General features: G+C 43.0%; 1 long non-coding RNA gene across 2 annotated transcripts; it reads left to right on the top strand.

Moving 5' to 3' along the window:
• Window positions 1-15,900: 15,900 nt before the first annotated feature.
• On the top strand, window positions 15,901-51,676 carry LOC137614752 (uncharacterized). Of its 2 annotated transcripts, none has more exons than XR_011039148.1 (3): window positions 15,901-16,015; window positions 21,325-21,461; window positions 50,744-51,676. It is a non-coding gene; the product is annotated as an uncharacterized lncRNA (long non-coding RNA). The 2 variants fall into 2 exon arrangements; XR_011039149.1 differs by lacking the exon at window positions 50,744-51,676 and adding an exon at window positions 42,692-43,079.
• The last annotated feature ends 20,413 nt before the right edge of the window (window positions 51,677-72,089 follow it).

Here is a 72,089-nt window from a genome sequence, read left to right as displayed (position 1 = left end):
AGGATAGGTGGGGGAGGGGAGGGGCAATTAGGATTTTGCAAGGATTGTTGGGGAAAGTGTTAAAATGAAGTATTTTTTAATTTTTTATTCATTTATTACTCTCTCTCTCTCTCTCTCTCTCTCTCTCTCTCTCTCTCTCTCTCTCTCTCTCTCTCTCTCTCTCTCTCTCTCTGTAGATTATGCAATGTAATTATTGAAAATAAAGGAGTTATTTATTTGTTTATTATTTGTTTATTATGTATTTATTATTTCTCTCTCTCTCTCTCTCTCTCTCTCTCTCTCTCTCTCTCTCTCTCTCTCTCTCTCTCTCTCTCTCATACACGTCACTTAAAGAAGACGCATTGCCCTCGCGATCCAAGCTTTATTCACCCCAAAATTAATTTCGCCTTTATCTATGCACGCCGGTTTTTTGTGCAAACATCATGCCTTGTGGATTACCAGGAGGTGATTCTCTTACCAGCATCGGAGGGACTTATGTTTCCTTGATTAATCCTTTTCTGGGGCTTTTTTTATTTATTTGTGTTTATATACTTTTTGTTTTGTTTTATTTTAATCCTCTGGATTTGGTTCGTCCTGAGCAATGAAAGCTATCCTTTTTCCACCAGGAATTCTCGTTTTGTGTGACTGGACAAAAGCCTCAGACATGTCTTTTCCGTCCCTTCTTTCTATGCCAATCTATACCAGCAAATTTTCTTACCTCGTCAATCCATCTTCTTCTTTTCCTTCCTCTGCTTCTTTTGCAATCTCTAGGTACCCATTCTGTTATTTTTTATATCCATCTATTGTCAACCATTCTCATTATATGTCCTGCCCATGTCCATTTCTTCTTCATGCATGTTGTTAGAATATCCTCTTTTTCTGTCTCTTAGTGTTAATCTCATCATTATTCTTTCCATGGGTCTTTGGGCTGTAAGTAGCTAATGTTCTAATGCTTTAGTAAGGCTCCAAGTTGCTGATACATGAGTTAATACTGGTAGGAACATCTTATGAAATACTTTTCTTTTCAGAGAAAGTGGCATCTTTTCAGAGAAAGTGGCATTTTACATTTTATAATCTCATTTTGTTGACCAAAAGTTCCCTACCCTACGCTTATCCTTCTTTTAATTTCGGTCTCATTAACAATCTCTAGAGGTTCGTCCATAGCCCTTATTTTTTGTCTGCATTTTTATTGAACATTATCCTAGTTTTCTCATATTCATTTTCAGTCCTACATATCTGTTTTCTCCATTCAAATCTTCTGTCATTATTTGCAATTCCTCTCATGATTCACTAAACCGAACTTTCATGTGCTAATCTTAAGCTGTTGAGGTATTTCTCATTAATATTAACTCCATTTTTCCGTTTTGATTTTTTTAAACTTACAGGTATGCTTGGAATAATTTAGGAGAGGTGGGTTCTTCCTGTCTAACTCCTTTCCTAATCAGAATTTTCTCACTATCTTTGTGTAGTTTTAGGACTGCTGTACTTCCTGTATAGATATCTTCAAGTGTTCTAACACAAGATTAATCTATTCCTTGTCTATGAAGGGCTTTCATTCCTGCTGAAAACTTGACAATTAAAATCTTTCCCTTAGTTTATAAATACCCTACATAGTGGTTTGTCATATTCTGCTGATTTTTCAATTAACTGGCGAATTACATGGGTGTGGTTAGTTGTTGAATACCTACTTTCATAGCCTGGCTGCTCTCTTAGTTGATTAAAGTCTAGCTGTCTTTCTAATCGGCCCAATAAGAGCTTCATGAATATTTTTATTGAGCGTAAAATTATCGGGCGATAATTTTTCAGGTCTTTTTTCGTCTCCCTCTAATTCTAAAGTTTTCCTGAGCTATAGGTATAGAACATTCTTGCAGACATTTTGGTGTAAAGTTCAGCGAGTTTTACTACTATGAAATCTTCTCTAACTGCTGTATTATTAAATCAATTGTTAGGCCATTTTTTCTTTATGCATTGCTTTTTTCATGCCTTAATACTTTCTTTACTATTCCTACTGTCATGTTTGGTATTTCATTATTTCTATTGGCTAAATTATTTTTTATATCGCTAATGTATAGCATTGTATAAAAATCTATTGTAAATTTTATCACTCCATCTCTTTTGTTGATAATATTACTATTTACATCCATTAAAGCAAACATCTGTTGCCGCTTCTGTTCCAAGTCTTCTTTTCATCAATTTGATGCTTCATCTTTTCTTTAATAATTACCTAGTTTTGGTATGATTGTGTTTACGAATGTCTTGGGTTTTTAGTGTATTTGTTGTTTTGGATAGTTCTGCTAATTCTGTTTCATCTCTTTGATTTTACCCCCATTTCCAATCTTCTGTATATGCATATTTCATATATATGTTCATATATAAATCTATATATTTAAGTATATACTATATATATATATATATATATATATATATATATATATATATATATATATATATATATATATATATATATATATGTGTGTGAATGTGTGTATGTGTATGAATGTAGGTGTGTGGTTGTTTATGTGTGTAAATGTAAAAATGCCAAGAAAAAGTTTTATTATGTAAACTAAAATATTTTAAACCTTGCAATCCGATTATAACCGACTCGGCAAAAGTAAATTTAATCACATGAATGCTTTATAGTTTATATGATGAATATATATATATATATATATATATATATATATATATATATATATATATATATATATATATATATATACAGTGATTAATGAAATTCAGTAAATTAATAATAATAATAATAATAATAATAATAATAATGATGATGATGATGATGATGATGATAATAATAATAATAAGGGCCAGGGATGAGTTGATGAGGGGATGAGTTGGCCCGGGGATGAGTCGGGCCAGGGATGAGTTGGGCCAGGTGGGAGATAAAAATGATACTCATATTGAGTAGATTATGACAGTATTTGCTCTAATAATAATAATAATAATAATAATAATAATAATAATAATAATAATAATAATAACAATCTCATCCCCACAATCCCATCACCACAATCTCATCCCCAAAATCTCATCCCCACAATCTCATCCCCACAATCCCATCCTCACAATCCCATCCCCACAAACTCATCCCCACAATCCCATCCCCACAATCTCATCCCCGAAATATCCCCACAATCTCATCCCCAACATATCATCCCCACAATCCCATCCCCACAATCTCATCCCCACAATCCCATCCACACAATCTCATCCCCACAATCTTATCCCCAAAACCCCATCCCCACAATTTCATCCCCAAAATCTCATCCCCACAATCTCATCCCCACAATCTCATCCCAAAATCTCATCCCCAGAATCTCATCCCTACAATCTCATCCCCAAAATCCCATCCCCACAATCTCATCCCCAAAATCTCATCCCCACAATCTCATCCCCAAAATCTCATCCCCAAAATCCCATCCCCTTAATCTCATCCCCAAAATCTCATCCCCAAAATACCATTCCCAAAATACCATCCCCACAATCTCATCCCCAAAATCCCATCCCCACAATCTTATCCCCAAAATCCCATCCCCTTAATCTCATCCCCAAAATCTCATCCCCAAAACACCATCCCCACAATCTCATCCCCAAAATCCCATCCCCACAATCTCATCCCCACAATCCCATCCCCACAATTTCATCCCCAAAATCTCATCCCCAAAATCTCATCCCCCACAATCTCATCCCCAAAATCTCATCCCCACAATCTCATCCCCCACAATCTCATCCCCAAAATCTCATCCCCATAATCTCATCCCCCACAATCTCATCCCCAAAATCTCATCCCCCACAATCCCATCCCCACAAGCTCATCCCCAAAATCTCATCCCCACAATCTCATCCCCGAAATCCCATCCCCACAATCTCATCCCCAAAATCACATCCCCACAATCTCATCCCCAAAATCTCATCCCAACAATCTCATCCTTAAAATCTCATCCCCACAATCTTATCCCCAAAATCCCATCCCATAATCTCATCCTCACAATCTCATCCCCAAAAACTCATCCCCACAATCTGATCCCCAAAATCCCATCCCCACAATCTCATCCCCACAATCTCATCCCCAAAATCCCATCCCCACAATCTCATCCCCAAAATCTCATCCCCACAATTTCATCCCCGCAATCCCATCCCCACAATCTCATCCCCACAATCCCATTCCCACAATCTCATCCCCAAAATCCCATTCCCACAATCTCATCCCCACAATCCCATTCCCACAATCTCATTCCCAAAATCCCATCCCCACAATCTCATCCCCAAAACCCCATCCCCAAAACCCCATCCCCACAATCTCATCCCCACAATCTCATCCCCAAAATCTCATCCCCAAAATCTCATCCCCACCATCTCATCCCCACAATCCCATTCCCACAATCTCATCCCCAAAATCCCATCCCCACAATCTCATCCCCAAAATCTCATAACCACAATCTCATTCCCAGAATTTCATCCCCAAAATCCCATCCCCACAATCTCATCCCCAAAATCCCATCCCCACAATCTCATCCCCGAAATCCCATCCCCACAATCTCATCCCCACAATCTCATCCCCAGAATCTCATCCCCAAAATCCCATCCCCACAATCTCATCCCCACAATCTCATCCCCCACAATCCCATCCCCAAAATCTCATTCCTAGAATCCCATCCCCATAACTCATCCCCACAATCTCATCCCCAAAATCTTATCCCCAAAATCTCATCCCCACAATCTTATCCCCAAAATCCCATCCCCAAAATACCATCCCCACAATCTCATCCCCAAAATCCCATTCCCAAAATACCATTCCCACAATCTCATCCCCACAATCACATCCCCACAATCTCATCCCCACAATCACATCCCCAAAATCTCATCCCCACAATCTCATCCCCAAAATCCCATCCCCAAAATCTCATCCCCAAAATCTTATCTCCAAAATCCCATCCCCTTAATCTCATCCCCAAAATCTCATCCCCAAAATACCATCCTTATAATCTCATCCCCAAAATCCCATCCCCACAATCTCATCCCCAAAATCCCATCCCCTTAATCTCATCCCCAAAATCTCATCCCCAAATTACCATCCCCACAATCTCATCCCCCACAATCTCATCCTCAAAATCTCATCCCCAACAATCCTATCCCCACAATCTCATCCCCACAATCTCATCCCCAAAATCTCATCCCCAAAATCCCATCCCCACAATCTCATCCCCAAAATCTCATCCCCCACAATCTCATCCCCAAAATCTCATCCCCCACAATCCCATCCCCACAATCTCATCCCCAAAATCCCATCCCCACAATCTCATCCCCAAAATCTCATCCCCAAAATCTCATCCCAACAATCTCATCCCCAAAATCCCAACCCCACAATCTCATCCCCACAATATCATCCCCACAATCTCATCCCCAAAATCTCATCCTCACAATCTCATCCTTAAAATCTCATCCCCACAATATCATCCCATAATCTCATCCCCACAATCTCATCCCCAAAATACCATCCCCACAATCTCATCCCCAAAATCCCATCCCCACAATCTCATCCCAACAATCTCATCCCCAAAATCTCATCCCCACAATCCCATCCCCAAAATCCCATCCCCACAATCTTATCCCACAATCTCATCCCCAAAATCCCATCCCCACAATCTCATCCCCAAAATCTCATCCCCACAATCCCATTCCCACAATCTCATCCCCAAAATCCCATCCTCACAATCTCATCCCCACAATCTCATCCCCACAATCTCATCCACACAATCTCATCTCCAGAATCTCATCCCCAAAATATCATCCCCACAATCTCATCCCCACAATCCCATTCCCACATTCTCATCCCCACAATCCCATTCCCACAATCTCATCCCCACAATCTCATCCTTAAAATCCCATCCCCACAATCTCATCCCCAAAATCTCATAACCACAATCTCATCCCCAGAATCTCATCCCCAAAATCCCATCCCCACAATCACATCCCCAGAATCCCATCCCCACAATCTCATCCCCGAAATCCCATCCCCACAATCTCATCCCCACAATTTCATCCCCACAATCTCATCCCCACAATCTCATTCCCACATTCTCATCCCCACAATCCCATCCCCACAATCTCATTCCTAGAATCCCATCCCCATAACTCATCCCCACAATCTTATCCCCACAATCTCATCCCCACAATGTTATCCCCTAAATCCCATCCCCAAAATACCATCCCCACAATCTTATCCCCAAAATCCCATTCCCACAATCTCATCCCCAAAATTCCATCCCCACAATCTCATCCCCAAAATCTCATCCCCACAATCTCATCCCCAAAATCCCATCCCCACAATCACATCCCCACAATCCCATCCCCACAATCTCATCCCCAAAATCCCATCCCCACAATCTCATCCCCACAATCTTATCCCCACAATCTCATTCCCAAAATCCCATCCCCACAATCTCATCCCCAAAATCCCATCCCCTTAATCTCATCCCCAAAATCTCATCCCCAAATTACCATCCCCACAATCTCATCCCCCACAATCTCATCCTCAAAATCTCATCCCCAACAATCCTATCCCCACAATCTCATCCCCACAATCTCATCCCCAAAATCTCATCCCCAAAATCCCATCCCCACAATCTCATCCCCAAAATCTCATCCCCCACAATCTCATCCCCAAAATCTCATCCCCCACAATCCCATCCCCACAATCTCATCCCCAAAATCCCATCCCCACAATCTCATCCCCAAAATCTCATCCCCAAAATCTCATCCCAACAATCTCATCCCCAAAATCCCAACCCCACAATCTCATCCCCACAATATCATCCCCACAATCTCATCCCCAAAATCTCATCCTCACAATCTCATCCTTAAAATCTCATCCCCACAATATCATCCCATAATCTCATCCGCACAATCTCATCCCCAAAATACCATCCCCACAATCTCATCCCCAAAATCCCATCCCCACAATCTCATCCCAACAATCTCATCCCCAAAATCTCATCCCCACAATCCCATCCCCAAAATCCCATCCCCACAATCTTATCCCACAATCTCATCCCCAAAATCCCATCCCCACAATCTCATCCCCAAAATCTCATCCCCACAATCCCATTCCCACAATCTCATCCCCAAAATCCCATCCTCACAATCTCATCCCCACAATCTCATCCCCACAATCTCATCCCCACAATCTCATCCACACAATCTCATCTCCAGAATCTCATCCCCAAAATATCATCCCCACAATCTCATCCCCACAATCCCATTCCCACATTCTCATCCCCACAATCCCATTCCCACAATCTCATCCCCACAATCTCATCCTTAAAATCCCATCCCCACAATCTCATCCCCAAAATCTCATAACCACAATCTCATCCCCAGAATCTCATCCCCAAAATCCCATCCCCACAATCACATCCCCAGAATCCCATCCCCACAATCTCATCCCCGAAATCCCATCCCAACAATCTCATCCCCACAATTTCATCCCCACAATCTCATCCCCACAATCTCATTCCCACATTCTCATCCCCACAATCCCATCCCCACAATCTCATTCCTAGAATCCCATCCCCATAACTCATCCCCACAATCTTATCCCCACAATATCATCCCCACAATGTTATCCCCTAAATCCCATCCCCAAAATACCATCCCCACAATCTTATCCCCAAAATCCCATTCCCACAATCTCATCCCCAAAATTCCATCCCCACAATCTCATCCCCAAAATCTCATCCCCACAATCTCATCCCCAAAATCCCATCCCCACAATCACATCCCCACAATCCCATCCCCACAATCTCATCCCCAAAATCCCATCCCCACAATCTCATCCCCACAATCTTATCCCCACAATCTCATTCCCAAAATCCCATCCCCACAATCTCATTCCCAAAATCTCATCCCCAAAATCTCATCCACACAATCTCATCCCCACAATCCCATTCCCACAATCTCATCCCCAAAATCCCATCCCCACATTCTCATCCCCAAAACCCCATCCCCAAAACCCCATCCCCACAATCTCATCCCCCAAATCTCATCCCCACAATCTCATCCCCACAATCTCATCCCCAAAATCCCATCCACACAATCTCATCCCCAGAATCTCATCCCCAAAATCTCATCCCCACAATCTCATCCCCACAATCCCATTCCCACATTCTCATCCCCACAATCCCATTCCCACAATCTCATCCCCAAAATCCCATCCCCACAATCTCATCCCCAAAATCTCATAACCACAATCTCATCCCCAGAATCTCATCCCCAAAATCCCATCCCCACAATCTCATCCCCAAAATCCCATCCCCACAATCTCATCCCCGAAATCCCATCCCCACAATCTCTTCCCCACAATTTCATCCCCACAATCTCATCCCCAAAATCCCATCCCCACAATCTCATCCCCAAAATCTCATCCCCACAATCTCATCTCCACAATCCCATCCCCACAATCTCATTCCTAGAATCCCATCCCCTTAACTCATCCCCACAATCTCATCCCCAAAATCTCATCCCCATAATCTTATCCCCAAAATCCCATCCCCAAAATACCATCCCCACAATCTTATCCCCAAAATCCCATTCCCAAAATCCCTTTCCCACAATCTCATCCCCAAAATTCCATCCCCACAATCTCATCCCCAAAATCTCATCCCCACAATATCATCCCCAAAATCCCATCCCCTCAATCTCATCCCCACAATCCCATCCCCACAATCTCATCCCCAAATCTCATCCCCAAAATCTCATCCCCACATTCTCATCCCCACCATCCCATCACCACAATCTCATCCCCAAAATCTCATCCCCACAATCCCATCCCCACAATCTCATCCCCAAAATCCCATCCCCACAATCTCATTCACAAAATCTCATCCCCACAATCTCATCCCCAAAATCCCATCCCCACAATCTCATCCTTACAATCTCATCCTCGAATTCTCATCCCCACAATCTCATACCCAAAATATCATCCCCCACAATCTCATACCCAAAATCCTATCCCCACAATCTCATCCCCAAAATCTCATCCCCACAATCTCATACCCAAAATCTCATCCTCAAAGTCTCATCCCCAAAATCTCATCCCTAAAATCCCATCCCCACAATCTCATCCCCACAATCTCATCCTCAAAATCCCATCCCCAAAATCTCATCCCCATAATCTCATCCCCACAATCTCATCCCCACAATCCCATCCCCAAAATCTCATCCCCACAATCCCATCCCCAAAATCCCATCCCCACAATCTTATCCCACAATCTCATCCCCAAAATCCCATCCCCACAATCTCATCCCCAAAATCTCATCCCCACAATCCCATTCCCACAATCTCATCCCCAAAATCCCATCCTCACAATCTCATCCCCACAATCTCATCCCCACAATCTCATCCACACAATCTCATCTCCAGAATCTCATCCCCAAAATATCATCCCCACAATCTCATCCCCACAATCCCATTCCCACATTCTCATCCCCACAATCCCATTCCCACAATCTCATCCCCACAATCTCATCCTTAAAATCCCATCCCCACAATCTCATCCCCAAAATCTCATAACCACAATCTCATCCCCAGAATCTCATCCCCAAAATCCCATCCCCACAATCACATCCCCAGAATCCCATCCCCACAATCTCATCCCCGAAATCCCATCCCCACAATCTCATCCCCACAATTTCATCCCCACAATCTCATCCCCACAATCTCATTCCCACATTCTCATCCCCACAATCCCATCCCCACAATCTCATTCCTAGAATCCCATCCCCATAACTCATCCCCACAATCTTATCCCCACAATCTCATCCCCACAATGTTATCCCCTAAATCCCATCCCCAAAATACCATCCCCACAATCTTATCCCCAAAATCCCATTCCCACAATCTCATCCCCAAAATTCCATCCCCACAATCTCATCCCCAAAATCTCATCCCCACAATCTCATCCCCAAAATCCCATCCCCACAATCACATCCCCACAATCCCATCCCCACAATCTCATCCCCAAAATCCCATCCCCACAATCTCATCCCCACAATCTTATCCCCACAATCTCATTCCCAAAATCCCATCCCCACAATCTCATCCCCAAAATCCCATCCCCTTAATCTCATCCCCAAAATCTCATCCCCAAATTACCATCCCCACAATCTCATCCCCCACAATCTCATCCTCAAAATCTCATCCCCAACAATCCTATCCCCACAATCTCATCCCCACAATCTCATCCCCAAAATCTCATCCCCAAAATCCCATCCCCACAATCTCATCCCCAAAATCTCATCCCCCACAATCTCATCCCCAAAATCTCATCCCCCACAATCCCATCCCCACAATCTCATCCCCAAAATCCCATCCCCACAATCTCATCCCCAAAATCTCATCCCCAAAATCTCATCCCAACAATCTCATCCCCAAAATCCCAACCCCACAATCTCATCCCCACAATATCATCCCCACAATCTCATCCCCAAAATCTCATCCTCACAATCTCATCCTTAAAATCTCATCCCCACAATATCATCCCATAATCTCATCCCCACAATCTCATCCCCAAAATACCATCCCCACAATCTCATCCCCAAAATCCCATCCCCACAATCTCATCCCAACAATCTCATCCCCAAAATCTCATCCCCACAATCCCATCCCCAAAATCCCATCCCCACAATCTTATCCCACAATCTCATCCCCAAAATCCCATCCCCACAATCTCATCCCCAAAATCTCATCCCCACAATCCCATTCCCACAATCTCATCCCCAAAATCCCATCCTCACAATCTCATCCCCACAATCTCATCCCCACAATCTCATCCACACAATCTCATCTCCAGAATCTCATCCCCAAAATATCATCCCCACAATCTCATCCCCACAATCCCATTCCCACATTCTCATCCCCACAATCCCATTCCCACAATCTCATCCCCACAATCTCATCCTTAAAATCCCATCCCCACAATCTCATCCCCAAAATCTCATAACCACAATCTCATCCCCAGAATCTCATCCCCAAAATCCCATCCCCACAATCACATCCCCAGAATCCCATCCCCACAATCTCATCCCCGAAATCCCATCCCCACAATCTCATCCCCACAATTTCATCCCCACAATCTCATCCCCACAATCTCATTCCCACATTCTCATCCCCACAATCCCATCCCCACAATCTCATTCCTAGAATCCCATCCCCATAACTCATCCCCACAATCTTATCCCCACAATATCATCCCCACAATGTTATCCCCTAAATCCCATCCCCAAAATACCATCCCCACAATCTTATCCCCAAAATCCCATTCCCACAATCTCATCCCCAAAATTCCATCCCCACAATCTCATCCCCAAAATCTCATCCCCACAATCTCATCCCCAAAATCCCATCCCCACAATCACATCCCCACAATCCCATCCCCACAATCTCATCCCCAAAATCCCATCCCCACAATCTCATCCCCACAATCTTATCCCCACAATCTCATTCCCAAAATCCCATCCCCACAATCTCATTCCCAAAATCTCATCCCCAAAATCTCATCCACACAATCTCATCCCCACAATCCCATTCCCACAATCTCATCCCCAAAATCCCATCCCCACATTCTCATCCCCAAAACCCCATCCCCAAAACCCCATCCCCACAATCTCATCCCCCAAATCTCATCCCCACAATCTCATCCCCACAATCTCATTCCCAAAATCCCATCCACACAATCTCATCCCCAGAATCTCATCCCCAAAATCTCATCCCCACAATCTCATCCCCACAATCCCATTCCCACATTCTCATCCCCACAATCCCATTCCCACAATCTCATCCCCAAAATCCCATCCCCACAATCTCATCCCCAAAATCTCATAACCACAATCTCATCCCCAGAATCTCATCCCCAAAATCCCATCCCCACAATCTCATCCCCAAAATCCCATCCCCACAATCTCATCCCCGAAATCCCATCCCCACAATCTCTTCCCCACAATTTCATCCCCACAATCTCATCCCCAAAATCCCATCCCCACAATCTCATCCCCAAAATCTCATCCCCACAATCTCATCCCCAAAATCTCATCCCCACAATCTCATCTCCACAATCCCATCCCCACAATCTCATTCCTAGAATCCCATCCCCTTAACTCATCCCCACAATCTCATCCCCAAAATCTCATCCCCATAATCTTATCCCCAAAATCCCATCCCCAAAATACCATCCCCACAATCTTATCCCCAAAATCCCATTCCCAAAATCCCTTTCCCACAATCTCATCCCCAAAATTCCATCCCCACAATCTCATCCCCAAAATCTCATCCCCACAATATCATCCCCAAAATCCCATCCCCTCAATCACATCCCCACAATCCCATCCCCACAATCTCATCCCCAAATCTCATCCCCACAATCTCATCCCCACATTCTCATCCCCACCATCCCATCACCACAATCTCATCCCCAAAATCTCATCCCCACAATCCCATCCCCACAATCTCATCCCCAAAATCCCATCCCCACAATCTCATTCACAAAATCTCATCCCCACAATCTCATCCCCACAATCTCATCCTTACAATCTCATCCTCGAATTCTCATCCCCACAATCTCATACCCAAAATATCATCCCCCACAATCTCATACCCAAAATCCTATCCCCACAATCTCATCCCCAAAATCTCATCCCCACAATCTCATACCCAAAATCTCATCCTCAAAGTCTCATCCCCAAAATCTCATCCCTAAAATCCCATCCCCACAATCTCATCCCCACAATCTCATCCCCAAAATCCCATCCCCAAAATCTCATCCCCATAATCTCATCCCCACAATCTCATCCCCACAATCCCATCCCCAAAATCTCATCCCCACAATCTCGTCCCCAAAATCCCATCCCCACAATCTCATCCCCACAATCTCTTCCCCATAATCCCATCCCCACAATCTCATCTCCGCAATCTCATCCCCAGAATCTTATCCCCACAATCTCATCCCCAATTGATTTTGGGACTCCCCCAAATGGTTTTGGGGCTCCCCAAATGGTTTTGGAGCGCCTCCAAATGGTTTTGGGGCTACCCCAAATGGTTTTGGGGCTCCCCAATTGATTTTGGGTCGCCCCCAAATGGTTTTGGGGCGCCCTAATTGATTTTGGGTCGCCCCCAAATGGTTTTGGGGCGCCCCAATTGATTTTGGCGTGCCTTCAAATGGTTTTGGGGCGCCCCAAATGATTTTGGGGCTCCCCCAAAATGGTTTTGGGGCGCCCCAATTGATTTTGGGGCCTCCCCAAATGGTTTTGGAGCGCTTCAATTGATTTTGGGGCTCCCCAAATGGTTTTGGGGCACCCCAATTGATTTTGGGGCGCCCCCAAATGGTTTTGGGGCACCCCCAAATGGTTTTGGGGTTCCTCCAAATGGTTTTGGAGCGCGTCCAAATGATTTTGGGGCGCCCCCAAATGGTTTTGGGGCGCCCCCAAATGATTTTGGGGCGCCCCAAATGTATTTTGGGGCCCCCCCAAATGGTTTTGGGGTGCCCCGATGTATTTTGGGGCGCCCCTAAATGGTTTCCGTTCAGCCGGCCAATCACAGGTTTCTGTTCAGTTGGCCAATCACAGTCCTCCGTTCAGCCGGCCAATCACAGGCCTCAGTTTAGCCGGCCAATCACAGGCCTCCGTTCAGCCAGCCAATCACAGGCCTCGGTTCAGCCGACCAATCACAGGCCTCGGTTTATCCGGCCAATTACAGGCCTCGGAGCGTTTTTGTCGGGACCACGGTCTAGGTCGGACTTGGAAGGTGGGAACGTTGACTGCATTGGGCCGTGTCTACCATGAGTCTACGGTTGGAAATGGTATCGAGGATATAGAAACCATTCTTGTTTTGGTTACCTGCGGCTGCGATGGTGGCAGGTGGATGCTTCTGGCGTCGTCTTCTAGGGAAACTGCATGGTGCTCTACATTTCTTGGCGTTGCTGCCGAACTGTTGGTGGTAGAAGCACCATTCTGGGTTAGTCCTAGTGTTCGGTCGTGTTTGTTGCGGCGGTTTCTTTCTTGATAGAATGTTGATCTCGTCGTCCTCAGGGGCCGTTGCCGAGGAGTCTATGGAAGAGCAGCTGCTGAAGGAGGAGAACGAAGGCGGTGTTGACGATGATGCTCCGAGGCGAGATGCTTTGGAGGCCTCATGGAGCTTCTGAGCCTTCGATAGGAGTTCGTTCATCGGGAGTGTGTTGGCGTCTGTCAATCGGGCCCTTACGTCCTGTAGTAGGCGTCGAAGAAAGATCTCGCGAGATAAGCTAATCTCACGTCGTCGGCCGTTGCTGTCTGTTTCGGGGAGCAATAGCAGGCCGGTTAACTCGTCCCACGCCTCGACAGGAGAGGTATCACCCATGGGCTTGCCGGCGAGGTCCAGGACTTTCTGTGCCCTTTCTGAGACGGAGAGGGAGTCGATACCGATGAGTTTCGTTCTCAGGTCGTCGTATGAAACTTGGCCGGCCTGGGCGTCGAGCCATGGGGAAATCTTGTCGAATACCTCTTCAGGTATGGAGGTGAAAACGATGTCAGCCTTGGCGCAGGAGTCGCTGAGTCTAGCGACGCGGAAGAGTACGTCTGCTCTCAGGAACCAGGAAGCGGTGTTGTGTTGAGAAAAGGGCGGCAGTTTGACTTTCGGCGTGGAGGCGAGGCTGTTGGGTGCGATGGGCGTGTTGCTTCCTGCATCGTGGCCAGACGAGGAGTCGGTGAAGAGGTGGGAAGTTGATATGTCGGTTAAGCTCATCCTACTGCCTTACATGCACCGAAGTGTGGGAGAACCAAAGGCAGGCTCATGCCTAAGGTAACAGAGTATCGAGAAGGTAGTACGGCCGTAATAAGTCCGTTAATGGCAAAGCCAAAACCGCTGATGCTACTTTCAACTCCGGGGTCACCAGTTGTAAGGACAGTGAGACAAGATCAACTGATACTTTATTCAAATGTGCATGGGAGTATATTACAAGGTGCGGACGGAAAGGTAGGATGGCGCTGGCGCCAAATCAGATTGAATTGCCCGCCAAAATATATGTTTTCTTACACTTACAAATATACGAATTATGAGTTAACAGAAACATGTAATGAAATGATACATATGTCAAAATGTAGCTCTGATAGAGCGCAATACATATACATGGGAAACCACGGTGTGGCGAAAGGAGAATTCAAATAAATAAACAGTTTGTTGATTTTCTGGACGACGAAGGGAGCGGTGTCCTTACAATATTAATAATAATAATAATAATAATAATAATAATAATAATAATAATAATAATAAATTACGGGAATTAGAACTACCAGTAGTAAGTTTCATCGTAGTAGAATGAATTAATATTAATGAAAGATATATAGAAATAATTCGAAATAAAAGAAAGGAAATTCTTGTATACATGGAAAGCACAAAAAACAAGTTATATTATTTCATATTTAGTGAACCTATAGAAAATGGCATGAAATATACATTAGTAAGGAAAGTCAGGTTATATTATTAAAATAACTATTATTTTCATCAAATTTGTGCTCTTCTTAGAAAAATTATTATTGTAATTTCTATGTAGGCCTATTCAAGAATCTCCTTCGCTCTCTCTCTCTCTCTCTCTCTCTCTCTCTCTCTCTCTCTCTCTCTCTCTCTCTCTCTCTCTCTCTCTCTCTCTCTCTTTCGAAGTCTTTCTATATATCTTTCAATAATAAAAATTTATTTTACTATTATCAACTTCACTACTGTTAGTTCTAGTTCAAGTTTATGCCAGTAATTTTATTCAGATTTTAATCAAATTAGATCAAGATGATTGAGATTAGGGAATAAAGAAGGTTAAAAGCGTTAAATGTGACTGAACATTGTTGGAACCTTGTTTTGGGTGAGATTCGAAAAAGGTTCCTGAGATTTCGGAAGAAAAATGTCTTGACTCTCGCATCCGTCGTTTGTTTCTCCTCCATGTCAACAAGGAACGGCGATATATATTGAACTTTGCTGTCGTATTCTTCTGTTCCATTTACTGTGAAGGTATTGCTCGATAACTTTACTGATTTTCAAATGATTTTACAGTTAATGTTTGTCTTTTAGTCTTGGTGTGAGATTAGCCTGATAGAAGTGTATCTTAGTCTAGGCCTATATTTCTAGATTAGGCCTACCCTTAGAGTATACTGTACTTAACAACAGTACAGATTTGCGTAGGGCGTATCTTTGGGCGTTTTTGAAATAGGATTTAATAAGGCAATAAAGCAAACCAAATTATCTTAATGCTCTGGAAGCCGTAGGATGCATAGTTCCTCGGTGAATTCAAGTCTTATGTCTCTTTCCTGTGCCATCTCTTTGAGCTCAACCCAATTCTCATATGCAATCTCCCGCAGCCTTTGTTATAGCTGCTGCCATTAGATTCGCAAAATCCTTTTCAATGCTTTATTCTCAAAGACAAGAAATTTTTCATCAGTTGTTACAGTGCTGTACCACGACTGGTGCCCACAAGTTGATATCGATCTTACAAGTGAAATGTATATTAGGATTTTGATGTAATTTGGTATTCAATTTGACGTTCAAACTGTTTTAGCCTGGCCATTGCTTGCTCTGCCCTCCCTAATGTCTGCTTGAATTCTGTAACTAGTGATCCCTTGCTGGTAATGATGGTTCCTTGGTAAAGTTGTATTGTATTACAGGGTGTGATTTCGAACAGAAATCATATGTTTTCATTTAGTAAATAACATGATTTAACCAAATTTGACCTTCATATCAACCGCAAACAAACAGATCAACCAATTTGACTAACTTTAAGTTGCCGAATTGGTTGCTGTTATTATGGATGAAATGAAGGTGAAAAACGGTTAAATCACGTTATTTTCTACAGGAAAACATATATCTGTTAAAATGGCTAAATATAACCACTGCAGTTATATGTGTTGAAATATTTCAATATAAGCACTTGTTTAACGGGGTCACTTCACTCACGAATGTACTGCGAACGATAACATTAGCAGTGTTACCAATGATACACAGTGTTATCAGCGATGCCTGGGACTGTCATGGTAATATTACCGGTTACACAATATATTAAAAGTACAAAAAGGGTACAGAACCTAACAAACACCCCTAACCTAACCTAGTAGTTGACAGGTCACAAACCTCAGGTATTTACTGAGAACGGTAAAATTAGCCATGATACGAATGATACACAGCGTTACCAACGGTACGATGACATTACTAGCGATAGTAATGCTAGATATTTCCATACGTATTTTAGATAATTTTTCCACATAAGTATTACACAATATTTAAAAAGTACAAAAAGGGTACAGAACCTAACAAACCCACCTAACCTAACCTAGGGGTTCCCAGGTCACAAAACTCACGTATGTACTAGGAATGTTAGCAACGTTACCAATTATACACAATGTTAACAACGTTAGAAAGGCATTGCTAATGGTAGCAATGCTACGGTAATATTATCATATGTATTTTAATGAATTGTTCTTATACACTTTACACAATATATAAAAAGGTAATAAAGGGTACAGAACCTAACAAACCCACCTAACCTAACCTAGAAGTTAACAGGTCACAAAACACATATAATGACTTTAGTTGAATGACTTACCTTTATGAAGGGGACGTCGAAACTTGCGGGACACGGGAGGGTGAGACTGACGGCTTTACTTTAAATAATATTATCTTCCATGGGGGTAGGCGACTTTTTCCCAAAAATGTGCCTTTATAAGAAGTAACGGTATAACGACACCGACGTCTCTTTTTGGTTTTAGGTATCTTGGTTTCGGTATTACATTAAAACACGTGAATGTCTTTCTTGTAAGATAGGAGGGAACGGCACTTGGGACACTGTAAACGGTGAGGAATTACATCGTGTACTTTGAGGAAGTTATCAACATTGGATGAAGAATCATAAAAATCACCATGGAATTTAGCAAATGCTTTTAGGTATGGAATACTGCAGCCGTTACAAGTTTCTATAACTTCCTCCATCGCAAAATACGAAAAAATAAATCTCACTTGAAATGACGGACTCCTTACTAGGACAAAGGTTTCTAGCGAAAAGGATCTGGTGGAAGGGATATGAATAGACCACTTAAAGAGGTAAAGGAAGGGGATAGGGAAATATTAACTGACAACCCCCTTGTGTAAACTTTGAATACGTATAGGATCGTGATTGGTTAACGGGAAAACAACGGAGTCTAGAGGGTAAACGTGAATGAACTGGATAGGGAAACTTGTATAGAGCAAGTATTTATGTGAATTCTGGGTGTGACAAAGAAATAAAAGGAATATAACCAATATAGGAAGATAAAATGAGATGTATGATAAATAATGTTGAATGGGAATATAAAATGAGTTGATTTTATAAGGTATAGGATAATAAAACTACTAATTCTAGGGTCAAAAGTAATATGTATAGGGGGATATTACATGAGTAATCATGTAATAGACTTGAACAGAGCTGTATAGAGAAGAAAATGCTTGTTTTACGGTTATACATCATTTCCCCACCCTAAACCCCGAGTTCCCACTGGGGGTCCTCCCATTACCGTAGGATATAGATATATATATATATTTCTGAAACTATCCATTTGCGACGGCAACGAGTGTCATTTTCGAAGAGAGCGTAATTTTTTCTATAAGGTAAAGTAGTTTTTTTTACTGTGTTACATTGCCCTGTAATAAACTACAATAAAACCGGTTCCTTAACATTTGAAAGAGTTTGAGTTGGTTAATATAATTCCGTCAATAAGGCAGTCCATCTTATCACCACTCTAAATATGCATGATCTCTGTCTTTCTCTAGTTGATCACCAATCCAATCTTTCTCCCCTCCATTACTAACCTATCAATCATTTCCTGTATTTCAACCATTGTAGAAACGATTAGAACTATATCATCTGCGTATTCAAGATCACATAATCTCTGATCCACTTAACAGTGAATGCCATTATTCATTCCTTACATTACCTTGTTCATAACATAATCAATCACCATGATAAACAACAGATGGGATAGTATTCCACCCTGTAGTACTCCAGTCTTGACCTCAAATGTATCTGTAAGACTACCATCAAGTTCCACTTATGCATAACCATTATCAGGTTTACACTCTTTTCTGGTATCCCATAGTGCCTCATATATTTTTTAGCATACTACGTGAAATGCTATCAAATGCTTTCTCAAAATCCACTGAGCATAATTACAAAAATAAAATTACAAAATACTCTCTCTTGTTTATATTGTAGTTACCTAACCTCACTTTGCCTGCCCCCTATCATACCCATTCTTACCTTACATACCCTTTTCTTAACTACCTTACCTTGCTTAACCTCACTTTAACTAACCTTACTTTACTTAACCTCACTTTACCTACCCTTACTTAATCTAACCTCACTTTACCTTACCTATCCTTACCTTATCTTATCCTACCTTACCTCATCCTACCTTACCTCATCCTACCTTACCTCATCTTACCCTACCTTACCTCATCCTACCTTACCTTATCTTATCCTACCTTACCTCATCCTACCTTACCTCATCCTACCTTACCTCATCTTACCCTACCTTACCTCATCCTACCTTACCTCATCTTACCCTACCTTACCTCATCCTACCTTACCTCATCTAACCTTAATGACTCTCACATTACCTACCCTTACCTTTCATACCTATACTTTATATAATCTTACCTTTCCTAACCATACTTTACCCACACATAATTTACATATACTGTGCATACTTTGCCTGACCTGACCTTACCTACTCTTACCTTGCCTGCCTTCACCTTACATACTCTCTTACCTACTCTTACCTTACCTGCTCTTACCTTACCCTTACCCTACCCAAACTTAACCTTACCTTACCCAAACTTACCCTACCCTTGCTTACCCTACCCTTACCTTACCCTACCCTTACCTTACCCTACCTTACCTTACCCTACCTTACACCCTTACCTTAGCTATCCTATCCTTACCGTACCTCACCTAATCTTAACTTAGCTAACCCACCCTTACCCTACCCTTCACTAACCTTACCCTACCCTTCACTAACCTTACCCTACCCTACCCTACCCTTACATTACCCTACCCTTACATTACCCTACCCTTACATTACCCTACCCTACCCTACCCTACCCTTCCCTTCCCTTACCCTACCCTTACATTACCTTACCCTACCCTACCTTACCCTACTCTACATTACCTTACCTTACCTCACCTCACCTTACCTCACCTTACCTTACCTTACCTTACCCTACCCCACCCTACCCTACCCTACCCTACCCTACCTTACCTTACCCTACCTTACCTTACCCTACCTTACCTTTACTTAACTAACTCTTACTATACCTCATACCTGTGCTTACCTACTCTTACCATACCTATCCTTACTATACCTACCTTTAGTTACCCTTAGGCTATCTACCCTACCCTACCCTACCCTACCCTACCCTTACATTACCCTACCCTTACATTACCCTACCCTTACATTACCCTACCCTACCCTACCCTACCCTACCCTACCCTACCCTTCCCTTCCCTTACCCTACCCTTACATTACCTTACCCTACCCTACCTTACCCTACTCTACATTACCTTACCTTACCTCACCTCACCTTACCTCACCTTACCTTACCTTACCTTACCCTACCCCACCCTACCCTACCCTACCCTACCCTACCTTACCTTACCCTACCTTACCTTACCCTACCTTACCTTTACTTAACTAACTCTTACTATACCTCATACCTGTGCTTACCTACTCTTACCATACCTATCCTTACTATACCTACCTTTAGTTACCCTTAGGCTATCTACCCTACCCTACCCTACCCTACCCTAACAACATAACATAAACCTTACCTTAGCTTACCTTGCCTACCCTACCCTACATTGTCATATTTGAGCTATTACAGTAAATATAGAATGGAAGGGTAAATATATATTTTTCCTAGTTGCTATCTAAGCGCCTTTTCTTGGGGCTGCCATTAGCATTTCAGTGAATAAATCAAAGGTTGGGAGTAAAAATAGAATTGAGGAAGACCCTTGTGTGGTGTGTAGATGTATGGTGGCATAGAGCAGGAGACCAAATACTTGTTAATGATCCCACATGGGGATTTGATTTATACATTTTATTAAGCTGGAGTGGGTAATTGGTTATGATTATATATGGTGGGAGATATGTTCTCTGTTTAGGAGTAAAAGAGTCATGTTTTAATCCCCTCTATATATGTTCATTCACCAGGTAAAAAGTATCTTTAATGTCAATTGTATACCATTTTATTTTTTGATATTTGACTGTTACATTTATACAAATATATTAATTCAACAGAACAAGAAGCACGGGCAGCTCCGCAACTTCATGCTGGAAGCAACTGCATTATACCTTCACCTAATAGTAGAAAATGGACTCCAATAAATAGTCCCGTAGCTACTGAAAGACATCAGGCTTCGACCTCTTAATTTTTGGTAAGGAGAAATTGCTTTTTCAATATTAAACTTACCCGATAATCATGTAGCTGTCAACTCTGTTGCCCGACAGAATTCTATGGAGGGATACGCCAGCTATCACAATACTAGAAGGGGGTGTTCTTACCAGCGCCACCTGTGGCCAGGTACTCAAGTACTTCTTGTTGACACCTCCTCAATTATTCCTCTGTCGTGCTTCTGACAAGACGTTCTGGGATACGCTTATGTTCTTGGAGTATTTTCACGACTTTGGTGAAGTATTTCTCTTTGATTTCGGCTGTCGCTTTACTGGAAACTTCTATATTAGCTTAGTTAGCTTTTGGAATTAATTTGATTAATTATGGTGACGAAGAGAGTATGAACTCTCGTTCACCTTTCAATGGCCGACCCTTCCCTTAGACGGAAGTGTTGGTGTCTAAGAGAGTATAGACTCTCTTTCTTAATTTTGCTTAACAAAAGTTATAGATTTATTTTATATCTCTCCGCCTCTTATAGGCCTCTTCGATTAACTTCCTTTTATTATAAACTTATTATAATTAATTTTTATATTTGTTTATATTCGACCTTCCTAATAGTAGGCGGTCTTTTCTTGGTACCGAAGTTAATTATCGTGAGCCCGTCATTTCGGTTTTACCTGTTAACATATTATGCTATTTTAATGTCTTTGAAAGAATTTCTTTGATAGTCTCGTATTTTTTCAAAGTTGAACTAACGTTTTGTTTGTCTCGGCAGTTGTTGACGTTCAGAACGTTTCAACTTGCACTCTATCGTTACGATAGAGAAAGAATGTTCACGGTTTCACATTGCAATAAAGAGTAACCGTTTCTAGCGTTTTGTTCATTCTTTCTTAACTTAATGGTTTTGATCCTAATAAGGAACTTTTCTTTTTGGGAAATATTTCAGTTTTTTCCTTTAACAATAATATGTTTTAACGATATATATGATTGGGCTCTTCTCTCAGGTTCTAAGTCAAGAGAGAGAGAGAGAGAGAGAGAGAGAGAGAGATAGAGACGGAGGGAGAAAGAGGATAAACGTTTCCCTCAAGCCTGCCAGGCGTACGAGTAACGTCGTTATCGTTTTGCTCTTATCCCTAGTCTCTTTAGGGGAAGAAACTAAACGTTTCTAGAGTGATCTAGTGTTTAGTCTCTTTCCAGCCACTGAATTTTCTTTCATTAGATTTTTCTGTTACATTGTAATTCTGTTTTCGCAATTACTAACTTTTGAGAAGGATAGAATTGCGTGTTTCAGGTACAAACCACTTAAAGTTTCGAGTTCAGTGAAATAAGTGCAAACAGAAATCAAAGTGATAAGTGATTAGTGCAAAGTATGTCAGTGTTATGCGTGAGGGTACTTTTGTGCGCGCCAGTCGTCCTCCCAGTCCGGGACCTCTTGCAAGCTCCCAAGCCCAGGGGAGAAGCAATGTCGAAGGGCATAAGGGTTCGGCAGGCCTTGATCGGCGCACAGAAGTATCCTCGGTGGTTGTGGGCGTGTCTTACCGAGACCGTCACTCCCACCCGCAGACGATTGAGCCCTTATTTTGCTCGTCTGCAGAAGAGATTTAGAGGAGAAAATAAAGGCAGAGTTACGCTGGTCTCAGGTCTCAAGACCTCTTAAACGTAAAGTCCAGACCTATGCCAGACGTACGAAGTAAAGTTCAACAACCCGGATGCAGTCATTGGGTTAGCTCTGTCTCTCCTCAGTCATCAGTTTGTCGGGCTGAGAGTGCGCCTACACTCCCCCCCCCCTATGCTCGCTCCGCCTGATCGCAGTACCACCTGCCAGGCGTACGATGTTGTGGACTCTACTACAGTCCATGCAAGCACAGCTTTCGGACCTGATGCGTGAGTGTCGTGCTGAGAGTGTTGCACCTCCTCCTCCTCCTGCACCGGTGGTGCACCAACCGCCTGCACCCGTTCAGCCTGTGCTGCACCCGCCTGCACCGGTGGTGCACCAACCGGCTGCACCCGTTCAGCCTGTGCTGCACCCGCCTGCACTCGCTGCACCCAGTCGCAGCACCATCTGCCAGGCGTACGATGTTGTAGACTCTACTACAGTCCATGCAAGCACAGCTTTCGGACCTGTTGTGTGAGTGTCGGGCTGAGAGTGTTGCACCTCCCCTGCACCCGTTCAGCCTGTGCTCAACCCGCCTGCACTCGCTGCACCCAGTCGCAGCACCATCTGCCAGGCGTACGATGTTGTAGACTCTACTACAGTCCATGCAAGCACAGCTTTCGGACCTGTTGTGTGAGTGTCGGGCTGAGAGTGTTGCACCTCCCCTGCACCCTTTCAGCCTGTGCTCAACCCGCCTGCACTCGCTGCACCCAGTCGCAGCACCTTCTGCCAGGCGTACGATGTTGAACCTCTTTCTGTGTTCGCTGTTCCCAGTGTTGTTCAGCCTCAGCCTTCTTTAAGGCAACCTTCGGTTTGGGATCAGGAGGATTACCCCACTCTTCCTCCTCCTCCCCTGGCTGCTCCACCGGTGGTGCAACTCTCGGTGGAGGTACAACCTCTTCCACCTTTGAGTCAGTCTCCTCAGCTGCTGCACCGAGCTCAACCCGTGCACCCTGATTCTGCACCTTCCACTGTTGTTGTTCCAGCTCGTTCTGACTCTGCTGTTCAGCATACCTTACCTCCATTTTCTAACCATGGCAACAATATGAATCATGAGTTATGAATGTAAGGTAAACATTATGTTGATTTTTTAAATCCCATGCAAGCATGCATAAAGCACTCTAGCACTGGTCATGGAATTTCTGAGAAATGTTAAACGCCATGCACACGCTCTGCTTTCCTTACAGCAGGCTCTGCTTACAGCAGGCTCTGCTTACTACATGCTCAGCATTCAGCATGCTCTGCATTCAGCATGCTCTGCATACAACATGCTCTGCATACAGCATGCTCTGCTTTCAGCATGCTATGCATACAACATGCTCTACATACAGCATGCTCTGCATACAGCATACTCTGCATTCATCATGCTCTGCATACCTTACCGCATGCTTCTCAACATATCTTGGGTTGTTGCCAACTCACTAGACTGTCAAGCAGTTTCATAACGTTGCCTTCTAGTCTGCTGCTTTTGCACCAGTGAACCCTCACTCAGAGAACTTAGCTTTTCTAGGATAAGGTCCCTGTAGATGAGAAAGTTCTTTTCTCCCTCCTTCTGATATTCCCTTGAGGACTTTGTCATTTGGAGGGAGCCTTTAGCTGCATAACCTCTTATGGACTTTTATTTAAGCATAACATGCTTACAGGGAAGGTAATGGTTTCACTTCAGCCGCTAATCCCGTCTGTTACCACACCTGCTCCCATAGACCTTGAGCTGTGTTGCATGACATGCAGTCCAAGCTTAGTCCTTGTTAGAGGATTTTTGTTTACGGAGTCAATGTGTCACGGGGAAGACGTTCAACAACCAACAGAAGGGACTTGTTGTGACGCAGTGCGGCAACCTCAGCAACCCGTTAAGGAGTTGTCTGTATGACCCAGATAGTCTAGACAGATTCGGGTTGTCACTGTACTTCCTCGCTTGCCCATGATTGTCAGTTTACAGACTGTGCAGCAGTATCATGATCTTGTGTCCGGCTCCGTCAGACGACTGGCTTTTAAGAGCTCCCACAAGTCGTCGCTGTCTGGAGATTTTCAAATGGACTATGGATCTGACCAAGGAACTGGGCCTCCTGGTCAATTTTGAGGAGTCTCAGCTCGTTCCATCCCAGACCATTGTTTCCTTGGGTATGGATCTTCAGAGTCGAGCTTTTTGGACTTGTCCGTCGGCCCCAAGGATCTTCCAAGCCCTAGAATGCATCCAGAGCATGCTGAGAAGGAACCGATGCTTAGTCAGGCAGGGGATGAGTCTAACAGGGACACTTTCATCGCTGGCCCTGTTCATCGAGTTAGGGAGACTCCACCTCCGCCCCCTTCAGTATCATCTAGCTGCTCACTGGATAAAGGACATGACGCTAGAGACGGGCTCAGTTCCTGTTTCCGAAGAGATGAGGTCTACTCTAACGTGGTGGAAGAACAGCATTCTTCTCAAGGAAGGTCTACCTTTGGCTGTTCAGACCCCCGACCACCGTCTCTTCTCGGACGCATCGGACACGGGCTGGGGTGCGACACTGGACGGACAGGAATGCTCGGGAACATGGAATCAGGAGCAAAGGACACTTCACATCTATTGCAAGGAGTTGTTGGCAGTTCATCTGGCCTTGATAAACTTCAAGTCCCTCCAGCTTACAAGGTGGTGGAGGTGAACTCCGACTACACCACAGCCTTGGCTTACATCTCCAAGCAGAGGGACTCATTCGAGGAAGTTGTTCAAGATCGCAAGGGACCTCCTCATTTGGTCAAAGATCGAAAGCTCACGCTGGTAACGAGGCTCATTCAGGGCGATATGAATGTCATGGCAGATCGCCTCAGCCGTAAGGGTCAGGTCTTCCCCACAGAGTGGACCCTTCACAAGAATGTTTGCAGCAGACTTTGGGCCCTGTGGGGTCTGCCAACCATAGTTCTATTCGCTACCTCGATGACCAAGAAGCTCCTCTTGTATTGTTCTCCGATTCCAGACCCAACAGCAGTTCGCGTGGATGCCTTTCTGCTGGATTGGTCCCATCTCAACCTGTATGCATTCCCGCCGTTCAAGATTGTCAACAGGGTACTTCAGAAGTTCGCCTCTCACAAAGGGACACGGTTGACGTTGGTTGCTCCCCTCTGACCCGCGAGAGAAGGGTTCACCGAGGTACTGCAATGGCTGGTCGACGTTTCCCAGGACTCTTCCTCCTAGAGTGGACCTTCTGCGTCAACCTCACGTAAAGAAGGTACACCCAAACCTCCACGCTCTTCGTCTGACTGCCTTCAGACTATCGAAAGTCTCTCAAGAACTAGAGGCTTTTCGAAGGAGGCAGCCAGAACGATTGCCAGAGCAAGGACGACATCCACTCTCAGAGTCTATCAGTCTTAATGGGAAGTCTTCCGAAGCTGGTGCAAGGCCAATGTAGTTTTCCTCAACCAGTACCACTGTAACCCAGATTGCTGACTTCCTGTTACATCTAAGGAACGTAAAATCCCTATCAGCTCCTACGATCAAGGGTTACAGAAGTATGTTGGCAGCGGTTTTCCGCCACAGAGGCTTGGATCTTTCCTCCAACAAAGATCTACAGGACCTCCTTAGGTCTTTTGAGACCTCAAAGGAACGTCGGTTGTCCACTCCAGGCTGGAATCTAGACGTGGTCCTAAGGTTCCTAATGTCATCAGGATTTGAACCGTTCCAATCAGCCTCTTTTAAGGACCTCACATTAGAAACTCTTTTCCTCGTGTGCTTAGCAACAGGTAAAAGAGTAAGTGAGATCCACGCCTTCAGCAGGAACATAGGTTTCACATCTGAAACGGCTACATGTTCCTTGCGGCTCGTTTTTTTTTTGCTAAAACGAGCTTCCTTCCCGTCCTTGCCCTAAGTCGTTCGAGATCCCAAACCTGTCCAACATGGTGGGGAACGAACTAGAGAGAGTACTTTGCCCTGTTAGAGCTCTTAAGTACTATTTAAGAAGGTCAAAACCATTACGAGGACAATCAGAAGCCTTATGGTGTGCTATCAAGAAGCCTTCTCTACCAATGTCTAAGAACTCAGTTTCTTACTACATCAGGCTTCTGATTAGAGAAGCAAATTCTCATCTGAAGGAAGAAGACCTTGCTTTGCTGAAGGTAAGGACACATGAAGTGAGAGCTGTGGCTACTTCAGTGGCCTTCAAACAGAACCGTTCTCTGCAGAGTGTTATGGATGCAACCTATTGGAGAAGCAAGTCAGTGTTCGCATCATTCTATCTCAAAGATGTCCAGTCTCTTTACGAGTACTGCTACACCCTGGGTCCATTCGTAGCAACGAAAGCAGTAGTAGGCGAGGGCTCAGCCACTACATTCCCATAATTCCATAACTTTTTAACCTTTCTCTTGAATACTTTTTATGGGTTGTTCGGTCGGCTAAGAAGCCTTCCACATCCTTGTTGATTTGGCGGGTGGTCAATTCTTTCTTGAGAAGCGCCGAGGTTAAAGGTTGTGATGAGGTCCTTTAGTATGGGTTGCAGCCCTGTATACTTTAGCACCTTTGGGTTGATTCAGCCTCCAAGAGGAACGCTGCGCTCAGTAAGGAAGTCGAACTTAAAAAAGAGACAGAGTAACGGTTCAATTCGACTTCCTTACCAGGTACTTATTATTTCATTGTTATTTGAGATAACTGTTATATGAAATATGGGATACTTAGCTATCCTTTAATCTTGTACACTGGTTTTCACCCACCCCCCTGGGTGTGAATCAGCTACATGATTATCGGGTAAGTTTAATATTGAAAAATGTTATTTTCATTAGTAAAATAAATTTTTGAATATACTTACCCGATAATCATGATTTAATTGACCCTCCCTTCCTCCCCATAGAGAACCAGTGGGACCGAGGAATAATTGAGGAGGTGTCAACAAGAAGTACTTGAGTACCTGGCCACAGGTGGCGCTGGTAAGAACACCCCCTTCTAGTATTGTGATAGCTGGCGTATCCCTCCATAGAATTCTGTCGGGCAACAGAGTTGACAGCTACATGATTATCGGGTAAGTATATTCAAAAATTTATTTTACTAATGAAAATAACATATTTGTTAGATGGGCCAATGTTTTTATTATAAGTTTGCATGTGAAACAGTTTTAGGATCAGACAGGCTATTCCAGGCATTTGAAACCCATTGGTAAGTAAAGAGAAAGACCTGGAGTCATAGCATAGGTAATGTGTGTGTGGTTATGTTTGCTAAACTCCCTGTGTTCCACCTAATACAAACTCTTTTGATCTTTACTATGGATATAATACTTTGGGCAAAGCTGAAACTAGTATAACAGTCTGCCGCTAATTAGCGGGAGGTAGTGGGTTATATGACGTCACTTTTGCTTTTGGCTCTGTAGGGTGAAGACTTGCTGCATGTCTCTCCCCTTGTCAGCTCTTTACATAAAATTGTCTATTTACATCAATGGTTATTTACTTTTTCAGGGTGTAGTCAGTCATCCTTCCAGTGAGAGCAGTTCAGTAGATGACGGGAGAAGTACTCCCAACTTCTTACTTTGGTGTCTCATTCCCTCCGCGTTTTCTCTGCTTGTTAGTTCTCTTCCGATGGACGAATGGGTAAGAGTGGTGATCGAGTGAACCCTGGACAACTCTTAGGTGCAGAAACTGTCATTTCCCCTATACTGGGGAACTCTCTCTTGTTGCCGCATGCGCAACTCTCCTTCTTTATGGCTTTTGGGTCTCCCCTTTAAGGAACAGCCTTTGGAGATGCTACAGTTAAGGGAACAGTCGTAGGGCACAGCTGCCTTCCCAGGGGTTATTCATGGTCTTCCCATCCAAGATTCTGGGTGACCCTCCAGAGCTTCTTGTGAACTTAGTTTCAGCACCCTTCATATCTGCTCTTCCATTCGTTCATGCAGATCCAATGCATAAACATGATCAGTTGCAGACTACCAGTCACTACCAGTCAGGTGATCCTTTCGATATGACCCAGAAGCTGACCACTGTCAGACTTCTATGCTTGCTGATTACGTGGCGCACCCTCAACCTGAGTTCACTCAACGCGTTGAGGTCTTGAAGCATAAGAAGCATCAGCTTCTCCACCCAGTGTTGTGCACCTTTCTTGTTCATGAGCAAGGCCCTCCTCACCTGTGTGGTGAGCCCTCATCGGGGTTTTGGAAACAAATGCTTGATTCATCAATGTCTCTTTCGAGCTCTTTGGAGTATTTGCTCTTTGGAGCACCTAGATGGTGATTTATGCTGACCGCTTGTGGTCGCCACCTCTCCCATCGTACCCCTAGTGCACAAAAAGTCTCATGATCTACACCCTTTCAGAATTATTCCGGCAGATGGTGATGCATGTCAGTCAATGCATCTCCCTTTGTGCCCTTAGTGCACAATGAGGTTCGTGAGTGATAACCCTTCAGTGTTTTGATGGTGATGTCTGCCGACCGCTTGTGGTTGCTGCCTCTTCCGGGTCCTGTGAGCTATAACCCTGAAGCCGCAGATGGTGATGCCTGTGACCAACACCTTTCACTACAGGCACAACAAAGCTCTCTGAGCTTTGTGAAGATAGGCCATTCGGGACCTCCACTTCGGGCTTCCTTCCCTTACGGGGAAGAGCCTGCCTTTTCTTCTGTGCGTCTGCACGCAGGAAAGCTTTCTGAGCCTTGCTTGCCACCATCCGAGCTTGTGCATCCTCCTGAAGGAGCATGCAAGGCTACTCGTCAACCTCCTGCGGGAGCGCTGATTAGAGTTCATGCTTCATCTCGTGCAGCTTTTGCAAGTGAACGCACAGAACCTAGTCATGTGGGAGAGTCTTTTGCAGTATTGTGCATCCAGTCACTAAGCATTTGTGAAATGCGTGGGCTAACTCCTCTCGTTGACAACGGCCTGCACACTACTCCCTCACACCTCCATATTGAGGTTCTGACAAACGCTACTTCGGTGTATGTATGCGTGCTCACCTTTATTAGCCAGATCCCGCTACAACAAGGCTCATGAGACATAATCCTTCAAAGTTATGGCCACAGATGGAGATACCTTCAGATTTCTTGTGGCTGCCGCCTCTCACCATCAACTCACCAGTGCACAACAAGTCTCATGAGACATAACCTTGCTGGGTTATTGTCACAGATCTCCACTCCTTACTGGATAGAGAGCTCTTTGAAGCACCTTCATGGTAATGCCTGCGGACTGGTTACATTAACTGCCTCTCACCATCATTCTCCTGGTGTACGACCATTCTTGAGACATAATTCTATGGATTTAATGCCTCAGACATCTTCTCCCTATGTGATAGAGAGCTCTTTGTAGCACACACATGGTCTTGGCATCTGACCCCTTTCCATCTCTGCCTCAGCCCACCATGCCTCAGGGTACAACGAGTGTCATGAAATATAACCGTTCGTGGTTATTGGCCCAAGCCTCTACTCTTAACGGGATAGAATCAGCTTGCTCTTACGTTCACAAGCGATGGCAGATAAGTGTTTGCTTACAGGTGAGCTTCAACACACTTTCTCTTTGCCAGCTGCATGAGCTTCTCGTGGGTGCCTGCATGCTTGCGAACATATTCAGGATGCTACTGCTCGTGAACGATCAACTCCTTTTGAGCAATTATGTTGCACATTGACAAACACAAATGCGTTCACGATGCTTAAGCTAATGTACGATCACTTATCCTAAGGCAGGGCATTTGTGATTTGACACATTCACATGTGAGCTGGTGAGCTAATACTGCCAACGAAGGTTGTTCGTTTCACCAGTTGCATGTGCTAGCCACGTGGGCACATGGATGTACGCTCGTGAAGAGTAGCAAGGGCAAGTTACCATCATGCAGAACCTACTGACGTTCCTTTGTATGTAAAGGACAATCTTGGGTTAAGCCAATTGATGCCTGGATCCAGACAAATTAGAATCTTGTTCCAATGCATCATTAGCTCTATCAGCCAATGTTGTATCTCCTGAGAAAAGTCAGGTTCTACAAGAACCACTGCCTTTCCATGAACCCCAGACATAGGAAGTCTGCTCTCAAGTGGGCTCCTCCTCCATCCCAGTCAAGCCCTCCCTAATATCTATGGATCATACATGTAAGTATCAAAAGTACTTAGACTTCAAAACTATACAAAGCGAGTCTGTTCCCTTGAGAGGGAACAATCGGAGCTTATTCCAGTTAATTCGATTGGGAAGCATCTACAGTACCTCTTTTCTTAGCTATACCTATCACCAGGAAGGAGGAGGTCTCATTTACAATTATTTATCGATGTTAACTGATGGAGTTTGGGTGCAACAAACCATCCAGGTTGCTCCCCAGTCTTTGGCCTGCCCGTGGGTACCTAAAACATGGGATTCCTGCCATAAGATTGAGGGGAACATATACCTTCTACAGAGGAAATTTTTCTGTGTGTTTATTGGTCAGTAACCTGACTTAGGCACACAGTCTCAATCTTGTCTATTGGAAATAGTTGCTTGCAACCGATCGTTTGCTTGACAGCGATCAGCTTGGGAGGTTTTCTGTAATGCTTTTATCCGCTTGAGGTAGCTGGTTACTCTAGTGTTTACCGGTCCATAGACGGACATGCACGGCCAACTCCCATCCTAACGAGGGCAAGATTTCATCCTGATTTTACAGAAGCAGTTGCTTGCAGCCAATCTCATGACTTGACAGTGATCTACTTGAAATGTTCCTTTGTTAAGCGATCTCTTGGGCACTCGCACTCGCATGGGCGTTGCCCTTTTGCTTGATAGTCAAATGGTCCTTGTTCCTCTCAATTGAACCAACCATAGTGGTCGGAATATAAGTCGTCTACAAGGATAGGTAAGATCAAGTAGCCCTTATTTTTCTTCCCTTTGCTTGTGGTGACAAAGTCACTCCTTCATTTGATGGATCTGACACTAAACGGAGGAAGCCACATGATCGAGCAACTTTTCTTAACAAATAAATTTTGTTTATTTGTACCTCCTCCATTCTCCCAGACAAAGGGAAGGAATTCATTGCTCACATGTAAGCAAACCCATTTCTCATAAATAAACACACATTCAGACAACATATCTTCCAAGCAGATGTAGGTTCTTTCTTGTCTGTCTACCATTCCCTGGTAGTGACCAAGCATAACACCTGCCTCATCTTCATGCCCATGTCGTTTGGAGGTTGATGTGAGTCATAACTCCTAACTTCCGTCCTTTTAGAGGACCAAAGTGCTTGGACAAAGCCCCAGAAAGTAAGCTAGGCAGTTATAGGGACTACCTCCCTCCAATTAAAGGACAAAGGTTTATTAAATTCTTAGAAGAACAATTAAATTTTTAGGGTAATTTTTATTTTTTCTAAATACCAGTTTACAAACCTTGAGTTCTTTAAGCTACACTTCCTGCCTCAAGAAACCCGCAAGGCCTAAATTTAGGGTCAAAGTTGGAGCTCAGTGGTCTATTTGGTGGGCGGTCCTTACACGCCACCCTCAACTGCCACCGCCTCATTAAGTTTTATTCAGCCGTATCCAGCTTTGCTGAAAGCATAAACCTATAAAGAACCCAAGTTTTTATAATCAAGAAAAATACAAATTACTTTTGAACTATAGGATACAGTTTTAATTCTGCAATTTCCCATAAAAAAAAATACAAATTACTTTTGAATTATGGGATACAGTTTCAATGGTGCAATTTCCCATAAAGCTACTGTACTCTTATATCCAAATTTTTCACTCTTATAACATTATGAATTTATTGTGGGTTTAACAACTCTGCTATTCAATGATATTCAAAGTTCTGTTTAATTTAATAGCCGCCCGATGAAATACTACTGCCAGAGAGTTATGGGGTCCTTTGACTGGCCAGACAGTACTGTACTACATTGGATCCTTCTCTCTAGTTACAGTTCTTTCTCTTTTCCTACACATATGCCGAATAGTCTGGCCTATTCTTTACAGATTCTCCTCTGTCCTCATACACCTGACAACACTGAGATTACTAAACAATTCTTCTTCGCTCAAGGGGGTAGGGAGGGGTAGCTTGCTACCCCTCCCCCCCTCACACACCTGTGATTTTGGCTTGGGTGACGATCAGATGTGTCTGCTCCCACCCTCCCTTATATGACAGCCTTTGATCTTTGTTTTTTGCTTTTTCTTTTCAGTGTGTTTGGAAGTTGGCCTCTACCATGCGGAAGTGTCCCGGCTTACCTGACCACCCTCGCGGAACGTTTATGTCGGCGGTGGACACAGACCCTCACACCTTATGTCCTTATTGCAGGGGCCAACGGTGTGAAAGAAATAAAGTATGTGGTGAGTGTAGGGAGTGGTCTACCTCCCAGTGGGAGAGGTTTTCCCGGCGCCGGAAGAAGAAGTCCAAACGGGATATTTCTCCTCCAGGGGTTTCCTTGAAGAGAGAAAATCCCAAGGACTCTTCATCCGTAGCCCGAACCTCCTACAAAGCTCCCACTCGATCGGTCTCTCCTGAGAGGCCGTCAAGTGGTAGCGTAGGTCGTACTTACGTTCACCAACCTTGGGGTTCGGGAGAGGGAGTTGCCTCCCATAGCGAGGCAGCTCCTCCTCCTCCCCCGGGGAGGATATTTATGATAATGTTTCTAACAATGATTTGTTGCAGCTTTGGGCTTCCTTGGGGCTTCAGGGTTCGCCCTCCAAGGAAGCCCTGTTTTGATATAATCAGGTTGGAGGCTTCTGTCAAACAGTCGCCGACGGTAGCAGAGGTTGATCCTCTGTCTATCGTCGACGTCATTGTGGCAGGGGCTTCCGACGAGGTAGGTCAAACCCCTGCTATGGTTCCTGATGCAGCTGAAGGCTTAGTTCCCCCCTTTGAACATCCTTCGAGGGAGGAGCTAAGTCCAACGGTCTCTCCTGCAGGTGATTCTCCCCCTCGAGGGAGTTCACTGACAGAGACTCCTCTTCGGAGGACTGCGGATGGTCGGCCTGCTGCCCCCAGAGGACGTATCAGACAGAAAGCTCGCCTTCCTCTTAGCCGTAGAGGCCTTCCTTCTCCCCACAAGGGAGTTGAGGCGCCTCTTTGGTGCTTCGTCTTTGCAGTCCCCCGCAGAGGATCCTCCTCGCCGTGCACCGACCGTTACAGCTGTATCTCTGGACTTATGCAGAACGTTCACAATCTCCTTCGCCTGCCAGACCTGCTGACCTTCCATCTCCGTTCCTGGCCGCTGACGCGCTGTGGGCGCCCACGCACCCCGTTACCCAACGGGCATCGGTCCCTTCGGGGCAAAAGGGGCTTTCTCACATTGTGAGTAAGTCCCTTAAGCGCCAGGTATCCCCTGAGCGCCAACGCTCTCCTGCACGCCCACACGCTATGGTGCGCAAGCGCTCTCCTGCTGTTCCTGAGACTGCACTTCAGAAACCACCTGTTCCAGGGACAACGCGCCAGCGATCTCCTTTGGCTGAGACTACGCGCCAGCGCTCTCCTGTTCACTAGCGCTCACCTGCACGCCTGCGCTCACCTGTGTTGAAGAGGAAGAGAGGATCTCCTGCTCTCCAGCACTATTCACCTATGCGCCAGCGTTCGCCTGCATGCCCACGATCTCCGGATCTTGGCACAGGGGGGGAGAATCTTTCTTATCCTTCCCGTCAGCGATTTCCTACGCGCCTTCGGACCTCGCCTAAGCGCCATCGCGTGCAGTCTCCATCACGCGCATCTGTCCCAGCTCCTGCGGTGCGCCCTCCTGCGCGCACACGCGCTAGGGGTATTTCCCCTGCACGTGCGCGCAGACCTTCTAGAGCTCAGCGAGTTCCTGTGTGCCGCGTGAGCGCGTGAGATATCACCTGCGCGCGCGCAAGCGCTTGCACACCCTTCGGCGCTTCCTCTGCTTTCGTCAGATCGCGCACCTGCATGCCACCAATCACCTGTGCGCCCGCGCGCTCCATCACCTGCGCACCATCGCTCACCAGCACGTCAACGCGCCCACTCTCCCATGCGTTTTAGATCGCCTGCGCGCCCGCGCGCCCCCTCGCCTGTGCGCGATCGCTCGCCTGCGCGCCATCGCTTGCCAGCGCTCGCCAGTTCGCCATCCCTCTCCTGCACGTCAGCGCTCGCGCACGCGCGAACGTTCGCCTGAGTGCGAACCAGGGAAAATCCCATCGCGCGAGCGCCAGCGCGATTCCCAACGCGATCCACATCGGGATACACAGCGCGAGCCCCCGCGCGAAGCTACAGGAACGAGAGCCTCCAGATCAGCTCTCCCGCAGGAGGAGAGGAATACTCCGGATAGGTCCAGGAACCAACCTCCTTCCATTTCTTTTCAGGCAGGCCCAGTTGTTTCTACTGCGATGGATCGCCTGATCCCCTTCCCTGCAGAGGGAGTCTCTGGCAGCACAGCTGTCAGTAAGCAGCCATGGTTCGGGCCCCTTGTCAGAGCCGTCATGCAGGCTTTCAAACCTGCTTTCTCTGAGTTGGGCTTTAAATCAATGGCAGCTCCGACCCCACTGAAGAGGAAGAGAGGAGTAAAAGTCGTGGTAACTTCTCCCAGGGCCAAGCTGGCTCCTCGGAAGTCCTTGAGGGAGGCTCTTCCCCCCCCCCCCCCGACTTTCTCTCCCTCTACTGTGGACGAGGATTTTCCGTCCTCAAGGGAGTCTACCGAGGTGAGACATTCTCCCATCGCACCAATGGGAGAAACCCCTCCTCGTGCAGGAGAATCGTCCCGGGTTGGGGCGGAGAAGAGCCCACAGGCGTCGTCGTTGGAGTCCTCTATTCCTCCCAGAAGGGAGCCTAAGGACTCTAAAACCATCCCCAAGTCATCCTCAAGGATTCGACCAGAGCCAACAAGACCCGCAGAGAACGTCCACGTGTCCCCTCAAGAAGAGCCTTTGGGGACGGGAGACTTTGCTGCCAGTTCTCCAGGAGGGGAGCCACAGGAGTCAGAGCATGCCTTCTGGCAGGTTCTGACCCTGATGAGGCATCTCAACGGGTTCCCGGACCCTGAGATTCCTCCTCGAGAGGGCAAAGACACGGTCCTGGACCAAGTTTTTGGCACTCAGAAACCCACTAAGGCCAGTGCGTCTTTGCCCTGGTCCCAAGGGGTGAAGAGTGCCAGGGATAAGGTTGAGGGCCAGCTCTCCGAACTCGCCTCCTCCAGCCGTTCCACTGCTGGCAACAACCCCTCCCTCCTCCTCGTATCCACCAGAGGAGGTACTTTGAGATCATAGAGGAGTCTTGCCTAGCTCTCCCCTTGCACCATTCGGTGGAAGAGCTCACCAAGGGAGTCCCTCTAGAGAGGCTCTCTAGTCGGCAAGTGTCTTTCTCGGCGACAGAGATCCTAAGTCAGGAGAAGGTTGTGAAGTGTGCCATGCAGGCTACTTTGTGGCTGGACATCTGGCTGCGGTCTCTTGGCATCCTGTTGCGATCCGAGGACCTGTCTAAGGAGAGCACCAGGAAGGGCCTGGAGACCTTCCTCCCTTCGGGCACCCGCACCATTGAGTTTCTGGCCCACCAAGTCTCGAACTTGTGGGCCAATTCCATCCTGAAACGACGTGATGCAGTGACAGAGAGGTTCCACACGAAGGTCCCAGCCATCGAGGTCAGCAGGCTCAGACTTTCTTCCCTTTTGGGAAAGAATCTGTTTGAGCCTCAAGACGTGGAACAGGCAGCTGAGAGGTGGAGGAAGTCCAATCAGGACTCTATTCTACATAGGGCTCTTACATCAAAGCCCTATGAACCTAAAGCACCCCAACAACTTCGCCCGTCCAAGACGACGAAACCGGCAGTGGCAGCAAAGGTAACGGTGTCGAAGCCCTTTCCTGTCAAAGACAAGAAAGGCATAAAGTCCTCCAGGGGAGGGAAAATTCCTAGAGGGAGTGGCCGAGTCCGCAAACGCTAGGATTGGCAATCCCCCTGCATGTCCACCAGTGGGGGGATGCCTACAAAGTTGCGCAATCAGGTGGCAGCAACTCGGGGCCGATTCCTGGACGATTTCCGTAATCAGTCAAAGATATCACCTCCCGTTCACAACATCTCTACCTCCCCTGACAGCAGATCCAGTGTTGTTGAGCTCCTTTGCCATGGAATCGGCAAGGGGCCAAGCCCTACGGGCAGAAGTCGAGACCATGTTAAAGAAGGACGCTCTCCAGGAGGTCGTCGACGGTTCCCCAGGCTTCTTCAGTCGACTCTTTCTTGTAAGGAAGGCGTCTGGAGGCTGGAGACCAGTCATCGACCTCTCATCTCTGAACACGTTTGTCAAACAAACCCTGTTCAGCATGGAGACGGAAGACACGGTCAGACTTGCAGTGAGACCACAAGACTTCATGTGTACACTGGACCTAAAGGACGCGTACTTCCAGATCCCAGTCCATCCATCTTCCAGGAAGTACTTAAGGTTCAGCCTAGACAACAAGATCTACCAGTTCAAGGTGCTGTGTTTTGGTCTCTCCACAGCACCTCAGGCATTTACCAGAGTGTTCACCCTGATTTCTCCGTGGGCACACAGGATCGGCTTCCGTCTCCTCCGTTATCTGGACGACTGGCTGATCCTGGCAGACTCGGAGTCGACCCTTCTTCGACACCAAGACAAGCTTCTGGGACTTTGCCATGATCTAGGGATCATGGTAAATCTCGAGAAGTCTTCTCTGCTTCCAACTCAGTGACTGGTATATCTAGGCATGATATTGGACACCAACCTCCACAATGCCTTCCCATCAGACGACAGGATAGCAAGGCTGAGGAGGGTCGCAGATCCTTTCCTCAGACGAGAAGAACTCCCAGCCCAATCGTGGTTACGTCTCCTCGGTCACCTTTCATCGCTGGCCCGTCTAGTTCCAAACGGTGGCCTCAGGATGAGATCCCTGCAATGGCGACTCAAGTCTCGGTGAAATCAAGGTCACTATTCCCTGGACGTCATGGTCCCTATGGGTCCTGCGGAACGGACGGACCTTCAGTGGTGGGTGACAGAAGAGAACCTATGAAAGGGAGTGGATCTTCTCGTCCTCCCCCCGGATTTGATGCTGTTTTCGGACACCTCAAAGAAAGGGTGGGGGCCCCATGTTCTGAACCACAGGATCTCAGGCCTCTGGTCAGAATCAGAAAAGTGCCTCCACATAGATCTGCTAGAAATGAAGGCCGTATTCCTGGCACTTCAACAGTTCCAACAGTACCTGGCGGGTCACTCCGTGGTGGTGATTAGCGACACCACCACGGTAGTGGCTTACATCAACAAGCAGGGAGGTACCTTTTCAGAGCAGCTATCCCATCTGGCAGTAGAGATACTGAGATTGACCGAAGTCCACTCGATTCCACTATCAGCTCGTTTCATTCCAGGCAAGAGGAATGTGCTCGCCGACAATCTGAGCAGGGCATCCCAAATAGTGAGTACCGAGTGGTCTTTGGATCGTCTAGTAGCCAACAATGTCCTGACTTTGTGGGGTTCCCCGATGGTGGATCTGTTCGCGACAGCTTTGAATTTCAAGCTTCTGCTTTACTGCTCCCCAGTCCCGGACCTCAAGGCTCTCTGGCAAGATGCCTTCCAACAACGGTGGGACAACATCGACGTATACCCCTTTCCCCCTTTCTGTCTGATGAGGAGGGTACTCAACAAGACCAGAATATCGGTAAACCTTTCAATGACCTTAATAGCTCCGTTATGGCATCACACAGAGTGGTTTCCGGACCTTCTGCAGCTCCTGATAGAACTCCCAAGAGAACTTCCTCCACGACACGAGCTACTCAAACAACCACACGTCAACATCTTTCACAAAGCCGTAGCTTCGCTGCGCCTTCACGCCTGGAGACTATCCAGCATCTCCTCACAGAGAGAGGCTTTTCGCAACAAGTTGCTGAAAGGATGTCTCGACATCTGCAAAAGTCATCCGCAGAGGTCTACCAGGCAAAGTGAAGAGTTTTCTGTGGTTGGTGTCGTGGAAGGGGTATCTCTCCACTCGATGCCACTATTCCAGCAATAGCAGAGTTTCTCGTGTATTTGCGGGAAGAAATGCGCCTTTCGGTCTTGGCAGTGAAACGCTATCGCTCAGCCTTAAGTCTTGCCTTCAGGCTCAAAGGAATGAACATTTCCTCTTCGCTGGAACTTTCTTTACTCATACGAAGTTATGAACTTACCTGCCCTCAGTCGGAAGTGAGACCTCCTCCATGGAACGTGGTTAGAGTTCTTAGGTCTCTTAAGAGACCTCCCTTCGAACCATTACGCCAGGCCTCTGATCGCCACCTGACTTGGAAGACGGTGTTCCTACTTGCTTTGGCCTCGGCCAAGCGAGTCGGCGAACTTCATGGTCTCTCGTATGACATCGCCCATTCAAGGGGATGGCGGGAGGTAACGTTCAGATTCGTCCCTGAGTTTGTTGCTAAGACTCAAAATCCAGGAGTGCCGGACCCTCGGTTCGACTCTTTCCAGATTTCGAGTCTTCTTTCTGTAACAGATGACCCAGACCATCTCCCACTGTGCCCAGTGAGGAGTCTGAGGCTCCATCTTAAGAGAACAGCTGCAATTCATCCTCGGGTGCAGGCATTGTTTGTGAGCACCGGAAGGACGAAGAGGAGGGTTACTAAGAATACCATCTCACCGTGGATTCGCAGGGTTATCCATCATTCCCTGAATCCCATCCCTTCTCCGTCACGTCGCCCTAGAGCACACGATGTCAGGGGCATCACTACGTCCCTGGCCTTCAAGAAGAACTAATCAATGACGCAGGTTTTACAAGCGGGTTTGGAAGCGTCAGACGACCTTCACAGCCCACTACCTGCAAGACGTGACCCACAGGAGGCTCGATACGTTTTCTATCGGCCCTGTGGTGGCTGCACAACAGCTGGTTTAAACCTCAGGCTCCTTAATGGACAAGTAGCAGAGGGTTTAGGGCATTGTTACCCGGTTTTAGTCTGCATGAACGAAAAGGTATGCCTGGCCCTTATTCTTTTCTTCATTCTCCCCTCTCTTGGGGAAAGCAGCATCCTGGGTTCTCTGCACAGCTGACCTCAAACCACTGCAGGTAAACCATGTTTCCTTGTGTTCCTAGTATTAAGATAATACTGTTACGTCCCCATACCCTTACGAGGTGGTATTGGGAACGTCCTATCCTAGAATTCCATCTAAAGGACTTCAGGTCAACTTCCTAGGACGAGTCACACTTCATTCCTTCACACACAAGCTTACGTAGGCCGCGGTCCTTGCAGAGCAAGGCACTTGTGAGGTGCAGGGATTCCTTATATTTGAGTACTAACACACTCAGATACCGAGTCCCCGGGCAAAAAGCCAAAAGCCAGTAATGGCTGGGACTTACCACCCTCCCTAAGGGTTGAGTCACCCATATTAAATAGCGTGGTTTGTATTTCATTTATGGAACAAATGACAAATTCGTAGATAATTTGTATTTTTCCTAACTATACAAACCTTAGCTATTTAATCAAACTTGCCCGCCAGCCCTGTCCCTCGGGAAGTCCTACCTCTAAGCAAAGTGAGCTAATCACAGGTGTGTGAGGGGGGAGGGTTAGCAAGCTACCCCTCCCTACCCCCTCGCTAACTAGCGACGCAGTAGTAAACCCTCATTAAGATTCTAATGGCTCGTCATTTCAGCTATGCCGAAAGTAAACCCCATATTAAATAGCTAAGGTTTGTATAGTTAGGAAAAATACAAATTATCTACGAATGTCATATTTTTCCTTGTTTCCTTTCCTCGCTGGGCTATTTTCCCTGTTGGGGCCCCTGGGCTTATAGCATTCTGCTTTTCCAACTAAGGTTGTAGCTTAGCAAGTAATAATAATAATAATAAACAATATGGTCCTCATTCCATCATCTAATCTTTATTTGTCTTTGCTGTACCGAGTAACAGAGTTACCAAAGAATTTATAGGAAAAATAGTGTATCTAATCCTCATAATTTTATTTTTATGGTCTTTAATAGTCTGTCATCTAGAGGGTAGGTCATCCCATACTTTCTTTTAAGGAATGTGGTTCGATTTGAGCAACAGAACCTATCTTTAAAATTGATGAGTACATAGGTTTTATATCACATTTTAATTTGTTTATAAATGTTCAAATTGGTATCCTATGAGTAGTTCATCAGATCTACATTCTGCCTGTGTCGCAACGGTGATAACGTCGGTCCGTCTGTCAAGAAAAGGGACTGATCTGGTCTCGTTAGGAACTCTATCTTTGAATTTTGTCAAAGACTATTGACATTGCTATCGTATTTTTCTCAACATTTTGATATTTTGCAAAGAATTAAGAGGACCTTGAAAATTTAGGTTTGATAACTGAAAAATTTAATTCTTGGTGACTTTATGTCCGCAACAACAGAATAAGTGTTTGAGATAATATATTTAGGCTTTATTGAGTCGTAGTTTTATTACTGAATAGATAGGTTCATTAACATATGAATTTAGCATTTTCAAGCAGTTGCTGCCATATAATAATAGTTAAACAGCCCAGTGGTATGCAGGCGGGGAAACGTGGGATTATGTATACATGTATGAGATATTTTCCTTAGAATTTGCTTTAGTATTTTGTGATACTTTCTGTTCTATTCGTGTTTAGATATTCTTTATGCTTTCAAGACTGTCAAGAAGACGATATTTTGAATCACTCAATCATCACACTAATTAGAAAACAAACCATTGATAGCTGGTATTTGAAAAGCTATACATCTATGTATTAATACGATAGCGTGTGTTATTTATTTTGTGTCACGCTTTAAAGAAAACGGAAATAATTTCATGGTCTACTCTTACAAATTCACATTAGACTTTGATTACTTAACCAAAGCACATCCTATATAGTTTTCCCAATTTTGTCTTTAGCACCTGATTCTTTTATTAAATATTAGACAAAAAATTGAGTTTTATCAATTTCCATAACCTAGATTACAAAAATTAATCTCAGGTCATTTTATTCAAACGTGTATAGGTTAGGAACAAGATAATTAGTGTTGAAAATATCATTTCGTGTAATTTACACGGGTTCCGCCTGTTAAAATAAAAATTACAAATTGTTTCAAAGTTCTGTACTTCAAAGAAGCTAGTCTCTGTATATCAAACTCCTGAATGATGTAAAACCAAAACTGCCTGTATTTACCCTTTTATTAATATACTTGTCTCTAAATAGATAATAGATTTACAATCTTTGCCAACTTCATGCCTGGTACCTTGCAGAAAGCAGTATCATGATACAGGGATATATAATTATATCTAATTAACTATTTATCTGTATAATTGTGAGAATTTATTCTATTCACTTCTTAATACTTCAAATGTAATATTACCAATGCAATAAAGATACTGGAAACCTTACTAGGAATAGTACTCATAAAACTATTGTTTGAAAGAATAGGGTTGTTATCAAAGCACAAATCTTCATTTTATACATGACTGCTACTTTAGTTTTGGATAATTTTGTTATTCTTGTTTTTTTCATGGACTTAAGTTATTATTATTATTATTATTATTATTATTATTATTATTATTATTATTATTATTATTATTATTATTAGACAAGCTACAACCCTAGTTGGAAAAGCAGGATGCTATAAGTATTAGCACTGCTCTTCCTTCAGATATTTTTGTCATTAACTGCATGGTCAAGTTTAAGGTTCAAAATTGTTATCTTGATCTCTAAAGATAAAATTGAATATACCATTTATTCTGATGAATGATACTAAAAAGAGTCTTATGTATCAAACTGATTATCAAGAGCCAGGTTATGACTTAAAAGTGAAGACCATACGGAGTAAAAATATTTTTCTTTTCTTTCAGATGCGTTTGTTTACCTGCACGTTTGAAATCCAGAAGCCGAAGCCAGTAAACAAAAAACACTCTAGTCGGCAACCTGATTCCCCTAATAATATGGAAAGGAGATGGAAACTAAAGGAACGCTTAGCAACCCGATTCCCCTAATAATATGGGAAGGGGGTGGAAAGTAAAGGAACGCTGATGGCACAAGATGAAATTATTCAAATCTAAATCAAAGCTGATAACAAGGATGGGGACTATAACATTTCACTGACATCAGTTTAAAGATAAGTTAAAATTTTCATTATTTTCATTATTTTTCAGAATTTTACACCTTAGGTTACAGAGTAGGTGGTGAATATCTATGGAAGGTGGTTTATAGAGATGGGCATTTGCTATTTGAAAAAGTCCAGTATCGCATAACTTCTCTTGAAGTGAGATTGTTCTCAAATTATTTTTTTGTGAGATTATCATAGATTTTTACATTACTATACATCATTAGTTTTGTCTGTATACTACCAAGTCATTCTAGATATACAAATATTTCTCAAAACGTCAATTCTCAAAAGGTCTTTCAAGTGATGCAGTATCTAATGTAAGATTATATAGTATACTTTTATGAGTCATAGATTTTAGACACTGCCTTAGGATCATAGAAAGCCATATTTCTTAAACCTTTAGTATGATAATTGTAGAATAATTAATCATTGTAATGATATTCCAGCAAAAAAGTAAGATTAATAACATATAGGCCTATAGATCCTTTTTAAGTCTAGTATTTCACTTCCCATACCCAGATAACTTAAAATCATTCATTCATTCATTCACTTCCCATACTCACAAAAGTTATTCATAAACTGATTTCACCTGAGACCCCTTGTTAGATGTTTGAGGCGAGTCCAGCTGCTTGATTATTTTAACAGGATATATTTGATTAATATCACAATTTTCCTTCCAGCACTGAAGTATAACTATTTCTAGCAATAGACTTAAACTTTTAGGTTCAATTAAGATAGCATAAACCAATTAATTCACCAAATTATCTTTAGTGACTACTTACATAAACATTATAATTTTACCCAACACCGAATGGTGTTAAGCTGTATTATATAGTGTCTAGTTAAGGTTTTATATGTAAATACTTATTTCTTCTTTAGTATTTAAATCATAAGGTAAATTTGCCGTGTTTCATGCCTCCATCATACATGGATTTTAGTCTTGCAGAAAGAAAATAATTTAAATCTTCAGGATAGAATGGACTTCGACTTCATGTTGTATTCATATAAATGGTATCTTATTAAAGACTTTGGAGGCACCATGCAAAGTGTTACAAATATGGTAGTAGGATAACTTTTAAGTGAGGAATTTGCAGTACTGCTTTTTCTGATAAAAATGTATAACATTCTCAATCATCACAAGAAGTTTCTTTTAGCAAAGTCATTTTCTCACAGTCAGGTACTATCCTTCCCCTTAGTGGATTAGCCCTGGATAGGTATGCTACTTGGACACCCCTTTAAGGGTATACTCGGTCGTGAACGACCCCGACTCCGAAAAAAATTCAGGAAAAATTTAGTTATGCATCAGTCTGTATTGTTTGACTTGCTAAAAATACTTCAAAGAATGCTAAAAATTACTGAAAATATAAATGATACCCATCTACAAAATAACTATTTATTGGAAATATATTAAAAATTTAAGTATACAAAAAAAAAGACTTGACGTAAATATTCACAAAAAATAGAAATATACATATACACATAAATCCCTTTAGGGACACCTTCTTAGATGGCAAAGCAACAGTGTGTAATTGCTGGAAATGAGTTGGACCCATAGAAGTCAAGATCTGAAATGAGAAAAAAAGGGTAAATTTTTTGGCCAAAAAAATTTGTCCAAATTTCATGAATTTTTTTGGGTACCCAAATGAAATAGGAAGAGGCTAATTTTTTTATAGAATAAACTCATATTATCCTAGAACAGAAATACATAATAAAATGTGCACTAAGCTGTAATTTACTGTTATAACAGGGGCAAAATCTAAAGGTCATTTTTTGACGGCCTAGTTCACAATGTAAATTTCTTATGAAAATCATTGTATCTCCTATGAAATATGATATTTTTGCATTAAATTATACCAAAATATCACGAATTCTATACAGAACAAGAATATATAGAGATATGCCAACTTACCTTTCGGGTATGTCAACAAAATGGCCGCAGACCGCAACAACTCTTACAGCCCAATCTACCACTTGGAATGAAGAATGGGGTTGCAAGCTCCATATTGTCCTCAACATCTCTTTTTAACTCCATTAGAAGTGTGTTGATGACATCCATGCCGAGGGAATACTGTCTGCTGGCCATTATTGAAGATAAATTCAAAATAAATAGAAAAAAAATCAAATTTGCAAAAAACCCAAAAAATCAGAAATTAGCATTTGAGGGAAAATGGACCTCATGGCAATATATGGCATCTAAGCCAAAACCAATGTCATGCAAGTGGTAGACACTCCATCCACCCACACTTTCCAACTATAAAGAACCAAACAAGTATCAACACTGTTCGACAATTTATAATTATGTAATAACTTTGCTGTTTGATCACTTACCCCTATAAAGGTATTCAGGGTCGAGGTCGACCCCTGGGGGGGGTAAAAAAACGGGGAAGGAGGGAAGTTAGACGAAAATCAGTCCTAAAGCAGACAATGGCATGTAGACTAGTCACCCCTTGTAGGTCGATCACTTCCATATTCGAGACAGCTGATGATTTATGGGGAAAAAACAGGTTTTGAAAATGCTGTAGGGGTCGCAAACGACCCATCATACCTTTCCAGGGTTAGACAGGGTAAAGTCTATTGGGGGTGCAGATATCTATGGTTATCTTTGGATAAGTCCCTGATTATACACGATATTTTCGGATAGTCGTTCCCGGGGGTTAGAACCCCTTGATACCTGACGGTAATTCTCTGGTAATATCACTCGCAGAAATATTATACAGTAGGAAGCTGCCATGCAAGACGACATGGCCATCTCGCCCAAAAATAGATTTTTCCTACATCAAAATCCGTTTTAATCTGGAGTCGGTCATCTTTATACTTATGTCTTGTTTTCAGGAGAGGAGAAGGATATGAAGAGAATAAGAAGAAGTTTTGGAAAGAAGTGAAGAGAGTAAAAAAGGCCGGCGCAAGAATTGAAGAGACAGTGAAAGATAGAAATGGAAGGTTGTTAAAAGGAGAGGAGGCAAGGAAAAGGTGGGCGGAATATTTTGAAAGTTTGCTGAATGTTGAGGATGATAGGGAGGCAGATATAATTGCTGTTCCAGGTGTTGAGGTGCCAGTGATGGGAGATGAGAATGAGAGAGAGATTACAATAGAGGAAGTGAGGAGAGCACTAGATAAAACGAGAGTAGGAAAAGCATCTGGTATGGATGGTGTGAAAGCTGAGATGTTGAAGGAAGGGGGTGTGACTGTACTTGAATGGTTGGTGAGATTGTTTAATGTGTGTTTTGTGTTGTCAATGGTACCAGTAGATTGGGTCTGTGCATGTATTGTACCACTATATAAGGGTAAGGGAGATGTGCATGAGTGTTGTAATTCAAGAGGTATTAGTTTGTTGAGTGTAGTTGGAAAAGTGTATGGTAGAGTACTGATTAACCCTTTTACCCCCAGGCTCTTTGGAAATTTCCAACCCTTAACCCCCAAGGGGTAATTTTTTCCCCAGCACATTTTGCAGTATATGTTCTTTAAATTGCTCTAACAGCCTTAGTTTTTGTCATAGAGAGGTCAGGTTGGTCTCATTCTCTTGGAAAATGCCTGAATTTTCTAAAAAAAAAAAAAGCATTTTTTTGCAAGGACGTACCGGTACGTCCATGGGGGTAAAGGGATGAGTTTTGTGAAACGTACCAGTACGTACTTTGGGGGTAAAAGGGTTAATAGGATTAAGGATAAAACAGAGAATGCAATCTTGGAAGTACAGGGTGGTTTTAGAAGAGGTAGGGGTTGTATGAATCAGATTTTTACAGTTAGGCAGATATGCGAGAAATATTTAGCAAAAGGTAAGGAGGTGTATGTTGCGTTTATGGATCTGGAGAAAGCATATGATAGAGTTGATAGGGAAGCAATGTGGAATGTGATGAGGTTATATGGAGTTGGTGGAAGGTTGTTGCAAGCAGTGAAAAGTTTCTACAAAGGTAGTAAAGCATGTGTTAGAATAGGAAATGAAGTGAGCGATTGGTTTCCGGTGAGAGTGGAGCTGAGACAGGGATGTGTGATGTCGCCGTGGTTGTTTAACTTGTATGTTGATGGAGTGGTGAGAGAGGTGAATGCTAGAGTGCTTGGACGAGGATTAAAACTGGTAGACGAGAATGATCATGAATGGGAGGTAAATCAGTTGTTGTTTGCGGATGATACTGTACTGGTAGCAGACACAGAAGAGAAGCTTGACCGACTAGTGACAGAATTTGGAAGGGTGTGTGAGAGAAGGAAGTTGAGAGTTAATGTGGGTAAGAGTAAGGTTATGAGATGTACGAGAAGGGAAGGTGGTGCAAGGTTGAATGTCATGTTGAATGGAGAGTTACTTGAGGAGGTGGATCAGTTTAAGTACTTGGGGTCTGTTGTTGCAGCAAATGGTGGAGTGGAAGCAGATGTACGTCAGAGAGTGAATGAAGGTTGCAAAGTGTTGGGGGCAGTTAAGGGAGTAGTAAAAAATAGAGGGTTGGGCATGAATGTAAAGAGAGTTCTATATGAGAAAGTGATTGTACCAACTGTGATGTATGGATCGGAGTTGTGGGGAATGAAAGTGATGGAGAGACAGAAATTGAATGTGTTTGAGATGAAGTGTCTGAGGAGTATGGCTGGTGTATCTCGATTAGATAGGGTTAGGAACGAAGTGGTGAGGGAGAGAACGGGTGTAAGAAATGAGTTAGCGGCTAGAGTGGATATGAATGTGTTGAGGTGGTTTGGCCATGTTGAGAGAATGGAAAATGGCTGTCTGCTAAAGAAGGTGATGAATGCAAGAGTTGATGGGAGAAGTACAAGAGGAAGGCCAAGGTTTGGGTGGATGGATGGTGTGAAGAAAGCTCTGGGTGATAGGAGGATAGATGTGAGAGAGGCAAGAGAGCGTGCTAGAAATAGGAATGAATGGCGAGCGATTGTGACGCAGTTCCGGTAGGCCCTGCTGCTTCCTCCGGTGCCTTAGATGACCGCGGAGGTAGCAGCAGTAGGGGATTCAGCAGTATGAAGCTTCATCTGTGGTGGAAATGTGGGAGGTTGGGCTGTGGCACCCTAGCAGTACCAGCTGAACTCGGCTGGGTCCCTGGTTAGGCTGGAGGAACGTAGAGAGTAGAGGTCCCCTTTTTTGTTTTGTTTCTTGTTGATGTCGGCTACCCCCCAAAATTGGGGGAAGTGCCTTTGGTATATGTATGTAATTGAGTTAAGTTGCTATATTTTTCTAAAATAATCTCAATGATAGGTGTTTATCAAAAAAGTACTGCATAAGACTGGCCTCTATAGCTTATATTGAAGGGAAGATGTTTAGATGAAGTGTGATTACTAGAGCTTTGTGAGTAGATAGTTACCATGTAAATTTACATGCAATTATTATGGTAAACATTAAAATGCACTGTAAATTAAATTTTACACGGACTCTTCCCGTTCATTAACTGATATTATATTTCTATATAAAAAGTAAAGGTCAGAAAATGATATTCCTAGGTTTGTCTATAAACAGTAATCATGGTACCTATTTGTAAGTATGAGTTCTAGTTCAATTTTACTGATAAGACTGTGCTAAGCTTGTAATTCTAAAGTAAGTAAATCAAAACATCCTCAAGGAATAGAATGTTCATAAAGGGGGTCTTAGAATAGAATCACCCTTAATGGTGCAAATTCTTTATTTTTGTTAAATCTCTTTTATAGATATATTCAGGGGTTCCCTTGTTGAATATTGAGAAGATTTGTTCACAAGCATGGCTAGGATATAACTTACAGAATTACTTGATAATCTCTGAAAATTAGTTGAAAGTGGAATTTTTTTTTTTTGGAGAGTGTGTCAATGGCATCCACCCTGCTTAAATGAGTGATTGATTCTAGCAGACTTAGGGGAGATTCTTCTTCAATACTGAGTCAATCTTTCGGGTTTTTCCTCGGTTGGGGATTAGCAAAAACCGCTAGAATTCATCCCCACAACTTTCATGAAAACTGGCATATCTAGAAAGGTAAATGACTTCAAAAGAGGCAAAGTCGTTTTATCCAATCAGGAAAAAGACCCGGGGTAGCGGCAGGTTCCTTCCTCAAACAAGACTTCTTACGGGTGCAGTGACGTCTGCACTTGTTGGTGTTACTGATTTTCTGGGAACGTCTGGTTCCGTGTGAATGTTGTAACTTTAGTCCCCTCTAGTGGCAACTGAAAACCTTTCCGTATTAGTACGGATTCTCCAGTCTTGAGTCCTGTAGGATCAGAGCAAATGAGAGGCCTGAGTTGGGAGGTAGAGATTACCATCCTTAGCTTGAACTGCTTCCAGTCTATCCCTCTGAATACTCGGAGCCCAGAATTGGACTCCATGTTCTAGATGGGGTCTTAATAGTGATGTGTACAGCTGTAGTACAGTGTCTTTGTTTCTGTATTTGAATTGTGTCTTTATGTAACCCATTAGTTTTTGTGCTTTCTTTTCAGCTTTTATGCTCTGTTTGATGAACTTCAAATCCTTGTTGATAATATTACCTGGCTCAGTAGCGGCCATGATAAACTACTGTACTGCCTTGAGGTTAGTCTTTAGAATGAACAAGGTTTTCATTTACTCCTCGACAGAATTGTGTCCCTTCATACAACTTGTCGAGCTTACTTGTTCTCAATCAGAAGTTAAACCACCTCCTCGGGGCATAGTTTCTGTACCATGCTTTCGGAAAGGATCACTTTCTTAACACTTGTCAGTCAGATCATGGCTTGACTCTTAAGTCTGTTCTTCTTTCTCGTTTGGGTCTCTATTAGGAAAGTCTGCAAGGGACATGGTCTCTTCCTCGACATAGCCCAGCCAAGTTAATGGGGGACAAATTACACTCAAGTGTGTCTTTGAGTGTGCAGCCAAGACTCAGAATCCTGGTGCCGACTGTAATTTTCGGTCTCTCCGAAGGTGGAGTCTCCTTCGTGTAACCGCTGACCTCCCTTGTCAATGATACGAGAGCATTGAGGCATGATTTCAGAGAAAGCTCAGGCAGGGTCAAGAGGAGAATCTCTAAAAGATGTTCTCAACAAGGATTCCACAATTCATAGGCTGTGCTTGGCACCGTGGCTCTCCTCGTCAGGAACGAATACGCAGAGCTCCCTTTGTTAGGGACTAAGCACTGCCCTAACATTCAAATGAAACTTCACTGTTGCGCAGGTCATTCTGGCATCACCAGAGTACCTTTGCAACATATTACCTGCAAACCATAACTCGCAGGAACCTGGATATCTCCATAGATGCTGTGGTGGCAACACAAAAAGGGGTGTAAGTTGCCTCAGCTCCCTTACAGAACAAGTTGCAGTCAGTCGTTACCTAGCGTTAGTCTGGGATGAATGGTCTTTTCTTCCTTCATCTTCCCCTCTTTTGGGGTACAACCCCGAGCTCTTTACTCATACTTGGCCCGCCATCACCTGTCCCCCTAGAAAGTCGTGCTAGCAATCAAAAGTGGATCATTATACTGGATGAGTGTGTGTGAGCGGGGTGACTGGTCTAACCCCGCCAACTAGCAGCGTGTTGTTTACCTCTTAGTTTATAGTTAGTTTCCAGCTATGCCGGAACAATATATCCATTGTAGAGAGTTTAGGTTTATATGGTTATGAAAAATAGAAATTACTTCCAAATTTGCATATTTATATAAAATCTAAATTATTCATTTATATCACATTTTAAAGCATTTCTATTTATAAACTAAATCAATTAAATGCATATGCGCTAGTTATGAAAAGCGAAAAGATTTTTTTTGCTCTAATCTTAACTAATAGCACTTTTTATGTGATCTTTTATGTTTCAGTTTGCCTATCAAGGCTTCTAATTTGTCCTAAATTGTAAGAGTAGTAATTCATTATATATTTTTTCAGGATATAATTGGTCATTTGCTTGAAATTGACCTGACAAACGGCAGATGTAATGGGGACGTCCATTAATCACAAGACTACAGGCTGCATTATTGCAAGAGCCCGTGCTTGGCCGTTAGGGCCGGGCAATCAACAGCAAAATAATCACAAGAAAACTTTTGTAATACTGTTCAAATGGAAATTAGAATTTGATTTCATGAAAAAAAATATACATACCATGGATTTAGGTGTGGGGAAAATTAGTAATTTTGAAAATCAATCACAAGAAAACTTTGTTCTACTGTTCAAATGGAAATTAGAATCTGTGATTTCATGAACAAAAAATATACATAGGCTACCATGGATTTAGGTGTGGGGAAAATTAGTAATTTTCAAAATTATTATGTAGATCTATATATAGTGAGGCTCTAAATACCTTGATATTGCCTAATCTGTTAAAGTTAGCAGTTAGAATTCAACTGCTAAACTAATATTTTTTTTCTATAAATCCTAAAATCTGTTGCTGTCTTTGCCATTATACAGATTGAGTCTTAACAATCGTGAATGCTGCTGTCAGTTTTTATATGAACTTTTTTCATCAGCGTAAAATTAAGTTATAATTTATTTGCACCTTAAAATATTACTGAATCACAACTTCAATAGATCAACCTCTCAGTCTCTTGCTATCTTGTGTCATATTAAATTTACTTGAAGCCTCACATCTTCAATCACTTTGATCAACATTTCAGTCTTGTGTCATACTAGATTTATTAGAAGCCTCAGTATTAAATTTCACTCTGTCACCAATTGAAAATTTTACTTATTTTTTTTTTTTCGTATTTATACTAGATATAAGAGTGTTGTTATCTCTTTTATCAGGACTATAGAAAAATTTTATATGATTTTCCGTTGTGTCTCACTTCATATCAAATTTGATTTGACCACAATGCTTGTACGTTTGCCCTTCTTCTTAGCACATTTGAGATTACGTTTTTATGCTACTTGAATTTGTACTTCCAGATAATTTCTAATTAGCTTTTGCAGTGATACAAATACTTGATCATAGTACTATTATCAATCAGAAAAGATATTTAGCTAAAACTGTTGGTACTAATGTTAAATGGCTAGTGTTTTACAAACAATAATTTTAGCATCTATGGGTCTTCAACCTGATTATATGGTATAATGTGTGTTTTTAAAAAGATATATCAAGTCCAGATATTTAATCTTAAATTCACTTAATATACTATTGTGTCTTGAAGTTCAACTCGATCAGGTGAAGTCCCCCTGGGGGAAGGACCTTTTATACAGTGATTTCTATTGTTTATGTTTTTATACAGTGATTTCTATTGTTTATGTTTTTCTACAGTGATTTCTATTGTTCATTGTTTTCATACAGTGATTTATATTGTTCATTGTTTTTAAACAGTGATTTCTATTCATTGTTTCTATATAGTGGTTTCTATTCATTGTTTTATACAGTGATTTCTATTGTTCATTGTTTTTATACAGTGATTTCTATTCATTTTCATTTTATACAGTGATTTCTGTTATTCATTGCTTTTATACAGTAATTTCTATTCATTGTTTTGTACAGTGATTTCTATTGTTCATTGTTTTTATACAGTGATTTCTATTCATTTTCGTTTTATACAGTGATTTCTATTATTCATTGTTTTTTTAATATAAAACTTACCCGCTGGTTATATAAGAATGGCTAATGTCCCTGACGCCTCGGTAGGAAATTCAAAATCTCGCGCGGCTATCGCAGATATGCCAGGTGTACACTAGTGCCCTCACGGTACAACAGGTAGAACTATACCCAACCTCTTCAGATTTTCCCTGCTGCTATGGCAGTCGGATCTATTGTATATTCTCTCTCGCTTTTTACTCTGTTTGGACGTTATTTGGTGATGTATTAATGTTTTTTGAGTTTAGGCTGTCGGTTTTTTGTTTTATTTGAACTGTGATCACGTATTTATAACTTAAAAGGTAAGATTAAAAGGTTTTTCGACCTATTTTAAACCTCATGAAAGCATAGGACGCATAGGACGAAAGGTACACATCTCGTCCATTGATGACGTCACAGCCTTATGTCGTAGGCTATAAGTGCGACTTGCTTTTTACAAAGAATTATAAGTGGATACTTTCTTTTGAAAAATTAAGTTATAAATTTAATTAAAGGATTATTAATCTAAGAAAATTTTATACTTTTAATAGTCTTCTTGAGGTAATCTTCAGTCTGTTTGCAAAGATTAACTAGCATTCAGTTGTTACGCAGTTATCAGTAGTTACAATATTACAATATTTCATAGAGATTTTATGAATAGTACATTCTTCTTACTTCTCAAGTTTTTCAGTTGTACTATGTAAAAGGAATATTTTATTTTGAAATTAATTGATCCTGTCAGTATTTTTCCTTAGTGATTGAAGGAAGTTAAATTTAACTTAATGTTTATACGAATCGATGTACTGTACCGCACGATTCTATTTATCGTTGTTTCCTTAGTGGAATACTAGATTGTTCGTATATTAATTGTAAATGTTCCAATGAATACGAGTGATGATTCATCTCTTATTGGAATTCCTTAATTTTCAATATTAATCTTACCCGATGATCATGTAGCTGCAACTCTGTTGCTCGACAGAAAAAACCTACGGTCGGGATACGCCAGCGATCGCTATACAGGTGGGGGTGTACAACAACAGCGCCATCTGTCGAGTAGGTACTCAGGTACTTCTTGTCAACAAGAACCAATTTTTCCTCTGTCGTGCCAATGGCAGGACCTACTAAATACGCCGTCCCTACTGGATTTGTTTTCACAACGATTTGGTGAAGTACACTATTCCAGTTTTGAGCTTTCGCTATGCAGGGGTTTTATCTTCATTTCAAAACTTGAATTCGTTTTCGATAGATTTAATTATGGTGACGAAGAGAGTATGGACTCTCTTTCACTTTTAAATGGCCGACCCTTCCCTTAGACGGAAGTGTGTTTAGGTTTTTGGTAATTTTGCTTAATAAGTTATAGATCTATTTATTTTATATCTCTCCGCCTTGATAGGCCTCTTCGATTAACTTTCCATTTATTATAAACTTATAAAAAAGTAATTTTTATGTTTGTTTATATGCGACCTTTCCTATAGTAGGCGGTCCATACTTGGAACCGAAGTTAATTAACATTGAGCCCGTCATATCGTATTTAACCTTTTAAGAATTTAATACTTTTTAATTTTAATGTTTTATGAAAGAATTTCTTTGATAGTCTCGTACTGTTTTCAAAGATGAACTAACGTTTAGTTTTTTAGTCTCCGCAGTTGTTGACGTTCAGAACGTTCAACATGCGCTCTATCGTTACGATAGAGAGAGAGTGTTTCACGGTTTCACGTTGCAGTAAGAGTAAACCGATTCTAGCGTTTCGTTCATTCTTTCTTAGCTTAAATGGTTTAATTCTAAATAAAGGAACTTTTTATTGGGAAACCTTTCAGTTCCTTTTAGCAAATAACATGTTTTAACGATATATAATTGGGCTCTTCTCTCAGGCGCTAAGTCAAGAGAGAAGAGAGAGAGAGATAGAGACGGAGGGAGAGAGAGGAGAATAAACGTTTCGTTCAAGCGGGTAACGTTGTTCTCGTTTTTTACTCTTCTCCCTAGTCGCTGTAGAGGAAGAAGGTAAAACGTTTCTAGAGTTTTATTCTTGTTCCCAGGCTTTAGGCGGTGAGAGATTGTAAACGTAGTTTATTTGATCTAGTGTTTAGTCTCTTTTCCAGCCACTGAATTCGTTTTTTACTCTTCTCCCTAGTCGCTGTAGGGGAAGAAGGTAAAACGTTTCTAGAGTTTTATTCTTGTTCCCAGGCTTTATGCGGTGAGAGATTGTAAACGTAGTTTATTTGATCTAGTGTTTAGTCTCTTTTCCAGCCACTGAGTTCTTTATCTTTATTTATGTTTTTCTGTTGCATTGTAAAACTGTTTTCGCAATTACTACCTTTTAATGAAGGATAGGATTGCGTGTTTCAGGTAGAAATCAGTTAAAGTTTCGATTTCAGTAAAAGTTTCGATTTCAGTGAAATAAGTGCAAACAGAAAATCAAAAGTGATAAAGTGATATGCGCAAAGTGTTACAGTGTTGCGTCCAAGGGTTCGTCTGTTCGTGCCAGTTGTTCACCTAGTCCGATACCTCTTACAAGCTCCCAAGCCCAGGGGAGAAGTAATGTCGTACGACTTATGGGTTCCACAGGCCTTGATCGACGAACAGACGTTTTTCCATCCGTGGTTTCGGGCGTATCTACACACGTTGCCGACGTGAGATCGCCCCACCCACACAAAGACGAGAGAGCCCATTTATTCCTCGTCTGCGGAAGAGGTTTCTCGTAGAAACCATGGACCAAATCTTGCAGCTTTTAAGTGCAAGTCGGTCCCTTCCGCGCAAGTCCAACGGCCTAGGTGTAGCCACTGTGTCAGTTCGGACTCGCTGCAGTCATCCGACGACTGCACACCTCCCAAGAGAGGCAAGGTGGTACCGCAACAGGCAGTAACTCCGTCTGTTGCCGTACCAGCTGTTTTAGACCCTCAGTCACAACGGACAGTAGCTCCGTTTGTTGCCGTTTTTTTTTTTTTGTAGACCCTAAGTGGTCTTTACTGCAGTCTATGCAGACTCAGTTAGCTGCGGTTATGCAGGAGTTTCGTGCGGAGAAGGTTTACACTGCTCTCGTTAGCCTACAACCTACCACGGTTGTGCGCCCAGCTCACGCTGAGGCTGCCTGCTCCCACACTCCGGCTGCGGAGAGCTCCACCTCCGATGCGCAATCGACCCTGCCAGACGCATGTTAACGTTAGCCGACATGCGGCTCCCTCCGTTAACATGCGTGAGCTACCGCATCAGCAGTGGGAAGGTGGAGTCAAGCTGCCGTGTTTTGACGCGATGCGTTAGTTTCCGCAACCCACGGCAGTCCCCACCACGCACCACCACTCCGCTTTGGTTGTTGCCTGCTCCCACACTCCGACTGCGGAGAAGGTTGACGATGCACCCGTTTGCCTACAACCTGCCACGGTTGTGCGCCCAGCATGGCTGCCTGCTCCCACACTCTTGTTGTGAGAGCTCCTCCACCCATGCGCAGTCTACCCTGCCAGACGCATGCTTACTCCCACAGACACACGGAGCACTCCGTTGCCGTGCGTGAGCTACCACAAGCTGCCGTGTTTTGACACGGTGTGTCAGCCTCCGCAACACACTGTGGTTACCGCCACTCGCCCGCAGCAGACTAGTCAGTCAGGAGTTGAGGCTTCCCCACACAGCTTTGGTTGTTGCCAGCTCACAGACTGTCAAGCAATTACATGACGTTGCCTTCTGGTCTGCTACTAATGCACCAGTGCTGTATGTCCTCACGCACCTGTTGTGGTTGACAGTTCAGTTTTTGACAGTTCACAGACTGTCAAGCAGTTACATAACGTTGCCTTCTGGTCTGCTGCTTAGGCACCAGTGAGACCCTCACTGTGATACCCTAGCTTTTCTCGGACATGGTTCCTGTAGATGAGAAAGTGCTGTTCTCCCTCCTTCTGATATTCCTTTGAGGACTCTGTCATTTGGAGAGGAGCCTTAAGCTGCTTAGCCTCCTATGGACTTTAATTAAAGCATATCAAGGCTTCCAGGGATGGTAAATGGTTCCGCTTCGGTCGCTAACCCCGTCTGTTGCCACACCTGCTCCCATAGACCCTAATGGGCTTTGTTGCAAGACATGCAGTCCAAGCTTGTGTCCTTGATAGAGGATTTTTTACGGAGAAGAACCTCCTAGCCAACAACCTTCCTACCGGTTGGTTGTACGCCCTGTTGACGCTGAGGTATCCTACTCCCGTCCGCCAGTTGAGGTGGTTCCTCCACCGGTGCGACCCAGTGTGGGTTGCCAGTCGCACGTTGACGTTAAGCGACTCGGAGGTGGTTGTGGACGTTCAGTGTGTCACTAGGAAGACGTTCAACAACCAGCAGAGGTGACTTGTTGTGACGCAGTGCGGCAACCTCAGCAACCCGGTAGGGGGTTGACTGCACAACCCAGACAGTCTAGACAGTTTCGGGTTGACACTGTTCTTCCTCGCGTCCCCATGGTTGACAGTTCACAGACTGTGCAGCAGTACCATGATCTTGTGTCCGGCTCCGTCACGCATCCACCAGGGCGACCGGATTCAGCGAGTCAGACGTTGCCCACTCCGTTGCCGTTTCTTCATCAGTTTCGGATGAGGAACCCTCTGATGAGGACATTGCTGAACAAGACGATCAACCCCCAGCCCTGTTATCCATCCAGAAGATGCTGAAGAAGGAACACTGCCCTGTCAGGCTGTGGATGAGTCTGGTTAGGACACTGTCATCCGTGGTTCAATTTGTGTCACTTGGAAGACTACACCTCCGTCCTCCTCTGTATCATCTAGCTTTTCACTGGAAAAGGACAAGACGCTAGAAGCGGTCTCGATCCCGGTTTCCGGAAAGATAAAGTCTGGTCTGACTTGGTGAAAGGACTTTATCAACCTTTGAAAGGGTCTTCCCCTGACTGTTCAGACTCCCAACCACGTTCTCTTCTCGGACGCATCGGACGTAGGCTGGGGTGCGACATTAGGCGGTAGGGAATGCTCGGGATTATGGAACTCGAGTCAAAGGACAATGCATTTCAACTGCAAGAAGCTACTGGCAGTACGTCTGACCTGGGAAAGCTTCAGGTCTCTCCTTCAAGGCAAAGTGGTGGAGGTGAACACGGACAACACCCTGCTTTGACGTACATCTCCAAGCAAGGAGGGACCTACTCTGTGATATGGTACGAGTTCGCAAGAGACCTCCTCTCCTGTTCAACAGGTCTAGACTTTTCACTAGTAACGAGGTTCATCCAAGGCAACTTGAATGTCATAGCAGATTGTCTCAGTAGGAAGGGACTAATAATTCCAACATATTGGACCCTCCACAAGGATGTATGCAAGAGACTTTGGGCCACCTGGGGCCAGCCAACCATAGATCTCTTCGCAACCTCGATGACCAAGAGGCTCCCAATACTTTGCTCACCTATCCCGGTCCCAGCAGTAGTTCATATAGATGCCTTTCTTCTAGATTGGTCACATCTAGATCTATATGCATTCCCTCCGTTCTAGATTGTCAACAAGGTACTGCAGAAGTTCGCCTCTCAAGAAGTGACAAAGTTGACGCTAGTTGCTTCCCTCTGGCCCGCGAGAGAATAACTCACCGAGGTACTTCGATGGCTAGTAGACCTTCCCAGAACACTTCCCCTAAGGGTGGACCTGCTACGTCTGCCACGCGTAAAGAAGGTACTCCAAGGCCTCCACGCTCTTCGTCTGACTGCCTTCAGACTATCGAAAGACTCTCGAGAACTAGAGGTTTTTCTAAGGAGGCAACCAGAGCGATTGCTAGAGCAAGGAGAACATCCACCCTTAGAGTCTACCAATCGAAGTGGGAAATCTTCCGAAACTGGTGCAAGTCAGTATCCGTATCCTCGACCAGTATCTCTGTAACTCAAATAGCTGACTTTCTCTTATATCTGAGGAAAGAACGATCTCTTTCAGCTCCCACTATCAAGGGTTACAGAAGCATGTTGGCATCAGTCTTCCGTCACAGAGGCTTAGATCTTTCCAGCAATAAAGATCTACAGGACCTCCTTAAGTCTTTTGAGACCACGAAGGAGCGTCGTTTGGTTACACCTGGTTGGAATTTAGACGTGGTTCTAAGATTCCTTATGTCAGACAGGTTCGAACCACTTCAATCAGCCTCCCTGAAAGATCTCACCTTTAAGACTTTTCCTGATATGCTTAACCACAGCTAAAAGAGTCAGTGAGATTCATGCCTTCAGCAGGAACATCGGATTCTCATCCGAAACGGCTACATGTTCTACAACTTGGTTTTCTAGCCAAACACGAGCTGCCTTCTCGGCCTTGACCAATATCGTTCGATATTCCAAACTTATCGTATGGTTGGAAATGAACTAGAAAGAGTATTATGTCCTGTAAGAGCTCTTAAGTTCTATTTTAAAAACCTTTAAGAGGCCCGTCTGAAGCTTTATGGTGTTCAGTTAAGAATCCATCTTTGCCTATGTCAGAGAATTCTTTACCCTATTTTATCAGACTGTTAATACGAGAAGCTCATTCCCTTCTGAATGAGGAAGACCAAGCTTGGCTGAAGGTAAGGACACACGAAGTTAGAGCTGTCACAACTTCCGTGGCCTTTGAACAAAATAGATCTCTGCAAAGTATATTCGACGCAACCTATTGGAAAAGCAAATCAGTGTTCGCGTCTTTTATATTAAGAATGTCCAGTCTCTTTACGAGAACTGCTACACTCTGGGACCATTCGTAGCAACGAGTGCAGTAGTGGTGGGGGCTCCACCACTACAATTCCCTAATTCCAGAACCTTTTTAATCTTTCTCTTGAAATATTTTTGGGTTGTCCGGAAGGCTAAGAAGCCTTTCGCATCCTACTTGATTTGGCGGGTGGTCAAAATCATTTCTTGAGAAGCGCCTAGATTAGAGGTTTTGATGAGGACCTTTAGTATGGGTTGCAACCCTTCATACTTCAGCTCCTAGGAGTCGCTCAGCATCCTATGAGGATCGCGAGGCTCAGTAAGGAAGACGTACTTAAAAAGGCAGAGTAATTGTTCAAGTCGTCTTCCTTACCAGGTACTTATTTATTTTGTTTGTTATTTTTGAATAACTGCTAAAATGAAATACGGGATACTTAGCTGCTTATGTTAACATGTATGCTGGTCTCCACCCACCCCCCTGGGAGTGAATCAGCTACATGATCATCGGGTAAGATTAATATTGAAAAATGTTATTTTCCTTAGTAAAATAAATTTTTTAATATACTTACCTGATGATCATGAATTTAAGGACCCTCCCTTCCTCCCCATAGAGACCCAGTGGACCGAGGAGAAAATTGGTTCTTGTTGACAAGAAGTACCTGAGTATCTACTCGACAGATGGCGCTGTTGTTGTACACCCCCACCTGTATAGCGATCGCTGGGGTATCCCGACCGTAGGTTTTTTCTGTCGAGCAACAGAGTTGCAGCTACATGATCATCGGGTAAGTATATTCAAAAATTTATTTTACTAAGGGAAATAACATTTTAAAGGTTTTATTTTATTTTATGAATATACCTATTAAGGTAATATTTAATATTTAATTTTTCACTGCATTTATATTGGATTCAGTGAATTTTCATTCCCATTTGAACGATGGAGAGAATTGTATGTCTCTTAAAGAGTTCATTTCGTTTGAGAGAACGTATATTTTGGTTTTCAAATGATTATGAAACATTCTTTTAACAAAAAATAGAATACAATTTTTAGTGTTAAATTACGAAGGGAATTTTATTCAGTATTGAGTGCTTCTGTTTGGACTTGTTATCCTAGTCTTAGACCTCTGTCAAGCTCCCAGGAGGGGAGAAGTTAAGTCGAACAACGAAAGGAATCGAGAGGGTAGCCGGGCGCTACAGTCTTTTAAGACCAAACAGAAGTACTCTTGAGCTTTTTCTGTCATCCACTGATCGCTTATCGTTATAGATAAAGCGAGGATTAGTGTTATCAAATATTATATGCGCTTTTCAGGCACTAAACTGAAAACAAAATTAAATTTGTTCTGCATATTTCCGTTTCAAACAATAGCTCTCGTCGATGAGGCAGTCGTATTGACCGGCTGTTGGCAGTGAGGCTGGGCGTTAGTCTTCGGTTATAGACCCGTTGTCGCACAGGCGGCCTGTTGTCTCTGAGACTAACGTGATATCACATAGGCGGTCTTCCAGTTTCACTGTTCAGCTGCGGGTCGAGGTAGATATGTCTCTGTAGAGCTCTGTTTCACAGCAGCTATTAAAAGAGAATCCAGCCGATCGTCAGTCAAAGCGTGATGACGCGGAGCGAGATGCGAAGCGGCAGGATCGGAGCAGGCGCCAGGCGCAAGCGGATTCTGAGCAGAAGCGTGACGAGGCTCAGAAGCTAATAAATGAAGGCGCTGAGCGTCGGCGACAACTCCAGACAGGCGCCAAGCGCCAGCGTGGCGACCCACGCCAGTCGAGTCATGAATGGGCAGAACGCCAGCGCGACCAGCGAGCGGTAGCGCAAGAATCGCGTAAGCGCGACGCGGCGGAGCACCAGCGCCAGCTAGATTCATCCTATTTTAAAATCAATCGTGACAGCAAATGCAAGGCGAGTGGCTGTCAATTGGATGTGGATATGGATCAACGCAAGCGTGCCCATATCGCCACTGATGTGCCTGTACAGCTCCAATCTCTAATTTGTTAGAAGAAGATCTTGATGAGGTTCTCTCTCACGAGGAACAATTGGAGGATATCTCGGAGGGAGAGGAGGAGAAGCCAGCTCCATATTAGGTGGACTTCAAAAAACCTAAGGCTTGTCTTCTCGAAATCATTTCCAGACTATTTTTACACCAGTTGCTCCGCTATCTCCCCCCCCCCCTGAGTTTGCCTTAAGGCAAGGAAGCTAAGACTTCCTTTTATACATAAATGGTACTTTCCCGCTCTTCTAAGAGAGCATTGAAATTAATGGGAGCATGGATGGATTCAAGAAAAGCTCTGGGCAAGGCATGCTTCACTTTCCCACCAGCCAAGTTAACTTCCAAGTCGAACATTTGGTATGAGACGGGGGAGGTCTTGGGTTTGGGAATTCCGGCGTCTGCGCAGGGAGACTTCTCAAACCTGGTAGACTCTTCTCGTCGCCTGTCCATGAGAAACGCTAGAGAGTGGTGGTCAATATCGGAGTTTGACCATCCCTTGAAAGGATTGTTCAGAGCATTTGAAGTATTTAATTTACTTGACTGGTCACTGGGAGCCTTAAGCAGAAGAGTAACCGAGATGAAGGACACAGACACAAGTAGTCTTATCCAACATGTCTTGTATGGACAGGGCAGTCAGGGATGGTTCTAACGAGCTGGCTGCTTTCTTTACTGCAGGGGTTATAAAGAAAAAGAGCTAATTTATGTTCCTTCCTCTCTGGGGGGGGGTCATTCCATGTCAGAGATCGGAGTTGCCTTTTGCACCCATGTCTTCAGCTCTTTGTCCGCAGGATTTAGTTAATGAAGTGGCTGCAAATTTGACTCGGAAGGCTTCTCAGGATTTGGTTACCAAAACAACCAGTAAGGTTTTGCCTACGTCCTTCTCTTCTCATAGAACTAAGGAAGGGACATCATATTCTCATTCTGCTTAGCCCTGTCGAGGTAAACCTACAGGGAGAAGTACTTTCAAAGCAGAGGCAAGGAGCAAAGGAAAGAGGAGTCGAGCCCAGTCGAGGCAGGGTCTGACTGCTCGCCCCTTCAAGCAGCGGTGAGTGCCAGGCTAAACAGCTTTTGGCAGGCCTGGGAAAAGAAGGGAGCGGACCCTTGGTCCGTACGTCTTCTATTTTATCAGAGCACAGCTTTAATCGGATGAAGTTCGACATTTTTCCTGTCTACTAGACTATGAAGTTAATTGTCACGTAGGAACACGAACAGATCTTACCCTCACAGCACGTGTGTTGCGATTATTAAATGAGAAGCAGTCGAGTGTGTTTTTTCTTCCACGAGAGGAGGGGAAGTCAGAAGAATCACACATAATCCTGGCTCTTCCTCTGGAACCTGAAGCACAGTCAGGGAAGAATGAGTTTGTCCTCTTAGAATGACGCAAATCCTAGACTTGGTCGTCAACAATCAATACATCCGAGACATTTCAGGAGTCGTATGTTTTCTAGTAACTTAAACCTCAGTTACTGATGTTCGCCGGAAGTTTTTTCTGTTGGAAAAGGCGACGTGTCAGCGCCAATATCGAGTAAGACACATAATTCTTTGAGAGAAGAGGTGCTCAGTCTGCTTCTGTTTACACTTCTTCTCCGCCCCCAGTTTAAGAAAATGTTTAGTACTTTCTTCTGGGGTCGAGCGACTACTGTTAACGGTTTCTCATAGCATGGGATACGTTCAGGTCACGCACAAGGCGCGCTGGAAATGTCATAGGGACTCTCCCAGGTCGCTCACGGGGCTGCGGTTGATGATCTCTTCTAGCCTTCGCTCACGCTTGAGTTGGCGCACAAGCTGCCCTGCGAGTGTAGGGTTGGTCTGAGCTAAAAGAGGTAAATTTCATCTCTTTTTAGCATTTACGATTCTTGGGGGGAGGGGGAAATGTTTTCTCCTGAAAGAGTAAGGCCTACCATAGATCAAAGGGATGGTTTTCCATTAGTATCAGACAGCATAGTTCTTTGATGCTCAGCAACGTCTCCTCGCAAAGATAGGCTCTTGTTGCAGGAGGCAGTAGAGCATACGCTTGTAGCGACACACAGACGCTGACAGTCAAAGTTGATCCTTTCAACTTGTTCCATCCTCGCGATCTGCGGGATACGCGTCTCCACTCATGCGGACGCATGCTACACGCGAGCATCTCTCGACAAACATGTCAACCTGAAATCCTAAGCAACCTAGGCGCATGTGCCAGCCTGGACATATACTGGATAAGGTCAGTCAGGTTTTTACGCGTCAGGTTTTTCCGCGTCAGGATAGACTAACAGTTGTTCCTTTGTGCCTATGACCGGACTCGATGCTGTTGCCTACTTGCAGCACGCTGTAGATTTACAGCAGGCGAGACATACACAGAGCGCTGTATCCACTCGACAAGGTGAACGCATATAGCACGCTAGCACCTTACGGGGATGCAAGCACATGCGACATTATAGTCACATATTAGACGTATACAGTCTAGTCTTTGGCTCAGCAGTATGGACAGACTGTTGTTTTTTCTTCGCATCGCTCTCGCCTTACAGCTAACGCTTTCTCGCGTCAAACTTTGACTTTTAGTGTGTTGAACATTTGTTGCTACACACGATCAGGTCTTAACTTCACAGCACGAGATTCATGTTGTTGATGCTTCTTTTCAGCAGGCCTGGCTTCAGTATCGGTTTCTTGCGACTGATATGGATGCGTGTTGGGAGAAGGTCTAGATCTTGTCTCTCTCTCACGACTTGCTGAGCATATACAGCAGGCTGGAACCTTACTGGACCCATTTGGGATCATGCTGGGTGTTTGCTGAAAGCATGTCATCTGTCCGTGTTCTGTGTCAGGATCACGAACTCTTTATTTCAAACCCTCTAGCTGCCTCCAGTATTTTGGAAAACCCCTATGATCAAGAGGTTGTTCGAAGAGACAGCTGAGACTATCGCTTGTATAAGGGACCTTTGCCTCAAGGTTATACAACCCAAATAGGGTGTTTTATGGAGTAGTGTAGAGCTAAAGGGCTCTTCATTTAGTTACTCTAAGACAAGCAGCCTGTTTCTTCTTAGACCTTGGAAGGAAAACACATTTTTTCCTCCTCGACCACCAAGGGTTACAGGAGTATGCGGACAGGTGTCTGCAGACCCAGAAGTTTGCATCTATCAAATAAAGACCTTATAAATCTTCTCGGGTCATTTGAGATGACTTGGAAGGGTCAGCAAGATGCGCCAGCCTAGAATTTAAGGTTTCGTTTCTGGAATTTCACGGTAGTGACAGATCCGAGCCTTTACTCTTGGTTTCTTTTTAAGGCCTAACTTTGGAGACTTTTTAAGTAAGTCTACTACAGTATAGTTGAGAGCCAGTGAAGTTCAATCTTTTAGCAAGGACATGGACTTCACAATGGTTAAGTCATAGGCGCCTTGCAACCTGGATTCTGGATCATTAACAAACGTCCTTCTCATCCATGGCCTAAATCATTCGGGATCTTTTATCCTCTTGAATTTGGTTTGTGAAGGGTATTTTACCCGATTAAAATGGAGTTTTATCGGGGCAAGACCAAAGAGGTTAAGAGTCTATTCATGACTCTTTGGTGCACGGTTAAGAAGGTGACCGGACAGTTTGATACTGGACATTTTGATACCGGACATTTCGCTACTGGAAATTTTGTGACTAGGATTTTTCGTTACCGGTCATTTCGATACCACTATATAAATATGTGTACGCGAATATGTTGGAGTTTATTTTAAGTGACATACTGTTCTTGCAAGTGGTTGTTTAAATGATTGCCATACTGTTTTTGTAATTGGTTGTTTAAATAATTGCCATAAAGTTCTTGTATTTGGTTGTTTAAATAATTGCCACACTGTCTTGTAATTGGTTGTCTAAATATTCTTTTTAACTATATAAACATTGATTGGAACCTGAAAATGTATGTATAAATCACTCAGTTTACTACTAACGCTTGGCTATCAACTACGGCTGCTGCATTTGCGGATACATACATATATATATATATATATATATATATATATATATATATATATATATATATATATATATATATATATATATATATATATATATATATATATATATATATATATATATATATATATATATATATATATATATATGTATCACCCATGCCTCGTCTAATTGCTTGAACTAAAAATGGAAAGAAATTAGTGGATGATGTAAACTATATATATGATAAACAAAAAACTGATAAGGATGGTTCCAAGCAATATTGGCAGTGCAAAAATAGGTTGTGTAAAGCCCGTGTACACACCTATGTTGGTGGGTGGTGACAACAAAATCGTTAAGAGTGTAGGCGAGCATAATGTCGAACCAGCCACTGTGATGATGAATTTTGAAAAAGCGGCCATCCATAGTTTATTAGATATATTTCCTAGTTCAGATGTTACCTGTTGCCTATTTCACCTCTCACAAAATGTTTACAAACAAGTTGTAACAATAGGATTTAAACAGCAATATCACCAAGATGATTTTAGTTTAAAAGTGAGATGTTTATCCGCACTTGCTGCTTTCCTTCCCATTGACGATGTTATTGATGGCTTCGATGAATTAACTGATGACGACGATTTTCCCCAAGAGCTTGTTTCATATTTTGAAACATATTATATTGGAGGAGTGAGAGGTCGTGGCCAACGAAGGCGAAGAGTCGAGCCAGTCTTCCCTATTTGTTTATGGAATGTTCATGAACGCACTGAAAATGGTATGCCACTCACCAATAACTATGTTGAAGGATTCCATAATGCACTAAGAACCTCCATGACAAATGTGCATCCTAATATTTGGTCCCTTACAACTGCTTTAAAACATGAAGAGGCGTAACCTCCAAAAAAAAATACAGGGACGCCAATCAGCGTATAAGAAAATTGCTAGAACAGTATGACCCTGCAAATAAAATCAAATATGTTCGTGGCATTGCTCATAACATTAAAAATTTTTAACTAAATGATATTGTTGCTTGTCTTATTTTTTATTTATACTTGTTGTATCTTTTTTACAAAATAAATCCTTTTAGTCTTTATAGTTTTTTATTTGTACTTTTAACTCTATACTTATAGTTATAATTTGGTTTCATGCCTTATATATATATACATAGTGGTATCGAAATGACTGGTAACGAAAAATCCTAGTCACAAAATGTCCAGTAGCGAAATGTCCGGTATCAAAATGTCTGGAATCGAAATGTACAGTATCAAACTGTCCTAGAACTGGTCAAGAAGCCTGCGCTATCTATGTCTAGAATGCTCTATCGTCTAGTATAGACTTTAATTACAAGAGTTCTTTCATACTGTTGTGTGACAGATTGTAACATGTCGAAAGAGTAAAGACTCATGAAGTTAGAGCTGTAGAAACTTCTGTAACTTTTAAACTAATCTGTTCTCTGCAGAGCATCGCGTATACATCCTTGTGAAGGGGTATTCCTGTATTCACCTAGCATTTCTTAGACTGTATCCAGTCTCTTTATGAGGACGTCTAAGTTTTGGGTTCACTCGTAACAACGAGTGCAGTAGTAGGTGAGGTATTCACTGCTACATTTCCCTAGATTCCTATTACCCCTGTTCTTCTCTTGGAACTGTTATATATGTTTTTGTGATTGTACGTGAAGATTGGTCGACAATCTTCCGCAGTCAGGTGGTCATTTTGTTCCTAGAGAGTGCCCGGAACAAGGGTATTAGTTGAGGTCCTGTCATGTTATAGGTTATTGAACCGTTTGACAGCTTCTAGAGATCATCAGCCCCCTGGGTGGACCGCTGGATCTTCTAAGGATAGCAGACAAGATGAGGCAAAGCATTGCTGTCAGCTTCTTTATCAGGTGAGAACCTCGTAAGTGGTTGTGTAACGCTTAAGTGAATTTCCAATTATGTAGCTGTCTCTGACCCACCACCAAGGGTGTCAATCAGCCATTCTTATATAACCAGCGGGTAAGTTTTATATTTAAAAATGTTATTTTCATAATAAAATAAATTTTTGAATATACTTACCCACTGGTTATATAAGATTAAAACCCACCCTCCTCCCCTCTAGAGACCATGTGGCATGGAAAATCTGAAGAGGTTGGGTATAGTTCTACCTGTTGTACCGTGAGGGCACTAGTGTACACCTGGCATAGGCTATCTGCGATAGACGCGTGAGATTTTGAATTTTCTACCGAGGCGTCAGGGACGTTAGCCATTCTTGTATAACCAGCGGGTAAGTATATTCAAAAATTTATTTTATTATGAAAATAACATTTTTACACAGTGATTTCTATTGTTCATTGCTTTACTATGATACTATTCTCTTGGTGGGTCCTGTGGATATTAGACTAAGGCTGATAGATTGAAAGCTACTTAATAATTCTGGGTTATTTGTTTAGCTTATGGTAATGTAAGGGTTAGTTTCTATCCTTACTTTCCATTAGGCTTTCCTATTCTGTAAATATTTGTTGGTCATGAAGCTTTACCTTTACAGTAATCAGAACACATCATAATGTAGGTAGTAGGTTGGCCAAGGCACCTGCCACCTGTTGTGATACTACCGCTAGTATGTTACTGGTGTGTGTGTGTGTGTGGGTTGTTTTTTTTTTTTTTTTTTTTTTTTTTTTTTTTTTTTTTTTTTTTTTTGACTGGCCAGATAGTACTACATTGGCTCCATCTCATCATTATCATCATCTCCCCCCTATGCCTATTGACGCAAAGGGCTTCAAGAGGATTCATTGGCTAGATACATCAAAGAATAGCCAGTTCCTTGTGATGCGCAGTGCCTATCTAACTAAGGCAAATGACCCCTGCACTGTAATGTATTTGTTCAGTGGCTGCTCTCTCCTTGATAAGGGTAGAAGAGAGGCTGTAGCTATGATAAGCATCTCTTCTAGGAGGAGGACACTCCAAAATCTAACCATCCTTCTCTAGTCTTGGGTAGTGCCACAGTCTCCATACTATGGTCTTCCATTGTCTTGGGTTAAAGTTCTCTTGCTTGAAGGTACACTCAGGCACTATTCTATGTTTCCTAATTCCTTTCCTCACTGTGCTATTTTGCCTGTTGCAGCCCTTGGGTTTATAGCTTCCTGCTTTTCCATCAAGGTTGCCCCTTAGCTTTCAATAATATTAATAACAGTATGCACCTTGATGGCATGAAACCTATGAGGATAGTTATGCATTTTTCATTTCTCAGGTTTTATTTTTTTTAATTAAGTTTCAACGACGGGAATTTAGTTCCACTTTTTCTGCTCTGAGGTGAAGGATACTCATGATGTTGAATAATCTAGAATTGCACAGGGTATACATTATTTGGTTAAATCATAATTTAAACCTTATGTTAATTGACTGGTTTGTGTATACGGTGGTAAATTTTTCAAAGCTAACAATTTTATGTTGTTAGTAACTTATTATATATGAAGGTTCTATCCAGAAATTTATTCTCTCGTAAAACCTGTAGTCGGATACTTTAACAGAAGTCTACTGAAGATCCAAAGAAAATTATGTAAACGATTGTCTTTCCACATTGAATAAAAAGTATTCCTTTACATGCTAAGGTTTGTAAAGTTTTTCATAGCTTTTTTAAGTTTTAGGATTATGCTTGACTTAAGGACATTTTAGACCCCTCCGTCATACAGTTTTGAAGGGGCCAGTTTTGGATCAAAATATTTCAATTTTTTCCTTGGCTTGTTTTTTGTGAGGCTGTAAATTCTGATATCCTGTGTGTCTGACTTTTGGTGTGTCGAGTTACTTTGGGCATTCTTTACTCAGTAGAGACGTTTGCGAGTAATCCTTGTTTACAGATTTTTTCAGATAATTCTGTTTTAAAGATATATTTTCGGGCACTTCGACCTTTTTTTAGTATTCAGTCTTTTTTTGAGGGGTTGGGAACTTTGTTTGAAAATGTCTTCCAGAGTTCCCTTAGTTTTATGAATTTTCTGTGGGTAATGCCTTGATTTACCAAGCTTTCAGGATTATACCCCTTTGCTCCGATTTGCTTAAAACTTCCTTCTTAGAATTTCTCGTTCTATGGAGTTATTTGAATAACTTGTTAAGTCTTGATTTACCAAGCTTTAAGATTTATACTCCTTAGTCCCTATTTGTTTGAAACTTCCTTCTTAGCATTTCTTGTTCTATGTAGTTATTTGAGGAACTCATTAGTCATTGTGGATAAATCCAGGATCTACATGATTTCTTTTAGGTTATTTTGAATACTGATTAGTCTATACATTAATCTTGGAATCCTTTATCTATGGAGATATTTGAGGAATTTTATGATTCAATAATCTATCTGGGATACTTATTTGATTTACCGGTTTTGAGTACTCCCTTGTTTGCAGAGTTTTTCTTGTAGCGCACACTGGTTCGGGACACCACTTTGTCTATGGAGATTTTTGGGCCTTATTCCTTTGTCCATTCAGTTATTCACGACCCTTGTTCTTGGAAGTTATTCTCCTTGTTTTTGGAAGTTATTCTCCTTGTTCTTGGAAATTATTCTGGACACTTTCGTCTTTAGTGTTATTTAGAACACTTGTCTTTGGTACCCATTGGATAATGAAGTGATCCATGGAGTTATTTTTAGAGCACTATATTACCTAAGCAATTATTAAGAGAAATCCCTTGTGTATGGAGTTATCCACTACACACCTTGATCTAAAAAGCTGTTTTGTGTGCTCTTAAGATTTGTTATTTCCTGTCGTTGGTTGTTTTCTTGTTCCAATTCAAGTAATTCCTTGTTTCATTTTTTCTATCACTCTTGTTTTCAAGAGTTCCAGTTTGCTTGACAATCTTTAGGCTTCAGAGTTACATTGCATTGCTCTGTGAATTAAGATCTGATTGACAAAATCTTTGAAATTGGATGGATTCAGGATTCATACATATTTCTAATAATTTGCTTAATGCTTTTGGGGGATATCTTTAAAAAGGAATTCTCTATCAGTGGAATTCAAGGTATGTTCACATGCAGCACCTCAAGTTTTTCTTCCTATGCTATGTACTAAACGATCATAAAGTTTCGTCCCAATATCATGAGTGAATCATTTTTAGATATAACTAAACTTTCGTCCCAATACCATGAGTGAATGATTTTTAGATATAACTAAACTTTCGTCCCAATACCATGGTTGAATAATACTTTAATATTAGTCAAATTTTGTCCTAATACCATGAGTGAATATTTCTTAAATATTAGTAAAATTTTGTCTCAATACCACGTGTGATTAATTTTTAAATATTAGTAAAATTTTGTCCCAATACCATGGGTAAATAATTCTTAAATATTAGTAAAATTTAGTTCCAATACCATGAGTGAATATTTTTTAAATATTAGTAAACTTTTGTCTCAGTACCATGTGTGATTAATTCTTAAATATTAGTCAAAGTTCGTCCCAATACCATGAGTAGATGATTCTTAAATATAACTAAAATTTCGTCCCAATACCATGTGTGAATAATTCTTGAATACGTCAAATTTCGTCCCAATACCATGGGTAAATGATTCTTAAATCGTAGTAAAATTTTGTCTCGATACCAAGGGTGAATAATTCTTAAATATAACTAAAATTTCGTCCCAATATCATGGATGAACATTTCTTGAATATAAGTCAAATTTTGTCTCATTACCCATCCACCCTTTGACATCTTGTGATGCTTTACAACAATTGGCATCTCTCTCTCTCTCTCTCTCTCTCTCTCTCTCTCTCTCTCTAGAGAGAGAGCAGGCTAGCCAATGAAACCTGAAAGATTATATGGTAAAGAAAGTAATGAAATATAGGTCAATTTATCTAGAAGATTATGAAACATCTGTTGGGGAAAGTAAATGTCATAGGATTGTTACTAAAAAGCTAGATATAAAATCAAATATATTATCTCTGTAGGGGTGTAGTGCTAACAGTGGGCCTCCGATGGTCCATTGTAGGCATTGCTTAATGGTCTTTTCCACATTTCTTTTTATCCTAGCTGCTCTTGCACGTTACTTCTGACCCTACCTGTAGTTCCATGTTCTTTCTGACCCTACCAGTAATTCCACACTCTTTTTGACCGTACCTGTAATTCCATGTTCTTTCTTACCCTACCTATACTTGTACGTTCCTTTTGACCTTACATGCATTTTACACGTTCCTTCTGGCCTACCTATACTTACACACTCCTTTTGATCATACTTACACTTCCATGTTCCTTCTGACCCTACCTGCATTAACACGTTCCTTCTGACCCTATTTGCTCTTGCACGTTCCTTCTGACCCTACCTGCATTAAGGCATTTCTTCTAACCCTACCTGCATCAATACATTTCTTCTGACCCTACCTGCATCAATACATTTCTTCTGACCCTACCTGCATTAACACCATCCTTCTGACCCTACCTGCCTTAACACGTTCCTTCTGACCCTACATGCATTAACACGTTCCTTCTGACCCTATTTGCTCTTGCACGTTCCTTCTGACCCTACCTGCATTAAGGCATTTCTTCTAACCCTACCTGCATCAATACATTTCTTCAGACCCTACCTGCATTAACACCATCCTTCTGACCCTACCTGCCTTAACACGTTCCTTCTGACCCTACCTGCATTAACACCATTCTTCTGACCCTACCTGCATTAACACCATCTTTCTGACCCTACCTGCATTAACACCATCCTTCTGACCCTACCTGCATAACACGCTCCTTTTTACCCTACCTGCATTAACACGTTCCTTCTGACCCTACCTGCATTTACACTATCCTTCTGACCCTACTTGCATTAACACCATCCTTCTGACAATACTTGCATTAACGCCATCCTTCTGACCCTACCTGCATTAACGCCATCCGTCTGACCCTACCTGCATTAACACGCTCCTTTTTACCCTACCTGCATTAACACGTTCCTTCTGACCCTACCTGCCTTAACACCATCCTTCTGACCCTACCTGCAATTCCACGTTCCTTCTGACCTAATTGTCACTGAAATTAGAAAGGATCTCTCGTTAAAAGGAGTTTTAGAAGGCAACCTCAGCAAGCAGCAACCGATTATCGAAAACCTTTTTCAGTAAATTGCATAGTTGGATAAAAATATTAATTTCTGGGATCAATAAGACCTTGGTGTGAAATGTTTTGTTTAGGTAAAGGGAGGGAGAAGAATTTGAAATCATAAAGTTGTGTAGATATA

The sequence above is a fragment of the Palaemon carinicauda genome, chromosome 21 (genome assembly GCF_036898095.1).
Source record: "Palaemon carinicauda isolate YSFRI2023 chromosome 21, ASM3689809v2, whole genome shotgun sequence".
NCBI classification, from domain to species: Eukaryota; Metazoa; Arthropoda; class Malacostraca; order Decapoda; family Palaemonidae; genus Palaemon; species Palaemon carinicauda.
This window is presented reverse-complemented; position numbering and strand designations above follow the sequence as displayed.